At 47.0% G+C, this 71071-nt stretch overlaps 3 protein-coding genes across 7 annotated transcripts in view; all 3 read right to left on the bottom strand.

Annotated features, from left to right (window-relative positions):
• Positions 1-532: 532 nt before the first annotated feature.
• On the bottom strand, positions 533-24070 carry LOC113033859 (rap guanine nucleotide exchange factor 1-like). The gene is made up of 23 exons (XM_026188013.1): positions 21734-24070; positions 21430-21557; positions 20023-20234; positions 19796-19952; positions 15972-16216; positions 14271-14385; positions 13120-13186; positions 9079-9201; positions 8851-9000; positions 8492-8715; positions 8376-8413; positions 8095-8212; positions 7932-8007; positions 7478-7562; positions 7122-7214; positions 5857-6045; positions 5690-5774; positions 5285-5379; positions 4770-4848; positions 4427-4528; positions 4251-4348; positions 3245-3385; positions 533-3159 (listed from the first exon to the last, which is right to left on the bottom strand). The coding sequence occupies exons 1-23, from the start codon at positions 21759-21761 to the stop codon at positions 3024-3026; spliced, it is 2784 nt and encodes a 927-aa protein (XP_026043798.1). The 5' UTR covers positions 21762-24070; the 3' UTR covers positions 533-3023.
• Positions 24071-32075: 8005 nt separating this feature from the next.
• On the bottom strand, positions 32076-58168 carry LOC113033592 (dynamin-1-like). Its single transcript, XM_026187547.1, has 24 exons — positions 57800-58168; positions 47178-47251; positions 46953-47102; positions 46676-46879; positions 46491-46589; positions 46151-46311; positions 45145-45287; positions 43474-43609; positions 43294-43361; positions 42176-42314; positions 41995-42081; positions 41688-41758; positions 41464-41515; positions 41334-41345; positions 40911-41024; positions 40358-40467; positions 39828-39939; positions 39703-39714; positions 39469-39636; positions 38917-39003; positions 38680-38834; positions 38433-38603; positions 35308-35343; positions 32076-35131 (listed from the first exon to the last, which is right to left on the bottom strand). Exons 1-23 carry the CDS (start codon positions 57958-57960, stop codon positions 35322-35324), a joined length of 2508 nt encoding a protein of 835 aa, XP_026043332.1. The 5' UTR covers positions 57961-58168; the 3' UTR covers positions 32076-35131; positions 35308-35321.
• A 2918-nt stretch (positions 58169-61086) lies between these two features.
• The window catches only part of fhip2b (FHF complex subunit HOOK interacting protein 2B), a 13032-nt gene continuing 3047 nt past the window's right edge, over positions 61087-71071 (bottom strand). For all 5 annotated transcript variants that reach the window (XM_026188156.1, XM_026188154.1, XM_026188158.1 and 2 more), the window contains 13 exons: positions 70732-70851; positions 70496-70651; positions 70112-70305; positions 69911-70022; positions 67217-67293; positions 66978-67131; positions 66733-66893; positions 63555-63665; positions 63376-63466; positions 63146-63295; positions 62922-63062; positions 62734-62834; positions 61087-61995 (listed from right to left, as the gene is read on the bottom strand). In XM_026188156.1, the coding sequence (XP_026043941.1) occupies positions 61893-61995; positions 62734-62834; positions 62922-63062; positions 63146-63295; positions 63376-63466; positions 63555-63665; positions 66733-66893; positions 66978-67131; positions 67217-67293; positions 69911-70022; positions 70112-70305; positions 70496-70651; positions 70732-70851 (1671 nt within the window). In that variant the 3' untranslated portion in view covers positions 61087-61892. The remainder of the gene's footprint in view (positions 61996-62733; positions 62835-62921; positions 63063-63145; positions 63296-63375; positions 63467-63554; positions 63666-66732; positions 66894-66977; positions 67132-67216; positions 67294-69910; positions 70023-70111; positions 70306-70495; positions 70652-70731; positions 70852-71071) is intronic.

Below are 71071 nucleotides of genomic sequence, written 5' to 3' on the forward strand. Positions count from 1 at the left end.
AAGACGACAGCCTCGGTGCCCGAGGAGACCGATCCCCACACAGGGTTTGAACCCAGTGCGTGGGACCAACAGTGACCTCTGACCTGAAGACCCGAGTGCTCGGGATGAAGCATGAGGCTTCAGCAGCTCAGAGATACGCTGGGCAGCTTCAGCATGCAGAGCTCAAAAAGTTACGACAAAAGTTTTAAAATGAACTCTAAAATTTCCTGGCAACCAATGAAGAGAAGTCAAAACTGGAGTAATGTGTGACCTCTTGTTTGTGCCAGTTAAAAGTCTGTGCAGTCTGAAGGCGTTCCACAGCTGATTTGTTGAGACAAGTAAAAAGACCGTTATAATAACCCAAGATTAGGCTTCAAACTTTCCTTTTTGCTAAAGCATATAGTTAGGGCTGGACCAGGTGACCCTGAATCCTCCCTTAGTTATGCTGCAATAGACGTAGGCTGCCGGGGGATTCCCATGATGCACTGGGTGTTTCTTCTTCACTCACTATGTGCTAACAGACCTCTCTGCACTGAATCATACTTGTTATTAATCTGTCTCTCTTCCACAGCATGTCTTCATCCCGTCTTCCTCCCTGAGCCTGACAAACAGCTCGTTTATTCAAACAGTAACCATGTTCGTAGCATCAGTGACGAGAGCGCAGCGTCCACGTGAGCATGCTTTCATCACACCGTTGTTTCCATCTCGTGACTTTGTTCATCATGCAGATTGATGTAGACTTATCTCATCAGTCTTTTTTCTGAAAGTTTGACCTCGATGACCTTCAGTCCAGAGTCTTGGAGATGTTGTGGCGGTCAGTGTTCAGTGCCGCCGCCCGGCCGACCTCACCTGCAGCTCTCTGAGCCAAGAGGTGAGAGCCACTGCTGCAGACTCCACCCCCTGCTCGACCACGTGTCAATCAGATGAACCTGAGGTGTCGCAACGATTGCGGTGTGAAGAAATGTGAACTTTGACCTCTTGGGCCAGCTTCCAGGTGAATGAGGGTTTCTCGATCCTGCCCACGTCGGTATTTTGTCGTCTTGTGGAGGCGCTGATGATGAGCAGAATCTGATGCAGCTGTTTAATACGCCAACTGTTCATTTCTGTCAAAATTACATGTAAACAAAAAGTCTCCACAGTCCATGAAGTTAGCGCTGGACCACATCTTATAGATGAATGTTTCATTAATCGGTGGCTCTAATCGGCGTTCGTTCAGCTCACCATTGATCAGTTGGTCATTCAGAGAATGGTCGGCAGGTCGGCGCTATAATAAGATTGTGTTATTTAAAGTGAACAGACGCACTGCTGCTGCTGGTTATATACACGGGCAAAATAAAAAAAGAATAAATAAAGAACATATTTATCAGTCATGTGTAATATTCATACAGGTGTGTCTGTATGATGCTTCCTGTTTCCTGTACAGGTGTGTTTGATGTGGGACGATGAACGGCGTCTCCGTGGCTGTGAGTTGGAAACAGATCATGTGACCAGCTGTGACACCCCCACAGTGTTACTGTGTGAGCTGGTGATTTTCCATATTCATGTATGTTTAGAGAAATCATCTTGTACCCTCAGAGCTCTGTGGTCTGACACTCAGGTGGGCTGGTTGGTGTCCTGGCCTCAGTGGGACATTAAACTCTCACTTTGAGGGATGAAGGTCGGGACGTTTTAGCATCGCTGCTCAGGTGTTGGAGGGTAAATTGGCTGCTGAGGATGTGGAGCTCAGGTGAGCTCAGACTGACGATGATGATGGAGGATGTGTGATCTGTAGCAGCTGGACGTCTGTAGAAAGCACGACTGAATCTTCTCTAAAAACAGCTGAAACTGTCACGCATTACAAACGCGTCAGCATGCAGCTGCAGGCTGATGTTCTTCAGACACCATGAACCATCATCACAAGTTCATGGATCGCCTTCATGCTCCACCTCAGTCCAGCAACAGGATCTCACCTCCTTCATCATCATCCATGATGGTGGTGGCATAGCTCAGGAGGTGGAGCACGTCATCTGCTAATCATAGATGATGGTTTGATCCCTGGCTGCTCCAGTCAGCGTGCCAAGATACTGAAGGTTGTTCTCGATGCGTTCATCGAAGTGTGGCCGGACGCAGCGCAATAACGGTTTACCGCTACGCCGAGCAAAGCACCAAGCACGGCAGCGGAGTACTCGCGCATGCCGCAGACTTGAACTTTGACCCCTGCATGCTGTAACGTACCTTCACGTGGCCAATAGAAACAAAGCCTTCAGTGCAACCACACGGTGTGTGTCTGAGGTCGATGAACTGATACAGGTTTACGTGCATCTGTGGGGACCTCCAGAGCCTCCTTATAAATAAAACTGAATTAAAAAGTAGAGGACACAGAGTAGACCCACAGTCACCCTCAGAGTCCAGACCCACAGACCCAAAGTCACCCTCAGAGTCCAGACCCACAGACCCACAGTTACTCTCGGACACCTGAAGGACCGAGCGTGATGTGTTTAAATACAGATCAGAAAACGGTGCTAGAAAAACATCTAAAACAATCGGACCCTCGTCCCTTAAAAGGAGCTGAAATTTTGCATCATTCCTACTAAGCAGGGAATCTTTCCACTGGAATTCCCGAGATGGTCAGGTGGGATCAGCTTTAATGATTAACTAATTTTTGTGGCCTTGAAGACACGGTGCTGAGGTGAGGTTTCCACCATCAGGTAAGGGCAGGTGAGTTGACTGGCAGGTCAGCAGTGATGTTTCATGGATGTTTGGATGCAGTTTTTCTTCCTTCAGCAAAATCTGGAAGTCTCTGATCCATCTGTGGGTGCCGGACCTGAATCTGAATATGTTTCTGTTAACAGGAGCGAGGGAGGGAAACCTCTGCCTGCAAATATCAAAGGTCCGGTAGTAAAATGTCTGCAGGTTTTACCCTGCATGTGTCTGTGCCAGTAATGTCACGCTCTCGGGCCTCGGCCCCCGGTTTGGCACCGGTTCAGTTCTCTGTGTTACAGCATGTTAGCATCAGAACAGGTGCAGCCGATTAGCTGCGTGACCCTCTGCGCCTTCACCAAAGCTCATCTCTGATTGGCTCGAGGAGTGTTCTTTGGGCGGATCTTGAGAGAGAGCTCCCACAGCGCCTCCTCAGCCAGGTGATCGCTGAAGTCGTTAAAGAAGGAAATGATGTCATCATCGGGCAGCAGAGAGTAGCTCCTGCAGAGAGAAACAGCTTCAGCATACAACAATACAACCACGAGGTACTCCTAATGATTGAGGAACTGCTCTGTAGGTAACTGACACTTGCTGGTAGCTCCTCAGGGTGTCCAGGATGTTAAACTGCTGCCAGCGTTTGGAGAAGTTAACCTTTGAACCCTGTGATGTCATCAAAGTGTCGGGATTCCCAAGGTGGACAAAAGTCAAGTCCTGCAGAATCAAACCCCTGAGAGAGAGAGAGAGACGGCAGACAAAGCATCAGCCTTCAGACCCTGAATCCTCCCTTAGTTATGCTGCAATAGATGTAGGCTGCCGGGGATTCCCATGATGCATTGAGTTTTTCCTTTCCAGTCACCTTTCTCACTCACTATGTATTAACAGACCTCTCTGCATTGAATCATATCTGTTATTAACCTCTGTCTCTCTTCCACAGCATGTCTTTATCCTGTCTTCCTTCTCTCACCCCAACCAATCACAGCAGATGGCCCCGCCCCTCCCTGAGCCTGGTTCTGCTGGAGGTTTCTTCCTGTTAAAAGGGAGTTTTTCCTTCCCACTGTTGCCAAAGTGCTTGCTCATAGGGGGTCATATGATTGTTGGGTTTTTTTCTCTGTATCTATGAAGCGCCTTGAGGTGACTTATGTTGTGATTTGGCGCTATATAAATAAAATTGAATTGAATTGAATTGAATAGACCTGAAACATGAAGCTGCAGTTCCTCTGATGTCCAGCAGAGGCAGCAGTGAGGCAGTCCCCATAGACTCCAATGTTAAAACTTTACAGCAGAAACAAACATGTTTACAGCCAGATACACAAACTGTTTGGTCTGTGGATAGCTTCCTCCTTCATAACGCCTGCTTACATTGTATTGTTAGGGGCGTGGCCTCTTTGACTGACAGGTGAATGGTGACACAGGTGGCTGTAGCTGCCAGCCAGGCTAAACCTCAGCCAATTGGAGATCCTGAACTGGACCTCTGGACTGTGTTTGTGCTGTTGGAGCCTTTTATCTGAGCAATAATGTGGCTGCTGTGAGGCTGATCACATAGACACGTTCTACATTAGGGTTACTGCCCAACAGGTAGGGTATTTACGTACAGGTAGGGTATACAGGGAGGCTCTACTTCAGCCAGAGCTGCTCGGTAGGCTCTGAAAGAGGATGAACTGTCGATCAAGGTGCTGAACTCCTCCAGAGCCTGAAGCCAAACAGACATAAAACACTGTTAATGCACTGAGGCGAACCGATGAAATAATCCCAATGAACTCGGTCTGACCTCTGAGGTGCTTTTCTGCCAGTCCAGGCGTCGCAGAGGGGCGGAGTCCAGCGCTGACAGGATTGACAGGTACGAGTTAAAGTTATTGAGCTTCCTCAGGTGCTGCAGGAAAAAAGAACATGTGCGGTTTGACAAGATGACATGACAACAGACCACAGTCTGGAACCACAAATGGACACACAGATGTTGTAATGATGCAGTGAGTTTGTAAAAATAAATCTTTTTATTCCAGTTTGTCAGTCTAATAAGTTCTGGTGTAGCTGCTGTCCTCCCCGACTGGAGGGCCAGCTTTGAATACAAATGAAGAGACAAAAGGACTTTTTCTACTGCGGACTCTAACGACCTTCATGATCTTCAGGAACTTCAGCAGCAGCCTCTCTCTGTCGTGAGGTTTGTCCTGAAGGATGATGACGGAACGAACCCTGAAATCACAAAAAGAAGGTTCATTAGTTTCAGAAGCTTCTCCTTCTCTGCCTGTCCCGTCCCTGCTCCTGTCTGTTTGCACTGACATAACTTGAAAGTAAAACAAATGAATAATAAAGGTCAAACAAACTATGACAACCAGTATGGCACAAACCGTAATGAACCACCTGGGAAAGTAAATGTGTCGGGCATTTCTCTTGCCTTCAGACAGTAATTGTGATTGCTACAGTGCCGGTTTCAGAAAGCCGATTGTGATTATGGCATAAAAGAATAACATCAAGAATAACATCATAAAGGCATTTTCTGAGGGGTCTGTGGGCTTTTGATGCTCTTTCTCCAGCACGATTCTGATGGAAACAATAACCTGATGGAGTCACAGATTGTGTTTCTTTGACGAAGGAAGTTGTGTATCTGCCGGTTGTGTTGATGTTTTACCAGAAGGAGACGCTGTTGAAGTGTTGAGTGAACTCTGTCAGGTTGGGACTCTTCTCCTCATTCTGCTCCTTTGACCACAGCAACACCTCTGGAAGCTGGACAGGTGAGAAGAACCAACTGTCATCCCAGTGCACCAAACCTGCCGGCTCCGGCAGGCTGATGAAACAGACTAAATCATGTAAACACAGAAAAGGTTTTTCTGTGGCAGCAGATCGTGATGCAGCCACACTGCAAACCAAGAGGTACCGCTGCACGTGCTGGTGGAAAACTCAACGAGGAGACGGCTCTTTGTGTCCCAAAGCATCATTTACCTGTTTACCATAAACCAGGTATGAATACTTTGTGTTCTCAAGCAGGTTCATGAGAACAGCTGGAGAACCAGGCGTGAGAGAGGCGGGTCTGTACCTCAATCTTTGTGAAGAGTTCAGCATCCAGCAGAGTCAGCTGTTCAGCTAAATCCTGACTCCTGAAGTCCAGCAGAGTTCCCGGCCTGAGGCAGAGGGGACAGAAACATTCAAACTTGACCAATGACAGCTCAGCATGCTTTCAACCTGTCAGGTGTGAAGGCTTACCTGGCAGCCACACCCTTGGCAGCAAGTGGACGGAGTGACTGAGGTGAGCCAATTAGCTTCCACCTCTTCTCCATCTTTGACAGGATGTTGGAGCGCAGCTGGTGGGCCGGTCCCAGCTCTCCACCAATCAGAAGGCTGAACACCAAGTCCATCAGTAGCAGAAGCACATCAGAGTCGAGCTCTATCGCGCTGCACACACAGTATTCACACTGATGACACACGGCCAGAAGTATGTGGACAGCTGATCTTACTCGATAGATTTGAAAGCATCAAGTGTGGCATTAAAAAGTGTCCCGTGGCCCACATGGTTTCTGTGGCGGAGGCGTGGCCCCGGGCGCAGCTGCAGGGGAGGAGTGCAGCAGAAGGCTCAACAGGGCGGCGCTGCGAGGCCGGTAAGAACAGCTGATGGTGTTTATGTACTGATGATGGTTTCCCTCCGCTGTTTTTATAGTGAGACGGGGAGGGGCGGCCGGAGGAGAGATCAGCTGGGCTCGTGAGCTGTCAGACTGTACGACTGAGTCAGCTGTCAAAACTCAAAACTCAAAGCTTCAATAAATGTGGAAGTTGGCAGTACATACCTGTGTGTGCGTGTGTCTGTGCCTGGTGTATTCCACAGTTTCTTATCAGCCAATCAACTTGGCTTTAGAGATAGTGTCTGTCTCCTGAATCCAAACTGGAAGCTGGTTCCACAGAAGAGGGGCCTGAAAACTGAAGGCTCTGCCTCCCATTCTACTTTTAAATACTCTAGGAACAACAAGTAGGCCTGCAGAGCGAGAGCGAAGTGCTCTAATAGGGTGATATGGTACTACAAGGTCATTAAGATAAGATGGGGCCTGATTATTTAAGACCTTGTATGTGAGGAGCAGGATTTTGAATTCTGGATTTAACAGGAAGCCAAAACAGGAGAAATCTGCTCTCTCTTTCTAGTCCCTGTCAGGACTCTTGCTGAAGCATTTTGGATCAGCTGAAGGCACAGAGGCCTTTATGTGAGGTTAAAATCACGTTTAAAAACTGCTCATAAGTCTATCAGAAACAGGAGATCTTACCTTTGTTTCTAATGCTTTTATTCATAAATCCTAACTCACACTTCCAGGTAATAAGCAGGAGTCCATGTGAGCGCCTACATAAGTCTGGCTTTCCTGCCGACGTGTGAATATGAGAGATGGTCTCCTTTAATCACAGCCAAGGTTCAGAGGCCTCTGCACTCTGTCTTAATGAAGAACACCACTGCATACAGTGTGTGAAGATCTGTGTGTATTTCTCACCATAGTTCGTCCACCACGCCCACCAGCAGGTGGAACGTGTTTTTGGCAGCTGTCAGGTCTGCATGTTCCCGTCTGCCACACAGGTGTCTGTACGTGTTGGCAGTTAAAGAGTAAACAGAGTTTGGACGAACAGACAGATAATCACGGGGACTGTGGGAAAACACGTGAACAACGATGAACAACTAGCACAGAGCTGGTTCTGTCCAGCCTCCACTCACAGCAGTGTGAGAGAAACAATACTTCAGAGCAGCAGCCGTTTGTTTTAATAGCACCGTGTGCTTCTTCTTAATGCTGTCCTGTTGCTGAAGCTACAAGCAAAGCCGGTGGGCCCAGCCTCAAAGTGTGTTTGAGGATATCTGTGCTGGAGTTTGCTGATGACATCGTTTGGACTGATGAAGCTCCTGTAGGTGCAGAGGAAAGCGTCACGGTACAGGTCCTGGTCTGCAAACACACATTCACACAGATCTGATCAGCTAACATAGAAACACTCTGAGTGAAGCTGAAAAATAGTTCATGCGTTAGTTCTTTACTTCTAAGCTGGACTGTTGTAAACCCCAAAGCTCCTGAATAAAGTTTCTGCAGCTGCGCTTCCTTCTGAGCTGCGTCAGCTCGTCACAGCATTAAAGAAGAGGAGATCACCTGCTGCCTCTGATGTCATTTTTGGACTGTTTCCTGTTAGTTGCGGGCTGTAAATGATGTGCTCGTGCTCATGTGTTTGTTGGATCTGATGCTCTGTGGAGCGTCTGCACAGGTATGACACAGGTGGTGTCTCACATATGATTCTCCAGCCAGGTGTCTACCAACACTCACCTCTGTTGCTGGTCCCCGTAGCATAGACCAATAGGACATCAGGTGAGGCCGCCTTTACATCAGGCCCCTCCTCCTCCTGAGACACAGGTCTAAGGTCAGCAAACAGGTTAAGTGAAAGATTTAAAGTGTGTGTGTGTGGGGGTGGCAAAGGTCAAAGCAGCACCTCAGACTTCATGGTGATTCTGCAGCGAATCTTCTTCTTGTCAGTCAGTAACACCTCCTCCTGCTCCTCCGTGCTGCTTCTCCTGTCACGCTCCGCCCCCTGCTGGACGCTCTGGGAACTGCAGGACAGACAGAACGCCCTGAGGGAGTGTGCCGGTGTGTGTGCGTGTGTGTGTGTGTGTGCGTGTGTGTGTTTGTGTGTGTGTGTGTGCGTGCATGCGTGTTTGTGCGTGCATGTGTGTGTGTGCGTGCGTGCGTGCGTGTGTTTGTGTGGCCTCTCACCTGTCTCCGCCCTCTTCAGCCGGCCTGTCAGCTGAGTCCTGTCAATGTTAGAAACAAGAAAAGTTTGGTGACGATAGAAAGTCAAAACCATCCAAACATTTTCAGACCTCGCTGACCTGCTGCTTCTTCTTCGGTGGTAGAATCGGAGCAGGAACCAGCTCAGGTGAGGGAGTGAAGTCTGCGTCCAGCTGTGTGTCCAGATGTGCGTGAGAGAGCTGGTAGGAGGTGTCGAGCTCTCGATGTCGGCTGTTGTATCTCTGACTGAAACCTGGAGGCCTCTGATAGAACATGAGGGGGGACTGATCGCTGTAGGACGAACAGAACTGAAGGTACTCGTGGACTGCAGACAGACAGGTAAGAGACAGGTGAGACACACAGAAGAGAGACAGACGAATGAGAGACAGGTGAGACAGGCAGGTGAGAGAGGCATTTGAATGGATTTTCCAGTCATACTGTTCTCTCCCTGTTCACTCACTGTGTCGTTTCTTCTCAGGGAGGGGAGGGGGTGTCTTGCTGGGGGACAAAGGGGAGGAGACAGGTTCATCTGGGCCTGTGCTGTCATCACACTGGTCCTCAGGGGCAGAACCGAACCCAAAGCACGGCTGAGTCTGGGAGCTTGTGTTACCTGAAGTTCACAGACAGACAGCAAGTCAGGCTGACGGACAGAGAGGGGGACAGACAAGTCACTCAGGTGTGTCCTCACCTGTGGTGCTGCATCGCCTCTTCTCCGGCAGGGCAGGAGGGAGACAGGAGGAACCAGGGAGAGGGGGGAGCGTCTCTGAGGAGGACTGATCTGTGTCGAGGAAGGCATAGTCTGGATCGTCCTCTGAAGACAAGAAACAGAAAGTCAGAACATCCACAACCACCTCTCCATTCTGATTGGCCGAGCTGTGTGGCGGCTGCGATTGTTTGGAGACAATCGCAGCCGCTCTCAGACAGACTGGTGAGAGCAGATGACTGATTTATAAACAGATTGAACAGGCTGAAATCGATCGGAGTCAGGCTGCTCTGATGAGCTGCAGCAGGGACTCCGCTCCGCTGGTTGGGGTTATGTCCCTATAAAAGCGAGGTTGCTGTGTGCCTGGGTCATTTTGCAGTTGAATGGCTGTCCCGCATCAGCTACGTCACTATTTGTAGACGGAATTTCAGTTTCAGATCTCTGAGGTCTGAGTGTAAGACGTTAATGTGAGTTTCTGTGTCTGCACACGGCAACAGATTGCCATTTTGCACACTCATCACCCATAATCACAGCATCATGACAGATGCATGCATACTTGGAGACTTGACTCCTTTCAGTTGCAGACTGGCAGCAGATTGACTGAACTGCACTTTTATTGCTGTCTTCATGCACCAAAGTCACTCTGAGCTGACTGACTGAGCCACTCAAAAGCAACTTCACTGCAACGAGACTGCAACTTCACTGCAACTTCACTGCGCGCGCTCACTGTAATTTTGGTCATCTCGTTGTCTCTATGCAGTGTGACTGTAGCGTAACCCTCTGTACTCATTTTGTGCACACGGAGACGAATCAGCACATACACAAACAGTGTCACCCCAAACCCCACACTTCCCACACAGCTCACCAATCTGAGCCACGGTCCGAGTCACCCACATCACTCAGGACACTGAGAGTCTTTCTATTGTTTCAGATATATTCCTGCTGTTTTTAGGTGTATATTTTATTTCGGCACAGTCGGCGTGGAGCGTTGTACATGTACAATGACAGTAAAGGGCTTTTCTATTTTATTCTATGAGATGAAAAGATATGTTCATGGACAATCAAAAGAACTGAAATGTTAAAAGTGGTGACTGTTTGATGAAAGTGCCCTGACTGCCTTGGGTCTAAAACAACTTCAAGCTCATTGATGTTTGTTTTTTTAAATGTTTAGTCTGTGTGTGTTTCATCAGCTGCAGGCGTGGGCAGCGTGCAGCTCGCTGATTTATTTTACATCTATTCTGTAAAGGCAAGGACAGAGCAGTTAATAGGATACTGGGGACATGTAGATAACACGCAAGACGCATCACAGTGATGTGATGTCATTCCATTCTTTCTCTTCAGGCGCAACAAGAGAAGAAGAAGAAATACGTGAGAGACTTCCTCTGCAGGTGACTGGCTGTGTCCCAATCCAGCGACCGCACGCTCCGGAGTACGCATTTTGAGACCTATGATGTCACAGCAACGCGACGACGGCTGTCCCACTCTGAAGTGTTCTCCAAATGCACCGTCAATTTCCCCAAATTTGAAGTGTGGTCCGGTGTAGACTTCGTGGTCCCATATATCCCACAATTCATAGCGCGGCGGTGGATGTGGATAATTTTGCAGAAGTGCAGCGGCCGAACAGTAAACTTTCAAAAGTAAGTACTGAATATTATGTCACTTATTTATGAGCAAATGTTTTATAATGAAGAACATTAAAACATTCCTGTTGGCCACATGTCAGCAAAGTTATGTGACATTAGAGATGTTTGTACTAACTTGGTTTTAAAGCCTTTAAATATACGCCGTTCAATAGTCGACCTTAATCTTACAGAGAATGTGATGATTTTATGGATAATTAAAGTCAGTCATATATCCACAAACACAACAAGCTGAAAGTCAGTGATGCTGCTCGGTTTGCAGTCCTGAACATCGCGGCACAAGCAGGATTCACTGCACTGTTAATGTGAGCTGTGTTATATTGCTGCCTCTGTTCGGTGGTGTCGAGCCAAACGGACTTTAACGTGTGTTTGAACGAGCTGACGGTTCACTCGTTAAGCTGAAAGAAAGATGCTTCAATCACAGCAGTCACACATGTGTCCACTGCACCATCTGGAACTCTTCTTGTTTACACTCGTAATAACACAAACACTAAATCCTGCTTCTCTGTGCTGTTGTGTAGCAGTGTGTACACCTGAGACTGTCACCTGTCTGTCTGTCCTGCACTCTCTGTTTCTTTCTCTCTGATTGTGGAATAAAAGTATGAACATGTGTTTATAAGTTACACTTGTGTTTGAATCCTGCAGCTTATCACACATTTGATTTCCATGTGTGACGACTGCAAGTGTCCAGAGTGAGGACAGACTGAGGGACCCACTGCTGCACATCATCTGTGAGGCTTTGCAGCCCTGATGATCCACCAGGACAAACTCAGCAGTGTGTGAGGAAGAGGAGGAGGAAGAGCCAGCAGCAGCTGACAGATGGAGAGAATAGACAGACTGTTCCCTGTTTGTGAAGGACTGCTAGGAAAGTTTAACATAACTGTCTGTGCTGAATCAGTCTTATTAGGTAATGTTCAAATAATGTGATCATCCCAGTGTTTCCAGTGTGGGAGAAAGTACTCAGAGTACTCAGGGCCTTCAAGTTACACACTATGAAAGGCAGCAACAAGTTTAATGTTCAGAAACCTAAAGTCTGTATCAGCAGCAGAATGGAGCTAAAATAAATGTTGGTTTCAGTTCTATGAAGCTTTGAGTATTTTGGATCAGTAGCTGCTGTGTTTGTTGCATCATATTGCTGTAACTGTTTATATGCTTTATATATTCTGAGCTAAGTTGATCTATAGTGTTACATCATATTCTATAAGGATGTTATGTGTTTGTAGACTTTCTGCCCAGTTTGACCCATTTAGCAGACGTCAGCCTGTTTAAGGCTCTGATATCTATTCTGTGTGACTTACAGCAGTTATGACATGGTCTGATTTTCTCAACCAATAAAGGAACATTTCATATATCAGTCTACTCTTCATTCTATCAGACACAGTTATCACAGCTTGTACATTTTCTTTTTATAAATATATGTAAGCATTGAGCCAAATTTAGTAATGCCAACATATTAAAAGAACAATATTTGTCTCCTATATATAAAACATCTATATACACACTGTCACAGATGCTTGTGTTTGAGTGAAGATTTAAGGTGACAGGAAATATAAATAACTGCAACTTGAATCTTTACTGAAGCTCAGTGTTTGACACAGAGTTCAAGCTCACTGCTGTAATAACTAATAATGATTAATATACTAACTATAATATTGGCCATATTATATTTACCTTACCACAGTGAGATGATTTTAGTCTCATGAACAACATCAGCTAATTGTTATTTACTAGCTAATCTTATATGACTGTTCAGTACAGAAATGAAACCCAACAATCATGTTTACAGTCCTGTGGTCTCAGATACTCAACTAATCACACAAAGCTCATGTAAAACAAACAAACAAATGGACAAACGATTTTCTCCGTCATTTCTGTCACACAAAGCTGTATGAAACGTTTCCAGCGGTTAGTATCATGGTTGCTAGGCAACCTGAGCAGCCGACGAAGGCTGGACCGTCCCATTTCACAAGCCTCTCACTTCCGCACTTCTCGTCCTTCCTAGTACGCACCGTACGTAGTACGCAAACTTCGCGTACTCCGAGGCGTGCGATCGCTGGACTGGGACACAGCGTCTGACATGCCTCAGGTGTCATGATCTGAGTGTCTCACACACACACACACGCAGGTGCAGAAACCTGTCAGTCCAGCAGGAGGCAGCAGTGAGCCTCAGGCCAACGCGTCGCTGCAAAGAGGAAGCAGCAGCCAACTTAGCTTCCTATTTCTGTCAACGCACAGGAAGTGATGTCACTGATACCGCCTACTGCTGATGGGAAACAAGCACCACAGAGTGTGTGTGTCTGTGTGTCTGCGCGTGTGTGTGTCTGTGTGTCTGCGCGCGTGTGTGTGTCTGTGTGTCTGCGCGTGTGTGTGGATATGTGTGTGTTACCTGTGTGTTCGTTCTGAGGAAAACATTCGGCAGAGGAAATGGAGCATCTTTTCAAACAGTCGTCGTCCTGAAACACGCAGGAAGATTCAAACGTTATTAAATGTTAGAAACAGCCAAAGACGCGCACACACAGAGACACACACACAGAGACACACACACACACAGAGACACACACACACTGAGACACAGAGACACAGAGACACACACACAGACACACACACACACTGAGACACAGAGACACACACACACACACACACACACACACACAGAGACACACACACACACACACAGAGACACACACACACACACACACACAGAGACACACACACACACACACACACACACACACACACACACACACACACACACATAGACACACACACACACACACACACACACACACACACACTCACACACACACACATAGACACACAGACACACACACAGAGACACACACACACACACAGACACACACACACACACACACAGAGACACACACACACACACACACACACACACACACTCACACACACTCACATAGACACACGGACACACACACTCACACACACTCACATAGACACACGGACACACACACTCACACACACTCACACACACTCACATAGACACACGGACACACACACTCACACACACTCACATAGACACACACACAGAGACACACACACACACACACACATAGACACACAGACACACACACAGAGACACACACACACACACACACACACACACACACACACACATAGACACACAGACACACACACACACACACAGACACACACACACACACACACACATAGACACACACACACACACACACACACACAGACACACACACACACACACTCACACAGACACACACTCACACACACTCACATAGACACACACACACTCACACAGACACACACACACAGACACACACACACACACACATAGACACACAGACACACACACACATTCACAGACACTCACACACATTCACAGACACACACACAGGATAAATCTGGATTAAACCCGGACTGTCTAATTTCAGCTTCAAATAAAGATTTTCAAAATAAAAGACCATAAAACAGATATGATACATATCCATGTAAATATACACAGTTACGTGTGAATGTGTGAACCAGTGAGCATACCTGTTCAGCTGGTGTTTCTGTTTCAGTCTCTCTTCTCATTGGTGCCACTATGGCAACCCTGCAGGGGGTGGGGCTTAATGTTGATTGGCGCTTTTTGGGAGGCAGAGCTGGAGGACTGAAACAGACAGACAAGTAGTTAAAACCACACCCACCAGTGATGTCACAATTGCGTAGTACACCTTTGCATGCATGCAGCCAGGTGACAAGCTGAAGCAGTTTGTGTTGGGAGAGGCTGAAACTGAGCATGTGCAGCACAGGTGGCAGTTGTTTCGTGTGTGTCATCACCAGGTGACACAACAATTTAAGGCATAAATTCCCAACATCTGGCAGGTGAAGCGACGGTGTCAGTGCCCCACTTTCTGCTGGCTCATCACAATCCCGACAGAAAAAACATTAACACCAGGGTGACGCGCAGAGCCAGCCTCACATCTGGCAGGATGAGATACTGACAGGAAAAGGTGCGTTCTCCCTCTGAGCGAGAGACGTCACACTGTAATCCACTGGGTTTATACCTGTTGATGACATCACAGCGTCACAGTCAGCTGAACGTCAGTGACATCAGCCTGCACAGGTGCAGATCAGGGAGACAACAGGTGCTCTGGGGAGGCAGCAGCCATGCCACACTGAACACGTCCGGCCTCCTCGGACCTCAGAGCCTAAGTGCCCGGTTGGTCCGTGGAGGGGAGACCACCTATAGGTGGTGTAGTTTGAAGCAGCTGGAGGTGATGTGGTTGTGATGTCCTCTCTGCTCCTGCAGCTCCTCACTGTCACAGGGAGTCCAGCTCTTTATGCACACTAGCTCCATGAGGTTTGTTGCTCCCAGCACAGGCTCAGGAGGGTGGAGGACACCAGGAGATGGGCACTAGACGAGGAGAGCCGGTACCCAGCAGCAGTGCTGCCAGAGCGCGAACAGGAGCACGGGTGGGTCACACTGCTCCAGGAGCTGAGCTCACAGCATCGTGCATGCGGCCCTCGCCCTCCACACAGCAATAATTAATAAAGACTCAAACTAATCAGGACAAACTGAAATCCGAAAATTCACTCTGGAAACAAACTGAAAGTAAACAAAAAGTCAAACTGAAAACTGAAAATGAGAAAATACTAACGTCTAAAAACATCATCATGAATTAGCTCCAACTAATTGTTATTGATGATCCACAGCAGCGCTGTTATCGATCAGCTGCTGCACACTCAGCCTCAGACAGCCTAAACCTCACAGTTCTATTAAAAGACCACGAAACTGCCTGCTGCCGCCCTTTGTCACCCCCACTTCTTCTTCTTCTTCTACTTGGTATCATGCAGAGACAGGAAGTGTGGGTGTGTGGGGGGAAGGGGCATGTGTGATGTGTTCGTTTGCTCTACTTCCTGTTTCTTCCACAGATCTATTTCTGTTCTTGCAAACTGTTTTCTGTCTGCCTGAATGACTCAGCCAGACTGAACCAGACTGAACCAGACCAAACCATACTGATGCAGACTAAACCAGACTGACCCAGACCGAACCAGAATGATCCAGACTGAACCAGACTGAACCACACTGAACCAGAATGAACCAGAATGATCCACACTGATCCACACTGATCCACACTGATCCAGACTGAACCAGACCAAACCATACTGATCCAGACTGATCCCAGACCGAACCAGACCGAACCAGACTAAACCAGACTGAACCAGACTGGACTCAAGTATTTTAAGACTCACCTCTGTCCCAGCTGGGGGGTCACCTGAGTTAGCGACTCTGGGATGGGCATAGGAGGTTTGGGAGGAGCTGAAAGTATTTGCTCCTCCTCTCTCTTCGTTGGCTCCACCCCCATATTCTTGTCCTTCTCATCAGCAGGATTCCTGCAGGTCGATATTGCCTGCTCATCAAACCCTGATGACTCTGGCTGGACAGGTGACAGGGGGGCGGAGCCTTCTTGTCTCTCTGCAACCAATCGAACCAGTTCCTGAAGAATCCATGAGAACAGAAGTGAGTCAAAGCTGTTTCAGACAGATAAAAATATAAGGTCCATTCACTGGCTCGTCTCCACTGAGACACTGAGAGCAGAGTGCAGTGTGATAACCATAATAACATGACATAGAACAAACAGAAAAGTGAAGAGAAGCCAGACATGTCTGCGGCTGATCTCTCCAACACTGAGGGAGTCCCAGCAAAGCTGGAGAGATGGATGACCACAGGAATCACGTAACCTTCATTATGGCGTTAACAGATAAGTATGACAGGGGTTTCTGGAAGCAGCTGGATGGACTTCCCCCACTCTGTGCAGGAGTCCCTCAGGGCTGCGTGCAAAGCCCACCTCTCTGTACACTCACAACTGCACACCAACCACAACACCAGCTTAGTCATCATGCAAGCTATTCTATTGTATTTGTGATGATGCAGTGGCAGGAAGTCCTGGCATCATGTATAATGACTGCTGTGATGGTTTCACTACATATACTCTCAGGGTTACGTGGTGGAGATGTGATTAAACATCTGCTGCAAATGAATTCACAACCTTAGACGTGCTAATGTGATGCTGACATATGCAGATATGAGATTATCTTTAGGCTGGAATATGAACAACTGTATAAACGTGATTCACAGTTGGGTCCATACATTTTTGGACAATGACACAATTTTTGTAGTTCTGCCTCGTCAGTGGATTTTAAACCAAACAATCAGGACGTGTCTGCAGACGTTCAGCTTTGATTCGGAGAGTTTAACTAAAGCTTTGCTTTAACTGTTTATGAGTTACAAACATTTTACACACAGTCCTAATTTTCAGAGGTTGAAAACTAGCAGGACAAACCAACATACGTTTAAATATAAAGACTCTTTTTAATACACGGGTGGAAGTCTGCCTGAAGCCTTCAAGAACAGATTTTACAGACCTGTGCAGCTAAAAATGGTCCTGTTCCTGAGTGCACCCAGAGGTTTGCACCTGTGACGGCAGCTTTGACTGTGGACCTGAACACTGCTACAGCTTCTTCCTCGAGGTGTTCCTGACTTGATGCTTTTTGTAACTATAATTCTGTCTTCATGCACTTTAGTGTCTTCTGTGGACTCTGTTGCTTACAGCATTCGTTCATTCTAACAATGAATCAGACTGCTGATTGGGTCACTTCTAAAGTTTCTGCTCTCTGATGGGTTATTTTGGTTTTTCAGCATAATGACGTCCTCCCTCATCTCTGCTGACATCTTTCAGTCATTCGGTCTGTGTTTCTGGAGGAGCTCAGAGTAGAGCTGCTGCTCCTCCGCATCGAAAGTAGCCAGCTCAGATGATTCGGGCGTCTGATAAGGATGTGTCCTGATGAGGGGTTAATCCTCACCTAATCATGAAACTGTTGTCCAATTGCTTTTGAGCTTCTGAAAATGTGGACTGTGTTTAAAATGTCTGTAATGATTGAACTATTACTCTTGTTAAACCGCTTAAATTAAAGGTGACGTTATGATCTAAGTTCCTCTAAGGCGTTGTACCAAGGCAAAATCAAAGCCGAGTCGTTGTCCAGAAGCTTTTGAACCTGACTGTAGTAGAAATGTTGGAGAAAGGAGCCGACTGTGCTGAAGAAAGACGGATCCAGAGGGGAAGTCAGCTTTAACAATGATCAGGTCTATTTAGTGCTGCTCAGGAGCAAAATAATGAGAGCACAAAAGCATTTGGAAGATGGACAGAAACATTTAGCATTGATAAGTTGCAGCACGTTAAAGTCTTCATTATTTTTAATGTGAGCATTGATGAGACAGCAGCTCTCTGCAGCCCAACAGCGCTCTGAGTGGAGATACTGAACTCTGAAGCCGTCGGCTGAAATCGGATAATTGATCAGAAATATGAATTCATTATTAAAAGGACAATTTACATTTAAATGGAAAAAGGGGTTTTTTTAGTGGACAAAGAGTTTTTATAGTTTTTGTTTCCATTCGTGGGGGTTCCAGTGCAGTTTGAGTTCAGATGGTTCCCACAGCGAGTTCACTGGTTTCACTTCAGGTTTTAATGCTGAAAAATGTTTAGTTTCAGTTTTTATGAGTTTCGCTGTTCGTCGTGCACATTTCAAGAAGTTCAAACTCTGAAGCCTCACAAACATCCGACTGACGCTCATGTGACTCTGTCGTCCTCGTCTCGTTATCGACCGTCTCGCTCTTTGTTTTCCACGTGAAAACTCTCACGTGTGCTTTAGCTTTACATTCACTAAACAGAATCATCTTTATTTATGATTTTTATAGCCAAAAGTTTTAATATGGAGGGAAAAGAACACGATTAGCACATTTAATCTTGAGCATGTTTGTGCAAATCACGACTCACTTTGACTATGAATAAATCAACAAAACAAACTGCAGCTGTGAAAAGAAAGAATTAAGGAAAAAAGGAGAGTTTCAGACGAGAGCAGCGGCAGCTCGAACAGGAAGGCCGAAACGACGACGGGAGGAGGAGCAACACACCACGCGGACCTGGGTTCAGCCAATCAGAGGTTTCATCAAAGTACTAAAAATAGCCTTCATATTTAAAATGGTGTTCGTTTGTCCCCTTACTTCTGAGCATCTGAAACTGTGACACAGCATCAAATATCCACTCAGCACAGTTTACCTCATGAAACAGTTTGTGAGCCACAAACCTCTAACGTGTTCGACACAGAGAATTAAAGCATCATTTAAAATAAAACTCAGTGGACACGTAATAAAGAGCTGCCATTCATGTTTGTGTCGTTTTGGGCCAAAGAGCTTCAGGCTGACATGCCTGTGTGGGATTGTCATCAGAGGTCAAAGGTCAGTCTGGCTTAAAAAGAATAAAAGTATTTCAGAGGTCTGAGGTTCGTCGTCGTCGGACTCCTGAATGGCACTCAGGAATATTTAACGACAAATGGACGAGTCTAAGCAGAAGCTGTTTTTAGAAGGACGTTTCCCTCACAGACGATTTCTGTTCCCGTTTGTCACAAGATCTGTTCGAATACTGAGAATGTATTTCTGCGGACTCAGCGAGCCCATCGAGACACGTGACGACGTTTCAGGAGCTTCAAACACACTTCAGACAGCTGGTGACCATTACGCTCTGTGAGACCACAGACGATCAGAGGCAGGTCACCGAGCTCCTCGCCGCTGCTCGGCCTGAACCCACAGACTCAGGTCCACGCCATCAAAGCACGACTCTCAGAACCCGCTGCCTTCACTTTCTCAGCTGACTGAGCAGTTTTGGCTCGTGATTCGAGAATTCGAGAAGCTGGAAAACCCGAAATTAGATGTTGAGTGAATGTGAAAATAAAAATCTGGTACAAAAAACACCAGAAGTCCAACAAATGTCCCGTGAGAGTTTCTTTGTTTGTCCATTTTCTTTCTTGTTGTATGTGTTTGTTTTGTGTTCTCTGTTGTTGTTTGACTGACTGATGTGGTTTATTGTTTGTTTTTGTTTTGTTTGTCTTTATTTTTGCTCTGTTTGTTTGTTTGTATTGTTCTACAGCCTCACAGCAGTGAAGCGCCTGGGGGCGAGCTGCTGCCGTTTGATGCTGTATAAATAAAGCTAAACTGAATCTAGTCTGTGATTGGTTCTCACCTTGACGTTGTCCAGCAAGGTCCTGATCACTTTGGTAACGCTCTCTGTCGACTCCTTGTTGTCGTGTGAGACGCTCTTCAACATCACCTGATCGGTCCAGTGAATCAGCTGAGCCAGAGAGCGGTAGAGGCGAGCAAGACAGGCAGCGACCGTCTTACTGCAGGGACACACACGGGTCAGATGGAGGACACGGCGTGTTCAGAAACTGCCACGTCAGTGACACCTACCTGCTGTGTAGGCGAGGCTCCAGCTGGACCAGAGTCTGGATCGCCTCCAGGACCCCCCCAGAAGCCCCGCCCAGCAGACCACTGACCACAGACTGGTTCAGGACCGGTTTGTCCACGCCAGGTTTGTCAACACCCAGTCGGTCCACCAGAGCCTTAAAGTACTGCAGGGAGCTGACCACGGCCCGCTGCTGGTCCGCGAACACACCTGACGACTGCGCGCGCGCACACACACACACACACACACACACACACACACACACACACACACACACACACACACACACACACACACACACACACACTTCTTCAGCATCAGCTGATAAACTTGAAAGAAGTAGGGTTAGGAGTTAACCTTACACAGGGGACTTAAAGAGGAAGTTGATGAAGAGCATCTTCATCAGCTGCAGATGTTTGAGCTGTTCCAGCATCAGATCTCAGTGCTGGGGCTGCTCTCAGTTACTGCGGTCTGTTCTTTGGAACGAGCTGGCCTGAGATCAGTTACAGGTGCGAACATGCAGACTCAGACACAGGCGTGCACTCGTCAGGTGCTGTCGTTCTGCTGTCACTCCCTCTCCACAGGGTTTCATGATTTTATGTGTCTATCTTCTGTGTGGAGTGCACAGAGGTGCGTGTGATGAAATGTGCGCTATAAATACGCTTGTGATTGTTACTGTGTGTTACAGTGTGTGATGATGATGCCATTAGAAGGCTCTTCTGAGCGTGTGCAGGAGATGCGGTCAGCTGACCTGAGCTAAAAACACACCTCCTCTGAGGTCTTCAGACTTCCTTCCTGTGGTCTGACCAATCAGAAGCTGACATTCTGTTTGGAGAGCTGTAGAGGAGACGGACCATCTGGCTCGTTCTCAGCGTTCAGGTCGAAGCAGCATGATGATATGATGGGCATTAGTGCACATTCATGGGTAACTGTGACCTCTACAAACACCATTAATGCCGAAGGACGTCTGCTCCACCCAGACATCCACCCTGATCTTTAAACAAACCTCGCTGAGGTCAGACTCCAGCAGCCTGACCTGAATGCAGGCCGGACCTCCACCCACAGGAACATCTGGAGCTTTGTGAAACTAAAAACACGGCAGAAGCAGCTGGTCTGCTCAGCTTTGACAGAGTTACAGAGGAGCTCAGAAGGAAGCCTGCAGCTACAAAAACTTCCTTCTAATGTCCTGTTTGGAAAATGTTCTCAACCGATCGATCAGCTGGTTGGCTTTTGGGCGACTGGCAGCAGGTTCGTCCAGGTCCTGCAGTGCACATATAGATTCTGACGTCACGCGATGTCACCTCAGCTGACGTCTGAGGACGGTTTCAGGTTCAAGGTGCTGATGTGACTGCGGGTCCTCACAGAGACACAAAGACGTGTGTGTGTGTGTGTGTGTGTGTGTGTGTGTGTACCTGGGGCTGCTGCAGGTTCAGGTCAGGTGGTTTGACTCTCAATGATGGGGTGAGTTTGACAGGACGTCTCGTCCGCTGTGGGTGGAGCTTATCCTTCAACCTCATGGTGAGATATGCAATCTGGGAGGCTGGGGAAGAGGACCCCATCATCATCATCATCATCATCATCATTATCTTTACATTAAAAGAAAAAAAGAGTCCTAACAAAGTCCTGAGCGCTGGCAGGAAGTGCCATTAGCCTGCGGTGGCTAACAGTTAGCCTGTGAGAAGAGAAAGAGCAGAAGAAGAAGAGGAGGACACTCACCTGTCTTACTCTCAGCCCGGGAGGACATGTCTGCAGACAGTTTACTCCTCTGCTCTCATGTCAGACCCTCGCTCTTCTTCTGTTTGTTCCTCTTCTGCTGCTCGCCCTCCACCCGCCTGCTCTCTCGTCCTCTGTCTCTGCTTCAGTGTGTCTTCCTTCCTCGTTGCTTCTTCCTACTTTTGCCTCATTTAAATGAAACTCAGCCTCTCAGTGAGGATGATAATGTTGCTGAGGTCACAGAGCTCTGCGGTCCCACAGCTCCACCTGGTGGTGGTGAGCAGATGGCACAGCTGAGCCTGCTGATGGAGCTGAGCGTATCAGAGGCAGTATGCGTGCTTATGTTAGTAAACAGACTGCAGTCATCAGGATTTATGAAGGCGTTAAATATAAAGCAAAGAAATTAGCTGTTCTACGACTGTTTTCATGACTGTGTTATTGTACCAACACCATAATCATTCCTGTCCTTTATGGCAGTATTTTTACAGAACTATCACGTTACATTTATTATAAGTTTATAATAACTGATCTTCAGTTACTGTGTGGGCCTCGGAGTGCAGGAGCTGAGTAAAAACGTGTTTCAGTAATAATCCTATTTCAGGAAAAAAATGTGTTTCAGTGACAAACCTGTTTAGGTAAAATCGTGTTTCAATAACAAACCTTTTTAAGTAAAAAACATGTTTCAGTAAAAACGTGTTTCAGTATGTACTTCTTTTTCAATGGTACTGTATTTTTGCTGGTGAATGTTGAACTTCTTTGAAAGGTAACCAGTTGGGTGATCAACACCCTGCTTGTCCTCCTGCAACAGCACCGCACCTGCACCGCTGGCGCTGGCATCCGCCTCTAGTTTGAAAGGACGTGTGAAATCAGGAGCGGCAAGTACTGGAGTGCTGCAGAGGAGAGCTTTGGCAGACTCAAAAGCATTCTGGCATGTGGGCGACCATACGAATGGTTTTGACACACTTGTGAGACTGGTGAGAGGTGCAACTACATCTGTAAAATTCTTACAGAAGTCGCGATAATAGCCGGCCATTCCAAGGAACCGGCGAAGCTCACGTCTAGTGCGAGGCACAGGGAAATCTAGGATAGCCTGGATTTTGGCCAGAAGAGGGCGCACCTGACCCTGACCCACCTGCTTCCCTAGATAAATCACAGTGGCCTTACCAAAGTCACATTTGGCAAGATTTAGGGTAAGGGATGCCTCTTTCAACTTTTCAAAAATCTCAGTGAGTGTTCCAAGGTGTTCTGACCAAGTCTCTGAATAGGCTACAATGTCATCTAAGTACACTTCACAACTTTTGACGCCACCTAAGACAATGTGCATAAGGCTAGGATTGTGCCAGGGGCATTTCGAAGGCCAAAAGGCATGACGGTGTATTGGAGGAAGTGATCAGGAGTGACAAAAGCAGAAATTTCAGATGCACGTGGAGTGAGGGGAACTTGCCAATAACCCTTTAATAAATCCAGCTTGGTGACAAACTTTGTGGAGCCAACCCTGTCAACACAATCCTCCATGCGGGGAAGAGGATAGGAGTCAGGTTTGGTCACATTGTTCACTTTTCGGAAATCGGTACAAAAACGTGAGGTTTTGTCTTCTTTCGGCACAAGAAGGCATGGGGAACTCCAGGCACTCGAACTAGGGACAGCTAGACCGTTTTCCAGCAAGTAAGAAACTTCTTGCTGAAGAAGTGCACGTTTGGTAGGGTTCAGACGATAAGCGTGTTGTTTGATCGGAGGGTGGTCACCTACATATGTCATGTTCGAGGACAGTAGTGCGAGACGGAGTGTCAGCAAACAGGGATGGGAAAGTATTGATCAGAGAGCACACATCGTTCTGGGCAGCGTCATCTGAATGTTTTTAGGTGGGATTTCAAATTATCCAATATTTCAGAGTTTCTGAGTCGGGAGCAACCCTCAGCACAAACGAAAACTAAGCCATCACTTTCTGGGCTATACTGAGACGGGGATGCTGGCACAACTACCGGCACGGCAGCGGGGGATGAGGAGGAGTTTACACCTGCATCACGAACAAAATAAGGCTTCATCAGATTGACATGGCACACACTACGGTCTGGGGTACCTACAACATAATCTGTGTCACTCAGTTTCTCTTGAACAGCATAGGGCCCACAGAACTTTGCCTGGAGAGAGGATCCAGGAACAGGTAGGAGAGTCAACACTTTGTCACCCACTTCAAATTTTCTCTGCACAGACTTTTTATCAGATTTCATTTTCATTTTCTCCTGAGACGCGTGCAATTTCGCAGGCTTTATGCAGACGCTCCCTAAAGCAACTTACGTAATCTAGGTTCAAGGTTCAAGGTTCTTTATTTGTCACATGCATAGTTATACAAGTAACACACAGTGAAATGTAACCTGACACGCTCCTCGACATGTGCAAAAATTGGGGGGGGTGTAGAAGAAGAACATTATATATATATAATGTTTGCGGCCTTATCCAGCAACTCGTGGTACTCGAGGTCCTCAGACAACCGCTGCAGCATGGAGATGGGCTCATTGAAATTAACAGGCATCGGGATCTTAGACAGCTCTTTGCCGATGCAGTTTTTCATGATGCTCCAAAGGTTGAGGGAGTAGTTTGGTTTGTCTGGGATGCGTGTCCGCCTCTTCAGAAGAAGGAACACGAGAAGCTGGAGAAATACCAAGGGCTCAGAGAAGAGCTCGAGAGGATGTGGAGAGTGAAGGTAACGGTGGTCCCCGTGGTAATCGGAGCACTAGGTGCGGTGACTCCCAAGCTAGGCGAGTGGCTCCAGCAGATCCCGGGAACAACATCGGAGATCTCTGTCCAGAAGAGCGCAGTCCTGGGAACAGCTAAGATACTGCGCAGGACCCTCAAGCTCCCAGGCCTCTGGTAGAGGACCCGAGCTTGAAGGATAAACCGCCCGCAGGGGCGTGCTGGGTGTTATATATATATATATATATATATATATATATATATATATATAGTATATACATTGTGCATGTGCAGTAGTAGCAGCCAGCAGGTGAATTCTGTACATTAATATGAATAGACATCTGACTATTTTACAGGATAGACAATATAAACATATTTAAAATTAAAGGAATTGAAATGTACATTGTGCCTTGGTTTAGTGTCTGGAAGAGTCCTGTCTCAGTCAATTATAGATGATGTGAGAGGGCGGGTGTGTGTGTTTAGGGCACGGATGGCTTGGGGATAGAAGCTCCTCTTGAGTCTCTCTGTCCTTGCCCGGAAGATGCGGAACCTTCTACCAGATTGCAGAAGTTGGAACAGTTTGTTGCCAGGATGGGACGGGTCCTTCAGTATCTGCGCTGCTCTAGTCCGGCATCTCCTGGTGTAGGTGTCCTGAAGCGCGGGGAGAGCAATCCTGCAGCAGCGTTCTGCTGTACGGATCACTCTCTGGAGAGCTTTTTGGTCCTTCACACAGCTGTTCCCGAACCACGATGTCATGTTCTGTGTGAGGATGCTCTCCACAGTGCCTGTATAGAAAATCCTGAGGATCTTTGGAGAGACCCTGAACTTCCTCAGTTGTCGTAGGTGATACAGGCGCTGCCTAGCCTTTTTGGTCTGGACCTGAATGTGGGCAGCCCATGTCAGGTCTGAGGAGATGTGGACACCAAGATACTTGAAGGACTGCACCCTCTCCACTGGAGCTCCATTAATGATAATGGGCTTGTAGTCTCTGTGCTGACCCCTTCTGAAGTCCACCACCAGCTCCTTGGTCTTGCCGACGTTCAGCTGGAGGTTCATCTAGTACGTACTGCTCGGGGGTAGCTGTGCCGGACAGATATTTCTCTTTAAGCAGCCGCAGAGGACCACGCACTGTGTGTCCAAACACCAGCTCTGCAGGACTGAAACCCGTGGACTCACACTCTCTCTCACCGCTGGAAGAAGTGGCACACCCTCGTCCCACTCTCTTTCTGACTCGAGGCAGAACTTCCTCATCATAGCTTTAAATGTTTGGTGGAAACGCTCAAGCGCACCCTGTGATTCGAGATGATACGCACTGGAGTTTTGATGCTTTATGCCAAGCAATTTTAAGATCTGAGCAAAAATCTTGGACATGAAGTTTGACCCTTGGTCCGTTTGAACTGATCTAGGCAAACCGAAAGCAGAGAAAAAGTTCACTGAGGCTCTGACAACAGCTTTGACTGTAGCGGAATAGCCTCAGGGAAGCGTGTGACGGCGCACATCAAAGTCAAGATGTACTCGCTGAAAAGCCTTCAGCTAATCCAAAATGCTGCAGCAAGAGTCCTGACAGGGACTAGAAAGAGAGAGCAGATTTCTCCTGTTTTGGCTTCCTGTTAAATCCAGAATTCTAAATCCTGCTCCTCACATACAAGGTCTTAAATAATCAGGCCCCATCTTATCTTAATGACCTTGTAGTACCATATCAGCCTATTAGAGCACTTCGCTCTCGCTCTGCAGGCCTACTTGTTGTTCCTAGAGTATTTAAAAGTAGAATGGGAGGCAGAGCCTTCAGTTTTCAGGCCCCTCTTCTGTGGAACCAGCTTCCAGTTTGGATTCAGGAGACAGACACTATCTCTACTTTCAAGATCAGGCTTCAAACTTTCCTTTTTGCTAAAGCATATAGTTAGGGCTGGACCAGGTGACCCTGGATCCTCCCTTAGTTATGCTGCAATAGACATAGGCTGCCGGGGATTCCCATGATGCACTGAGTGTTTCTTCTTCACTCACTATGTGTTAACAGACCTCTCTGCATTGAGTCATAGTTGTTATTAACTTCTGTCTCTCTTCCACAGCATGTCTTTATCCTCTCTAATTTCTCTCACCCCAACCAATCACAGTCGATGGCCCCGCCCCTCCCTGAGCCTGGTTCTGTTGGAGGTTTCTTCCTGTTAAAAGGGAGTTTTTCCTTCCCACTGTCACCAAAGTGCTTGCTCATAGGGGGTCATATGATTGTTGGGCTTTTCTCTGTATCTATGAAGCGCCTTGAGGCGACTTTTGTTGTGATTTGGCGCTATATAAATAAAATTGAATTGAACTGAATTGAATTGTACTGATGATCTGACTTTGTTTTTGGAAGCGGACCTACACAATCGATGATTATGTGTTTTCCACTGACCTGGCAAATGTGGCAAGAACGGCAGTACTTAGTTACATCAGACTTCAAACCTGGCCAGAAAAAGTGACGCAGAATACGATGGTAACAACTACCTGTTGAGATACATTCCAGCTAAGATCACTAGATGAGGGAGGATGCCATTTGCGCATTAACACGTCATTTTCAATGCTGTAGACACGGGGATTCTGATCGTAAACATTTGGCTCATTTGGGTTGGGTTGAGTTGGATCATTCTGTTGCACATGAACAAAATCTGTTCTGTTTATCTCAAAAGACAGGTCAGGTGTAGCAGGTAGCAGGCTGTCAGACACACATTTTTCAGCTTTTTCCACAGGCAGTTCAGCTTTCTCAGGAACAGCTTTAGAACATAGAAAAGAATCAGACAAGTCAACATCACCGTATTTGTGCTTGTGGGCGCACGTGACAACACAAGCAGGAAAAACAGAGGGCAGACTGTCAGCTGCACATTCAGAAACAAAAACAGAATCATCGGCGGGCTTTTCAATTACCTCAGGGATTGGGAAAACTTTCCTGTTGGCTAGATCATTCCCCAGAATCACAGTAACCCCCTCCACGGGCAAGCGAGCACCCCCACTGTTACCGGGCCCGAAAAGAGAGGTGACTGTAGGAAAACTGTGCAGCGGAGCTCGTAACACACTCATTTTCACTCCCCACATAAGAGCATCAGCACCACAAAATGAATTACTAGAAAAAGGCAGCGCGCTTTCCAAAATGAGAGACTGGGCAGCCCCAGTGTCACGCAAAATTACAATTGGCACACCATCCTCCTCTTTCCCAGTCAGTGAGACGAACCCTTTTGAAATGAAAGGTCAGTAACTGCTGTCAAGACCGTCATTTCCTGGTTCATCACTGACGGGATTAGGAGTAGAGACCAACCGAACGAAACCAACACTTTTTGGTTTTTTCGATGTTTGAGTTTGCTCTTTGCGATGAAGTGACGGACATTTGGCAATGAGATGGCCAGTATCATGGCAATAAAAGCATTGTCGGACGGTCATGGGAACCGGATCAGGGCGTGTTTGACGCTTAGGAGAAACCCTCAAACTCCTCGCAGGTTTAGACAACGGAGCACATTCACGGCACACAGCTGAAAACGTAGCACGATGGGTCAACACAAACTCATCTGCGAGAACAGCAGCTTTAGACAACAAATCCACCTTTTGCTCATTGAGGTACACAACAACACTTTCTGGAAGACGCGTTTTGAATTCTTCCAACAGAACCAATTCTCTTAGCTGAGCAAAGTCCTTCACTTTACTTGCAGCTAACCACTTATCAAACAAGAGAGTCTTCTCCCTGGCAAACTCTACATGTGTTTGGTTGGCAGATTTTTCACATGACCAAAACCTCTGGTGAATTGTCTCAGGAACTAGCTCATAAGCCCTTAAAATAGTGGATTTCACAATTTCATAATCCAGACTGTCATCAATGGATAAGCTTGCACACACTTCCTGTGCTTTCCCCACCAATTTACACTGCAGCAACAAACTCCACACATCCTTGGGCCATTTTAAAGTGGTTGCGATGCGTTTAAAGGCATTATAGTAAGAGTCAACCTCACTTTCTCTGAAAGGTGGCACTAAAGCAATCTGCTTGCTTGCATCAAACTGGTCAGAGGAGAATGAATCACAAGTTTTACTGACAATTTTACTCACTGTAATAGAGGTAACATTACGTTGTCAGGAGGGATCCAGCTCCATAGCCCTTATACGGAGATGCATAAGCTCAACTTCTTTGGCTTTAGCCTCAAGCTCCACCTCTTTCAGGCGAAGGGCGAGCCTAAGATGTTGAAATTGTCCGGCTGGGCTAACATTTGGGACCTGAATGGCAGCAGGAGCCTCTGCCCCTGGTGTCACCCGTCCACTGGCAGCTTGTGGTATGGTTGCAGCAGCTTCTGCTCCCACATCCACCACCAAACCTCCAGTCGCATCAATCGGCCGAGGTTTCAACTTCGTAATTAACCCCTTTATCCAACAGCTGTGCTGTCAGACACTGCTTAGTTTCTAGCTTTTTAGTATTCAAAGGTTCACTAACATTAAACAACTTTGCCACCAACAACAAATCTGCCTTTGTGCATTGATCCAACTTATCCATGGTGGGTTGCAGTGCAAAATCATCCATGTCAAAAGTCATTGCGGCTAGTCTACCCCCAACACTACAAGAAAACTGCCAACCAAAAACTGTAGGCAACCTAAAAAATACAATGAGCAAAAAGAATGGCAAAAGAAAAGAGCGGACGAGCCCCCACTTTATGTTACGCCCCAGTCTAGGTGTACAGGAACGTAGCATAAGAGTTAAAGAAGGAAGTGACCCCGCCCTGGTCCCCAAAACCATACACAGAAAAAACAATTTCTTAGTGAACGGTGGTTTATTTGTCTACACTGAAAAAGAAGCTCCGGGGTGAACAAAGGCCAAAATAACAAACAAAATAAGCTAAGTCAGGAAAGGAGGTGTTGTCTAAAACCCTATGTGAAACAAAAACCAAACAAAAGACAAGCGCTACACCTAACTACCTAACTAAAATAAACAGGAGAAAACACTATAAGGAAAAATAATAAGGCAGCTCACCCCTTCTGCTTCAGTGCTATTTACAAGTGAAAACTAATGTACACGCTATATACAAAGCTCGGTAAGTCACGAGAAGCTCAAACAGAATGATACAGGTTTTGGAAACCAGGGTCAGGTCTGCTGCTGCTGTCAGTGGCTCAACTGCTGGTAACAGATTTTCAAAGCAACCACATGATCAGGGGACCAATCAGCAGCCGTCAGCTTATCCAATCAGGGACCTGCAGAGACTTAAAGACACAGACACAAGAAACAGCCACCAAGACACATTATGACCAGGGCCGTAACAACATCTTTCAGTAAAAACTTGCTTCAGTAGCCAGCCTCTTTCAGTAAAAACCTATTTCAATAACAAACCTGTTTCAGTAAAAAATAAAAACATGTTTCAGTAAAAACGTGTTTCAAAAACAAACCTGTTTCAGTAAAAACCTGTTTCAATAACAAACCTGTTTCAGTAAAAACATGTTTCAGTAAAAACGTGTTTCAATAACAAACCTGTTTCAGTAAAAACATTTTTCAGTAAAAACGTGTTTCAGTAAAAACGTGTTTCAGTAAAAACATGTTTCAGTAAAAACATGTTTCAGTAAAAACGTGTTTCAATAACAAACCTGTTTCAGTAAAAACATGTTTCGGTTAAAACGTCTTTCAATAACAAACCTGTTTCAGTAAAAACGTGTTTCAGTAAAAACCTGTTTCAGTAAAAACCTGTTTCAATAACAAACCTGTTTCAGTAAAAACCTGTTTCAGTAAAAACCTGTTTCAATAACAAACCTGTTTCAGTAAAAACCTGTTTCAGTAAAAACCTGTTTCAATAACAAACCTGTTTCAGTAAAAACCTGTTTCAATAACAAACCTGTTTCAGTAAAAACCTGTTTCAGTAAAAACGTGTTTCAGTAAAAACCTGTTTCAATAACAAACCTGTTTCAGTAAAAATAAAAACATGTTTCAGTAAAAACGTGTTTCAATAACAAACCTGTTTCAGTAAAAACCTGTTTCAGTAAAAACATGTTTCAGTAAAAACGTCTTTCAATAACAAACCTGTTTCAGTAAAAACATGTTTCGGTTAAAACATGCTTCAGTAGCCAACCTGTTCCAGGACTGCTAGAAAAGTTTAACATAACTAACTGTCTGTGCTGAATCAGTCTTATTAGGTAATGTTCAAATAATGTGATCATCCCAGTGTTTCCAGTGTGGGAGAAAGTACTCAGAGTACTCAGGGCCTTCAAGTTACACACTATGAAAGGCAGCAACAAGGTTAATGTTCAGAAACCTAAAGTCTGTATCAGCAGCAGAATGGAACTAAAATAAATGTTGGTTTCAGTTCTATGAAGCTTTGAGTATTTTGGATCAGTAGCACTGCTGTGTTTGTTGCATCATATTGCTGTAACTGTTTATATGCTTTATATATTCTGAGCTAAGTTGATCTATGGTGTTACATCATATTCTATAAGGATGTTATGTGTTTGTAGACTTTCTGCCCAGTTTGACCCATTTAGCAGACGTCAGCCTGTTTAAGGCTCTGATGTCTATTCTGTGTGACTTACAGCAGTTATGACATGGTCTGATTTTCTCACCCAATAAAGGAATATTTCATATATCAGTCTACTCTTCATTCTATCAGACACAGTTATCACAGCTCGTACATTTGCTTTTTACACATGTATGTAAGCATTGAGCCAAATTTAGTAATGCCAACATATTAAAAGAACAATATTTGTCTCCTATATATAAAACATCTATATACACACTGTCACAGATGCTTGTGTTTGAGTGAAGATTTAAGGTGACAGGAAATATAAATAACTGCAACTTGAATCTTTACTGAAGCTCAGTGTTTGACACAGAGTTCAAGCTCACTGCTGTAATAACTAATAATGATTAATATACTAACTATAATATTGGCCATATTATATTTACCTTACCACAGTGAGATGATTTTAGTCTCATGAACAACATCAGCTAATTGTTATTTACTAGCTAATCTTATATGACTGTTCAGTACAGAAATGAAACCCAACAATCATGTTTCACAGTCCTGTGGTCTCAGATACTCAACTAATCACACAAAGCTCATGTAAAACAAACAAACAAATGGACAAACGATTTTCTCCGTCATTTCTGTCACACAAAGCTGTATGAAACGTTTCCAGCGGTTAGTATCATGGTTGCTAGGCAACCTGGGCAGCGTGATGGAGGCTAGACCGTCCCATTTCACTTCCGGCTTTAGCAGTCTTTGAGTACGTGACCGTTGTGGACTCTGAGGCTGCAGGCCCTGAATTGGGACACAGCCTCATTGATCTGTAGTTCACGGTAGAGGAAATGTAAACATTTTGAATTTATGGTTTACCAGGAGACAATGATAGTCCACATGACTAAATGTCTGAATTGAGCCAATTATATTTCAGATACAGTGATACAGACTGTGGATGCACAACTGTCATAGGTCATTATTAGACCCCTCAAAAATGTGATTAACTGACGTTAGCTTCCTAACACAACTCATAGCTTCGATGATAACAGGATGTTGATGTATGTTAGCTAGGATGAATTAGAGACAGAGCGAGAAAGAGAAACATATCAAGTAGAAAACCCCATATCAAGAGGTCATGTGACATGTCATGTGACTGATGATGGTGTCAGGAGGTGAGTGGGTGACAAAGAGTCAAAGTCATCTTCATTCACACAAACTTTATTCATATCTGTTTGGGCCCTGATCACATGACACTAATACACAACAGATCTACACACACACACACTCTCTTTTGTACACACACACACACACACACTACAGTGTTGGCCGCTGCATATTTAGTTTAGCTTTTTGCTCACATATATATGGTACATTTCTATATCGTCATATTCGCTGCACATAGATTCATATTGAGAGCATACACAGGTAACTATGCACAAGCACAGGTGTGGGAGGGGCCGAGGTGCGTGGAGTGTGCCGCTGCAGAGCAAAGTGTAACACTTTACTGATTGATAAACTCATACGACAAGCATGCAGACGTTAATGTAGACAACGACGACACGGCACAGCTAATGCCCCGCGGCGGTGGCGGCGCTGAACGCTGCTCGGAGCTTAACTAACTCTACAAAATCACCACAACATGAAGAACAAACACAACACAGTGAGGAGATCAGCTGGTACATCCAAACAGGAAACACGATCGCTTGACACTTTGCTCGCATGAGCAGCACAAAACCAACCCCACCTCCAGAGAAACCGGGCCACCTCCACAAACATTATCTCCTCATCGCTTCAGTCACAGTTTCCTCTGATCTTCACATCAGAGGAAGCTCACGGTAAACCAATGAGGAAATGAAGAAGAACAAAAAACATGTCAACCCTGCTGGCGTTAGATGAAGAGGTAGAACCAGCTGGAACCAGGAAAGGGAAGGAGGAACCACAACGATCCATTTGGAACCAGCTGGTAGCTTCGTGGTCCATGCAATAGCTACACTGGACAAACATTTGTGGAACAGATGTAGATCAGAGGTAAGACGGGACGGTTAGCTGAAGGTGGGTGAGCTCAGCGAGCACTGTGCTGCTTTTCAATCTTTTCTCTCTCTGATGTAGATGTGATAACAGCTCTCTACCTCTAACAGCCCGATTACTATGTGAAGGGTTCAGGATATCGGACCGAATTTGACCTTTAACGGAAACCGCATCAGCAGGATTTGATTTGTGGAGGGATCAAATTTGACCTTAAGCTACCTTTATTCTAGCTAACTCACAGCTAACTATCCCACCTTAAAGACGGTATAAAAGATGGACATAGCTTCTGGGTCTGAAAAGTGACGCACTAAAGCTGCAATCTTTGTAATGGCCACCAGGGGGCATTAGCTGTGGTAGACTTGCCAGTCCCACAGAAGTCTGAAAAACCACCCTGGCCGTGACCTCTGTTAACACTTCCTGGTGAGTTTTTGGTCCCTGCTGCTCGTCTCAGTTCGAACCCAATAACAGATCGAGTCAATTTCAAACATTTTGATCGTTGTATGTTTCTGAAAAACTCATCGGGCCTCTTGGCTCCACCCCTCAATCGTCACACATGTGTCAACACACTGAGATGGCCATGGTGAGAGAAGCTCGTCTCATGGCTTCATACTGGCATTCAAAAATATAAAACATCACGGCAGCTACGTCCATCTGTTACACCGTCTTTGCTGAACCGCTCATAAAGTCTGAGCACAGACTGATTGAGTCCCTGGATCCAGCTGAGAGGTCACAGCCCATCTCTGGAAACATCTGGATTCAGTACTGTCCATAACTTTGACAGTTACAAACGCACAAACTGAGCCAGTTACATGACCGTTCACGAGGCCTGTGTACAGCTGGTTTCAGCCTATGTTTGTGCTTAGAGGATGGTGCATGGTGATCCACACATGTCACATGTTCAGTGCAGCTACAGGTGGAAGGACAGACGCCAGCAGAAACAAACGTGGAATTCCAGCAGAGTAAAATAAATAATACAATAAATAGATAAATACACAAGTTAAAACTGTAAACTTTACACTGTAAAGAAACGGCACCATGGATCAGAACAGGAAGTGAACATGAAGATGATCTCAGCCGGGACATTCAGAGCAGAGACCTCCTCCTCGCCTCGTCTCCTCCGGAGTCGTCTACAGTACTGACCGACCTGCTGAGGTCACATGTTTCTGTCTGCGGCGTGACCGAACGTCATATTTACACACAATGTATTGCTGATCAGCTGCTATACAGTCAGAATAAGTGCTGATAATAATCAATATGTTTATTACTAGGAAGGTTCACAGTAACACAGCTTCAGTGAGACACAAACACACACTCCGTTCAGCTTAACCCTCAATCGAAGACTGGGGACTCTCTCCGTGGGCGGGGCTACCTTTACTGGGACGACTGGGAAAAAAATGACAGAAAACAAAAGAGGAGAAGTGTAAATGAGGAGAAAGGCCAACTGGTACAGGGGTCAGAGGTCACATGAGTACAAACAGAACTGGCTAGAACCAGCAGTGATCCTCATGATCACGGTAGATCTTGATGGAACCAGATGGTACCAATAAGCAGGGCGTTCGGTGAGCAGCTTATACATTTAAACCAGTTAGAAGATCCAACAGACTAGAACCAGCAGAAACTTGTTAGATGTAAAGAAACCAGTTGCTGAAACTTACCGGAGCCAACCAGAACTGGCTAAAACAGCTGGTACTAGCATGTTGGGCAACCAGTCTGTTCAAACCAACCAGCCCGGTCTACATCAGGGCTGGATTTCTCAAGAACCAGTTGGTACCGGTATATCGGAACAACTGGCAGGAACCAGTGAAACCAGTAGATGGACCCAAACAAGGAGCAGGTTTGGAAAGCAGTCCATTCAAATATGGCTGAGTTAGAACTACTGTGAACCACTGAAGCCGAGTTTAAAACAAAAACCATCAGGACCCGCTCGGATCATCCTGCTGGTACCAGTAACCCATCCATCAATATCAAGCTGGAATTAGAACCAGTTAGAACCAGTTTAAGCAGGCTGGAATAAGTCTGAGGTTTGAACCAGTCAGAGCTGGTCTGGTGCAGCATGTGACCAAAGGGAAATCTGAGTAAAGTGTCCATGCTGTGAAACCACATATGGAGCACTGATGGAACGGCCGTTTCACACGGGTCACGTGTTTCGTATGCTTGTGTGTGTGACTGTCAGGGGGCGGAGTCAGAGGCTGGTCTGGATGGTCGGGATGGAGATGCAGGAGCCCTCCGACTGGAGACAGACAGACAGACAGAGAGACAGACAGTCAGTCACGGGCCGATGGAGCTGGTAGTCACACTGATGCTAGGAAAATGGGCGGTACCACACGGTGAGCGCAACAGTTTGATTGGGCGATGAGACAAACACACAGGGTGGAAACAGTAACATCACACAGACATCTGACGTACCATTGGTGAACTCCTCACTGGTCACTGATAGAGATTCTGAAAGAATAACCAAATATGGTCAACATGAGGGAGGCGGAGCTACCTGCTCTGACGCTGAGAGATTCCTCCCAAACACTGAAGGTTTGTGAGTATGTTTCAACATTTCTGCATAAATCTGATCAAATTTTCTAAAAGTCCAAACATAGAACCAAACAGTGGTGACTATCACTCATTCACTAAACTGATCCAACATGAGTGAGGCTCCCGCGTCCTGTACTGGACTGCTAACACGTCCTATTTCAGCCACACATGCTCTGTGGGTATCAGTGAGGACCAGAACTAGCTGGAACCGTTACGATCCCTCTGGCAGGGGCAGCTCAGACATTATTCAGTCTGTTGCAGCCGGATGATTATGTTAGTTTAAATGAATCAACACCCCCGAGTCATTCTAACTACCAGAAACCTCGAAGCACAGGCCGAGGGGGAGGTGTGGCAGCAATTTTTCACACCAGCCTATTAATTAATGAAAGACAGACTTTTAATTCATTTGAAAGCCTGATGCTCAGCCTCGTCCACCCCAGCTGTAAAACTCAGAAACCAGTCTTACTTGTTATCATCTATCGTCCACCTGGGCCTTACACAGAGTTTCTGTCTGATTTCTCAGACTTTATATCTAATTTAGTTCTGAGCTCAGATAAAATAATTATTGTGGGTGATTTTAACATCCATGTAGATGCTAAAAATGACAGCCTCAACATGGCATTTAATCTGTTATTAGACTCAATTGGCTTCTCTCAAAATGTAAAAGAACCCACCCACCACTTTAATCACACTCTAGATCTTGTTTTAACATATGGCATAGAAACTGAACATTTAACAGTGTTTCCTGAAAACCCTCTCCTGTCTGATCATTTCCTGATAACATTTACATTTACAATAATTGATTACACAGCGGTGGAGAGTAGACTTTATCACAGTAGATGTCTTTCTGAAAGCACTGTAACTAAGTTTAAGAATATAATCCACCCACTGTTATCATCTCCAATGCCCTGTACCAACACAGAGCAGAGCAGCTATCTGAACGCTACTCCAACAGAGGTCGATCATCTTGTTAATAATTTCACCTCCTCACTACGTACGACTCTGGATACTGTAGCTCCAGTGAAAACTAAGGTCTCTAATCAGAAGTACCTGACTCCGTGGTATAATTCTCAAACACGTAGCCTAAAGCAGATGACTCGTAATCTGGAGAGGAAATGGCGTGTCACAAATTTAGAGGATCATCATTTAGCCTGGAGAAATAGTTTGCTGCTTTATAAGAAAGCCCTCCACAAAGCCAGAACATCTTACTATTCATCACTGATTGAAGAAAATAAGAACAACCCCAGGTTTCTCTTCAGCTCTGTAGCCAGGCTGACAAACAGTCAGAGCTCTGTTGAGCCAACCATCCCTTTAACGTTAACTAGTAATGACTTCATGAACTTCTTCACAAATAAAATTTTTATCATTAGAGAAAAAATAATCATCCCACAGATGTAATATTATCTACAGCTACTCTTAGTACCATTGATGTTAAGTTAGACTCTTTTTCTCCAATTGATCTTTCTGAGTTAACTTCAATAATTACTTCCTCCAAACCATCAACGTGTCTTTTAGACCCCATTCCTACAAAACTGCTCAAAGAAGTCCTGCCATTAATTAATTCTTCGATCTTAAATATGATCAACCTATCTCTAATGATCGGCTATGTACCACAGGCCTTCAAGCTGGCTGTAGTTAAACCTTTACTCAAAAAGCATCTCTAGACCCAGCAGTCTTAGCTAATTATAGGCCAATCTCCAACCTTCCTTTCATATCAAACATCCTTGAAAGAGCTAACAGATCATCATTGACAGAGTGTCCACTGGCCTGTAGGTGTGAATAGACTGAGTCCTGGCACTTATTGTCGTATGTGTTTACTTTGTTATTTTCCTTTTTACATCAAATTTATGCAAAAACATAGAAAATCATAAGAAACTGTCAAACACCTCTGAAAGGTACTGTTAGAACAGGATCACACAAACACAAGAGACGAACGGACAGAAAGACAGGAAAACACACACAGACACACACACACACACACAGACACACACACACGCACAGACACGCACAGACAGGAGGACAGACAGACAGGAGGACAGACAGACATGGCTCCGTGGGCTGTGTGGGAGTGGGCAGGTGCGCAGACCTCATGCTGGGCTAACAGACACACAGGTGAGGACGGAGAGTCTGAGGAAAGAAAGACAGTCTTTCTTTTTCATGTCTGTGCAGGTTGTTTGTTGATCGCTGCTTTTTGTTCTACAGTACCAACGAAGAAGAAAGTTGCTCTCAGCTAGTTTTTGATAAAACATCATCCGGGTCACACAAACACAAACTCTCTGCTTCAGGTTCAAACACTTTCACAGGTAATGCTCTTTTTAACGACTGATGTCTTTTACTGTAGCTCTGCTGAAGCCAGCTGCACACACTGATGACAATCCCTGGAAACATCTGGATGTTCATGGTACAGTTTAGAAACAGCATTCCAGGATACAGTCATCTGTTTGATGCTCCTGTACACTGCACGCCGAGACCGTCTTACACTGTCACACACACCCGTCAACCAACACCTGCAGTTCCTCCACCATCCAGCCGAAGCAGCAGTGAGTCAGTCCCACAGATTTCCATGTAAAACTTTACGTGTTTGGTGTCTGTGGATCATTTATTGGAGGATGCGTTATTACGCACCTGGATTAAAGTTTCCATTATTAGGGGCGTGGCCTCTTTGACTGACAGGTGGATGATGAAACAGGTGGCTGCAGCTGATGGCTGTCTGCTGGGCTTCAGCTCAGCTCATGTCCCTGAACTGGACCTGTGGACCGTGTGCGTGCTGCCGGAGCTTTTTTAATGACATGGCCAATAACACTGCTGCTGTGACGTTACTGTGAGAGACCATGTGACATCACAGGCTCCTTTCATCTTTTATGTACAGTCTGCCTCCAGAAACTCACCTGTCCTGACTGCATTTGAACTCAGCACACGCTAGGAGCCTGTGACCGTGCTGCTGATCACCTGACCTCTGTGACCTCAGGTTTCCTGTTATAAACATGGATTAGGAGGAGCGTTACCTGGGAACTCCAGGTGGTGGCGCTCTGTTGGGTCGTGAGGGAATAGAGGGTGGGGGTCCAGGATCAGGTGACACCGCCGGACGGGAGGGGGGACCCGGGGCGGCACGACCACCTGGACGAGGAGGGCCAGGAGGGGCCCGGCGCTGGGGGGTCGGACTGGACATGGGGGACCTGCAGAGACCAGCCGAGTGTCAGCGATGCCGCCCATGGTCTGTTACGCAGCACGGCCCATCTGTTAGCGGCATACCTGCGTCCTGACGGCATCCCCGTCACCTGCAGCCACGAGTCGTCAACAGGCGGAGGCATCGCTGTGGTGATGGTGGAGGTGCTGATGTCACCGATGATGCTGAGGCCCTCGCGCAGCGCGTGGTACATCCTGAGCATCTCATCGCGGTGCTGAGCCTGGACGAGAGCAGGAAGAAGCAGAGTCTGAGTCTGATTGGCTTAAAACCCGAGCCCCTCCCACCTCCACCTGCTGCCTCACCTGTTCCTGGGACTCCTCCATCAGGGTGTTCTGGTCTCCACAAGAGTACAGCTGAGCCAGCAGGTCAGCGTGGATGAAGTCCTTCGTCTGAGGAGCAGAGAGGAGGTCACGTGACTCACAATATGACTTCCTGTACGGCCTTGTGCAGCGCCCCCCTGCCCTCCATCCAGGATCTGTACCTCTCAAGAACCAGGAAACGGGCAGGGAAAATCATCGCAGACCCCTCACACCCTGCACACAGACTTTTTGATCTGCTGCCCTCTGGCAGACGGTACAGAAGCCTGCAGACCAGGACCACCCGACACAGGAACAGTTTCTTTCCCCTCGCCATCTCCCTTCTTAACAGTTGACCTGTCACACTGCTCCCCCTGCCAGACTGCAGCTGCACCTTATGTACATTTTGTAGTATTCATTCCACCTCATTCATTTCTGTATTTTATGTATATAAGTTTAGATTCGTTATTTATAGTTGGTTTACACAGCTTTGTGTATGTATGTGTAATGTGTATATATAGACACGTGTGTGTGTGTGTGTGTGTGTGTGTGTCGTACATTGTTGACCATTAGGTGCATGATGGTCTTGGGGATCAGGTCCCTGATGGTACGGTGGATGATGGCAAGGTACGAGTCCACCAGGTTCCTGACGATCTCCACCTGCCGCTCCAGCTGAGGGTCCAGACTGTGGATCTGCCCGTCGCCACTCGACTCCTCGACCTCCACCTGCACACGCTGACCGTTAAACACACACACACCACCTCCACCTGAAGTGCATCATGAGACACTCACCTTCTCTTTATCCTGATGGAGGGTGTGGAGAGGACAGAATAAAGTATTTACATGTAATTGTACTGCAGTAATAAGTAATAACATCAGTAATAATATTGTTATAACACAGTACAAATTGGGCGTACCACGCTGCGTTCAGGGTACACTCCAGCACGTAGGAAGGACGCCTTCCAGCCGTCGACCTCGTCCTGAGACTCGCTGGCCAGCTCCAGCTGACGGTAGTCCTTGTACACGTTCCTACAGACACAAATCACAGGATCATCATCAGAACCAACGACACACACATATCTCATCTGCTGCTGAAAAACAAATCTCCATTTTCCATGTCTACTTCCTGTCACGTGACGGCGTTTGTCTGCGCCATCAGAGAGCCTAAACTTTGACTGAGAACAGTTTAACATCCTCCTCCTTCACCGGAAACATCTGCGCTGATGTGTTTCGAGCCGCTGCAGCTGGCACATCGCTGTGTGTCCAAATGGCGCTCCGTTTAGTTTCCATCTTCGCTGACCTTCAGATTTTTAACCACACGCTTTCATTCTCGGTTCGATCACAGCACATCACACTCAGATGGAAACTAACTCGTTGTTAAACGTTAGCGTAGGAGCTGGACGCTCGGAGCACCTCTCAGTGTGTGGACGTGGCTGATCACACTGACCTGTGCTCAGTGTTGAACAGGGCGAAGATGTGTTTGCTGGACATGAAGCTCTTCTCAATGTCCTTCAGTTTCAGGTTGTCTACAGGCAGCATGTACTTCTTCTCTTTCTCCTGTAGGAGGTGCAATGAAAGCAGTGAGATAAATAGCATAAAGCCTTTCGGGCTTCTGCCCTCTCAGTAAACCTTTATTTAACTAGATTTAACTTTAAATAGAAATAAAAGGTTTGTGCTGGATCCATGTGACACCTTCCTTTGGTATCAAAAAACCTGCTGATGGAAATGAGCAACAACGTGTTTACATGTGTGTGTTTGTCACGGTTTCCTCCTGCAGACTGTGAGGTGTTGAAATGACTCGTCCAGCCGCGGTTTGTACTGCAGATTGTGACAGTTTTGAAATACATGTCTGATGTGTAATGGCACGGCTCACCGGCAAAGCTCTGCACACAAACAAAACCAGCTGGTACATAAAAACATGCTCTGCCACACAGCGCTGCACGGTGCAGGTGTGAGCATGCGTGTGCGTTTGTGCAGGTGTCTGTGCCAGTGTGTGTTACCTCGTCATCTTTGTACCAGGACAGCGTCTCAGCAGTCAGGACGAACCAGTACTCTTTGGCTCCGCCCTTCATGATGCTGATGTTGTTGATGGTGAGCCAGCCTTTACGGATCACCTGCGCACGGCATCAGTAAAACATGTGACTGCTGATGATGTCACTAATCGCTAAAATGTGAAAACATCTGATGTTGGGCTGCAGTCTCCGCAGAAACCTGGACGTTTGGTATCAGGTAAAGATCAAATAACACCTGGACCAACATCACGAACCACCTCAGGAGGAGGATTCAAATCCAGATCAAAGGTCAAAGGTTGCTTTAAACCTGCATTTCACAGGTCAATGACACCAGTGTTTCCAGTAAACCAGCTCCAACACAGGTGCACCCTCACCCTTCCCATTACGCTACACATGAACACACACACTCACCATGATCTCATCCTGGTTGCCGTGGCAACAGAGGCGTTGGAGACAGAGGAAGAAAAAGAGGTTAAAGATGGCGTCCTCCCACACTTCATCGTGTTGCTCCTCCTTTCCCAGGATACCTGCACACACTCACCTGGTTTCCTGCTGCCTTCTTCTTGTTCATCTGACTGCTTTTCTGCTGAGCGCTGACACACACACACACACACACACACACACACACACACACACACACACACACACACACACCCCAGGTGAGTGTTCACACAGCTCAGGTGGTGTATCAGACAGCTGACACACCTGTACTTGTGTATCAGGGATACAGGTGAGCCTGACAGGAAGTCGGTTTAAGGGTCTTACTTTGCGAAGCCGATGAAGTCCTCGTGGTTTGTGTTCACGTAGGCCAACTCGATGTCGATCAGCAGCATCACCTGAGGAGGGAGACGGACAGCCATCAGCGGCATGTGACACAGGTGATGTCCATGTATCCTGCAAATCTTCTATGACTTGGTGGCGGTGAAGAGGACGGCCCTGTCACAGCCTGCCCACCTGCTAAGGTGAGCCCCGCCTCTCACCCAATGACAGCTGGAATAGGCCACGACTCTCCAGTGCCTGAACTGCGATGGTCAGGATCATACCAAGATGGCGACGGTGTCATGTGACCAACCTGCTCTTTGGAGCGGCTCTCTCGGTCTCTGATGTGCTGAGTGACGATCCTCTCCATCTCCTCTCTGAGCATCGGATACTGAGCCAGCTGCAGGCAGGAGGAGGTCAAAGGTCACTGTAGTCAGTACTGTGTATTAGCGCTTAGTACTGTGCGATGATAGTACTCGTAGTATGTGTAGTACCTTCTGCGTGCACTGCCTGACGGTGTTGACGAGCTCGCTGATCACCATGTCGACACATTTCTGACACGGCTCTTTGAGCTGAGCGATCAGACGCTTCACGATCGTCTCGAATGCCATGTCAGGGGTGAACAGACCCGTCCTGAGCACAGGTGAGCGCACAGGTGAGCGCATTCACACTCACCCCTGTATTCAGTTTTCCATTTCACACTACAACCTAGGTTTGCCACTTATCTGTACTCTAATTTTAATAACTGTACAGTACTCTGCTTTGCTATTGTCCAAGATGTAAATATGTAAAAATTGTGTTTCTGTTTCTAGTCTGTTTGTGTGTTTTTGCTGCTGATACAACCAAAGTTCCCCCTTTGTGGGACAATTAATGGATTAGAATTCTGCGAGCGCAGCGACACACACTCATTAACCTCTGTCTCTCTTCCACAGCATGTCTTTTATCCTGTCTTCCTTCTCTCACCCCAACCAATCACAGCAGATGGCCCCGCCCCTCCCTGAGCCTGGTTCTTCCTGTTCAAAGGGAGTTTTTCCTTCCCACTGTCGCCAAAGTGCTTGCTCGTAGGGGGTCATATGATTGTTGGGATTTTCTCTGTATCTATTATTATAGGATATACTGTACAATATAAAGCACCTTGAGGCGACTGTTGTTGTGATTTGGCGCTGTGTAAATTAAATTGAACTGAATAGAAAAAAGATCAAAGCTATGCAGCACTTGTTACAGTAAGCTGCAGGGACGCACGTCTGCTGTCTGAGCACAGTTAGTGTAACTGTTTCTCTGTAACAGCGTCTCACACACACACACGTTCCCAGGATAACATTGGCAGATGTTTATGGATGAAACTCGTACTCTAATGTCGATTATTCAGCGGATGAAGACATCTTTGAGTGGCAGCGCCCTCAAAGATGACAAGCTAATAATCCATGAATACATCTGGATCCATAAACAGGAAGAACGTGCCGAGAGAAAATGTTCAAACCCAAATAAATGAACAGGTAGCATGCGCACTGCACCCCCTGCTGTACAGTGGAGGTACTGCAGACAGAATAAACAGGGATTTTTTACCGAGGTTTGATATTACAATCAGGCAGGACTTTAGAAACAAACCCACCTTATCCCGTGGATGTTCTTGATGGCGTAGCTGATCTCCTTACGAAGAGTCTTCTCATCACTCTCCAGCTGCACAAACACATTTATGACATCACTCGCCTGCCACAGGAAGTCCTGCTGCACACTGAACCGGCATGATGTCGCACATGGTGCGATGATGTCACCTGAGCGGAACGGTTACCTTGACCAGTTCGAAGGGGAAGCGTTCGTGGAAGATGCGGTTGATCTTCGCCCCTCCCGACAGCTCGTAGGTGTCCACCTGATCCCCGGACCCTTCGATGCGCTTCTCAAAGTCCACAGCGAACTGCTGCACCATCCTGCCGTGAATGTACAGCGCTGGTTATACCCAACCGACATCTGACACTTAGATCTCACACCTGTAGGCTCATCTAGTCGTGCTCCCTTCACCTGAAATCACACTCGTGACTCTACTGTCACCTCGACCCTTGGTCCTCTCTAGCTTACCAACACAGCCCCTCCTTCAGCTCCCTTCATAGAACTGTGGTCAGAGATTTCCGCTCGTCACAGGCAGGAATGTCGTTTTGGGCGTTTCTAACGAGTTCTTCGAACTCTTCCTTTTCCAGGGTGGACTCACTGCAGAGCACGACTTCTACATATATAGTGTCTCATAAATCTAATGATGGTGAGTCCCAGATTCAAGTCCTAATGGGACCCAAGAGGATCGTTGACCCACTATTGATCATGTGCCTCATCGCATGTTCAAAGATGGTCGTTCACAGTGGACACAGATTTACTCCACTGTGAACGACCATCCTGGAACAGAGGGCGGGGCTTACGACACCAACTGCCATCTATAATCCAGTTTTGAGATCCTTCACACACCCACTCACATCCTGGGTCATCTGACCTCAGTGAGTCACATGATAGGGTGGGGCTAGGTTTCACAGTGGGTTCACCTGGAGCCTCTGCTGATAATGACCCACACCTGTTTTCACACCTTGCCTCATATGATGAGGCACTACAGTCAATATTTTGTCAACGATCTCATTAAGGGACACTCCCATAGGGCTAAAATCTGGGACTCTCCACCCTTTGGTCTGGAACTGGAGAAGCTTCTCGGAAGAAAATTTCTTTCCAAGCTCCTCAGATGTTCTGCGATATCTTTTTACATGACGAGGCTTGTTAACATCTCGTTAGTGATAAAAAGGATGTGTTTGATGCACTCGGGGTCACTCGGGGTCTAAAATCGGTCCAAGAGGTAAAGCTGAGGCTTTCAAACGCAGGAGCACTGCAGCAGCGAGCACGCATAGTGGAGGCAGCATCGTGCTGTTTGGTGCCAGTGGTACATTACACAAATTTGTTCAAGTAATGGAGTAACCTTCAATCAGTAACTACAGGGTTGAAACGTGGACACAGTTGGGGACAAACACACATTAACACTAGATCTGGAATGGATAAAGCGGGCTAACATTAACTGACTTCAACCCTGTTGAAAATGGGAGACCTTAAAAGCCGGCTGTGTAAAGGAACCAAGTTTAAATGAACTCTACCAAGAAGAGATGTCAAATATCATCTGGTAGCCTGTTGATACCAAAAGTGTCTGCTTGATGAGCAACTTGCTAAGAGATAACCAAATATCAGTGTGTATGTGTATACTTGAGTCTGTAAGTATACTGTAGACCCTGTGTGTCCAAAGTAAACTCAGACGTGTTCATTAGTCCTTAAACATATGCTGTGAAATCATTCATGCCAAGCTATGCGTTTTCTCTACACTCTACCAGTGTAGAGAAAACGCATAGCTTGGCATGATGCATGTTGAATCTTGACACGTTGAATCGTTGTAACTGCGTGTTAAAGAGAGCCGTAGGTGAATATCTGTGCTGGTCCTTACTGCAGCAAAGCCTTGGTCTTGCGGCTCGGGTCATCCGGTCTGAAGTTCTTGTACTCCTCCACCTCCTTCTCGATGGAAAGCAGCTGACTCTGCAGTTTACTGCGCAACGCCGGCAACGTGTCCCGAATGTGATTGGTCAGTTGCTGGAGGTAGCAGAGAGGTGCTCTGTTATTTATCACTGACATCAGAACATAGGTGGAATTAAAGGCAGGGGTTTGTATCATATCTATCTAATAGACTCCAGTTTGTGCATGTAAATGGAGAGTCCTCTTCACACACTGAGGTTAATTATGGAGTTCCACAGGGTTCAGTGCTAGGACCAATTCTGTTTACATTATACATGCTTCCCTTAGGCAGCATCATTAGAAGACATAGCATACATTTACACTGCTATGCAGATGACACCCAGCTCTATCTGTCCATGAAGCCAGATAACACACACCAATGAGTTAAACTGCAGGAATGTCTTGAAGACATAAAGACCTGGATGGCCGCTAACTTTCTGCTTCTTCATTCAGATCAAACTGAGGTTATTGTACTCGGCCCTGAAAATCTTAGAAATATGGTATCTAAGCAGATTCTTACTCTGGATGGCATTACCTTGGCCTCCAGTAACGCTGTGAGGAACCTTGGAGTCATTTCTGACCAGGACATGTCCTTCAATGCACATATTAAACAAATATGTAAGACTGCTTTCTTCCATTTGCAGTTAATCCAAAATGCTGCAGCAAGAGTCCTGACAGGGACAGGGAGCAGATTTCTCCTGTATCGCCGTCCCTTCATTGGCTCCCTGTTAAATCCAGAATCCTGCTCCTCATAACTTCCTCAAAAATCAGACAGTGTTTTGGAAATGTTCTGGGGAAATTCAAAGAGTATTTATACAGTGAGAACCTTTAGCTGTGCCAGTGTTTGTGCTAAGCTAACAGAACTCACTGCCCAGCCCTGTGGAAAGACAGATTTGAAATCCTTGCAGTCAGAAGACTTGGGAGAGATCTTGTGCATTTACCTGGTTGAGAATCTTCTGCAGGTAGGCGGTGCCCATGCGGTCCGCCAGGTGACGGTAAGCTGGGTGAGATAGGAAGAACTTCCTCTCGGCCTGCAGGGCTGCGGTGATGTCTTTCTTCCCATCGATGTCTTTCTGACTGCGATTCACGACCCCGATGTAACCTGACACAGTGAAAGTCTCATATTGTCTCTGTCTGCTCAGCTGTAGCCTGTTCTGTCTCTTCACCTCCACATTGAGTGAAATTTGAAATGAAAGTGTTTGAGGTGACTTCAAATCTGACTGAGCAGGCAGCTGACCACCAACCAGTGAGAGGGTTTGGTGTAATGTCATGCATCTGTACCTCTTCGTAGCGGCAGCAGTTTGTTCTCCAGGATGTCTCTGGCGTCGGTCCCTTCATCCATCAGATCCAGTTTGGTGATGACCCCGATGGTCCTCAGACCTGCGCGACATTACCGAAACACTTTATTTAGTCCAGGAAAGAACAGTACAGGTGAAAGATGCAGGTGGAGCTGTCAGGAGCCTTACCTTGTGGGTCAACCTCCTTAGCGATCTTCAGGGCGTCAGAGTTAGCAAGGTCAGAGTTGGCTGGGGAAACAGCCAATAGGAGGCAGTTTTCCTTAGTAACGAACTGCATGATCATGTCTCTGATCTGGTGCTCGATGTCGGGTGGCTGGTCGCCCACTGCGACCTTCGTCATCCCAGGAAGATCCACCAGAGTCAGGTTCAGGACTGAGGACAGACAGCAGAGTCAGGACCAGGACAGGTGTGTATGTGTGTGTGTGTGTGTGTGTGTGTGTGTTACCATTGGGGGAGTAGACTCTGAGGTTGATGGGGACCGGACTGATGCCTTTGTTCTGCCCCGTCACTCGATCCGTTTCAGCTTCAATCTCCTGACGAACTTCATCAAAGTCTGTGAACTTCTTCCCTTTGCAGTGCAGGAACTCGGCATACTCTGATCAATATACATCACACGATCAGATCAGACACCGCACGGACGAACCACGTGTCTCTGCACTGTGAGTCTCACCTGTGGGACAGTTGATGAGCTGCAGCACGAGGGGACGCCGAGTGACGATGCCGGATCCACGAGGGAGGAAGTCCCTGAGAGGAGGAACAAAGATACGAGCTAGTAACAAAGGACACGACTGTACATAATTTTATTGATCATTAGATTCTGAACGATGTCTGTAAGCCTCTGGCTGTCTGATCGACTTTGCGAAGGACAGGCTGAGCCGTGTCTTTGGTACCACCAAAGTGCTTTTTCAGAGGTCGTGTTATTCACACTCGTTCTGGCCTTAAACCAGGCCCAGTTGTCCTTGGGAGACCCTACCAAGGGCAGGCTGAGCCCAACAACGCCGCTGATTTATTTGATATTTGTATTAATAATAAATCTGCACCTTTCTGCAGATGACGCTGTACCGTAGGCCGACTCACTCGACTCTGAATCATCCTGTTGAGGTGCTTTAAACTGCATTGCAGTGGCTGCAGACTTTATTGTGCAGCTTAAAGTTAGTTATTAATGCTAATAAAACCAAATTCATCCTGTTTTCCAGAAATCACTCACAGATTGTTTTTTATAAACTGGGAGATTGTATTGAAAGTGTGTAATCCTATAAATATTTGAGTGTTCGGTTGGACAACAAAGTTCAGACGGAGCACTGAGTGCAAACTTTAGATTTGACTTTATTATGAAAAGTTTTGGTTTACCAGTCAGCAGTTAGTAAAAACGTGCACAGGTTATATTCTTAACCTTGATTATAGTGATATTATTGATGTGCACGCTGCCTCCTCTGTCAGACTCTGCAGATCACAGCTCTTCACATGTCCCATCAAACTCATTGCACACATCACTGGACCGCTTCAGTTTAAATATGAACTCTGAATATCTTCAAACAGCTGCTATGATCTGAGCTTCTCTGACTGGGTCTTTTTTAGCCCTCTCTAATTTTGCACCTTGGCTGCTGACAGACACTAGCTCTGCTTTTAAGATTCAAACTTTCCTTTTTGGATCAGGTGACCCTGAATCCTCCCTTAGTTATGCTGCCAGGTGTAGGCTGCTGGGGGATTCCCATGATGCACTGGGTGTTTCTTCTTCACTCACTATATCAGGGGTGTCAAACATACGGCCCAGGGGCTCGATGTTTGTTAACTGTAAAGACTCCCCGAGGAATGAAATAACAGAAAGTTTATGTTTTCTTTTGTTTTGATTTTTTTTTTACAATAGATTCAATAGAATACAATTGAATACGTGCTTTCCCACGTCGTCTTCTACGTTGAGAGACACAGGAGACCCTCAAGGAGAGAGCGGGTAGGGGACCCGGTCCTTGTTAAAAGATACCTGAGCCACTGGGAGAAGCTGGTTCTCAACAACGGTGTGTTGTACAGAGTCTCCAGAGACCAGATATCAGGTAACAGACGACTGCAGTTCGTGGTTCCTGACTCGTTGAAGGCCGAGGTCCTCAGAGGGATCCATGATGATGCTGGTCACCAGGGCCAGTTCAGGAGTTTAGACCTGGCTAGAAAGAGATTTCTCTGGTTGAACCTTGGGCGTGACGTGAGAGGCCATGTACGGGGATGCCAGCGCTGCGTAGTCAGTAAGACCATCTAACCAGAGGGTCGTGCTCTTTTGCTCAGCATGTCCTTGTCCAGACTGTTGGAGTTGGTCTGCATCAACTTTTGGTCGGCTGAGGCTTCACACAAGTCTGTGGACGTCTTGGTCATCACAGACCACTTCACTGGATGGGCGCAGGCCTTCCCATACAAGGACCAGTCGGCTAAACAGCTTGCAAGGCTTCTCTGGAACAGGTACTTCTGTGTGTTCGGCTTTCTGGAAAGGATGCACAGCGACCAGGGTGCTAATTTTGAGAGTCAATCGATAAGTGAGCTCCTCAGAGTCTCTGGTGTGGGCTGCGTATAGGGAGGGAGATTTGAATGCCCCTGCTGTGAGCTGTGTTGGTGCTGATGGTGACTGCTCACCCGATGCCATGGATGGGACAGCTGACCTGGAGGTTGTCTCTGAACCTTTGGACCCTGAAGAGAGGACAATTGCATGGGTGTCGCAGTTGACGGAGTCCAGCCGGTCTCAGGGAGATGTTACTGATGTTTCAAGCATGGATTCAGTCCTGCCAGCCGCATCGGGCTTGTCTGTTGAAGTGGACTTTGACCAAGCTGGTTCTAGCACGGCATCCCAAGAGGTCAATATTGCTACGAGCTGTGGGGAGGGTGTACAAGTATGCTCTACTACACCTGAGGTAGCGGTGGATATAGTTGCTCATGCCATTGCTCAGTCCCCAAAGGTTGACTATGGCCAAACCGGGGATGCTTCCCAGATCAGAACCAGACGTGGGCGACTTGTCAAACCAGTGAATAGACTGATCCAAATGTTTTGTTTATATGTCTACCTGAGTGATGGGATTTGTACTTGCTGTTACGTACTCTGCATTTTTGTTGTTTTTTTCCCTGTTGAGCCGTGGTACACACCTTGTAAAGGGTTATTGGTAGGGTGTATTTCGGGCACTCTGCTGCCAGTTGCTGGGTTGGGAGTTTAGCGCTGCTCCAATCCCACTTCATCCTTAGGGATACGTTTAGTTGGTGTTTGTGATTTTTGACCTCTGTTTGGTTGGTGTGTACCAGTGTGGGTGCCTTTGGTACCTGAGGCTCAAATTTGATCAAATTCAGTGGGGCTGAGTATAACAGAGTTAAAAATACATCTGGAAAAACATGTACTTACCTGGTCTTAATTATTATTTTAAGTGTGAATTTTATCATCTTTGTTGTATTTTATTTTGAAAATCCATCAACCGGATCTCGCTCTGGCGTTTAGAAGCTTCTAAGGCTTCTGTTCCTCACAAGGCCCATTTGCACTGTGAGGGTAAGTTCTGTAATGAAAGGCTCTGGCATCTTTATGGTTTCTGGTGTAAATGTTGTTACATAGGTTGTACATGTTGGTGTATATAGATTTGTATTGATGTTAGAACGCTACTGTGTAACTGAAACAAAGGTTGGTTGCTGTTAAACAGTGTTTCTGCCGTATCTATGCTCTTTTGCAGTAAGCTTTTGCCGGCCCCCTAGTGGTTGCTGCGCATAGCTGGACTTACTGTTTTTCTGCGCTTTTTTGTGACGTTTGCTTTACATTGCAGGAGCTACAATTGCTGGTGAGGGACCAGACAAAGAGCGATTCATAAGACCCTTATGAAAAGGACACCGAGGGAACAGTTTACCCTGCCCGGGATAGGGTTACCAGGGCCCCGCCCTGGAGCCAGGCCCGGGGAGGGTGCCCGAGGGCGAGCATCTGGTGGCCAGGCCTTAGTCCATGGGGCCCGGCCGGGCACAGCCCGAAGAGGAGACATGGGCCCATCCTCCCGCAGGCCCACCACCCGCAGGAGGCGCCATAGGGGTCGGGTGCATTGTGTGCCGGGTGGCGGCCAGGAGCGGAGGCCCTGGCGGACTGACCCCCGGCTGCCAAGACTGGCAATAGGGACATGGAATGTCACCTCTCTGGTGGGAAGGAGCCTGAGTTAGTGCGTGAGGTTGAGAGGTAAGATAAGATAAGATAACCTTTATTAGTCCCACACGTGGGAAATTTGTTTTGTCACAGCAGGAAGTGGACAGTGCAAAAGTTATGAGGCAAAAATTAGAATACAATAAGAATAAATACAGTACACAACTGTACAGAATAGAATAAAATAAAATACTATATACAGTAGAATAAAATAAAATAAATATACAATAAGATAAAAATAGAATACAAATACAAATACTATATACAACTGAGTAAAAATACAACGATGACAGAAAGGATTATTGCACTTAGTATTATTGCATATGTATGGATGTGTGTGCTTGATCAGTTAAAGTCTTTATTATGGAGTCTGACAGCAGTGGGGAGGAAAGACCTGCGAAATCTCTCCGTCCCACACCGTGGGTGCCGCAGTCTCCCACTGAAGGAGCTGCTCAGTGCTGTCACAGTCTGCTGCATGGGGTGGGAGATGTTGTCCATCAGGGATGACAGCTTAGCCGCCGTTCTCCTGTCACTCACCACCTCCACTGGGTCCAGAGGGCATCCTAGAACAGAGCTGGCCCTTCGGATCACCCTGTTCAGTCGCTTCCTGTCCCCAGCAGAGATGCTTTAACTGAACAAACACACACATCCACACATGTGCAATAACACTAAGTGCAATAATCTTTTCTGGCATCGTTGTATTTTTACTCAGTTGTATATAGCATTCGTATTCTATTTTTATCTTATTGTATATTTTTATTCTATTTTATTCTACTGTATATAGTATATTATTTTATTCTATTCTGTACAGCTGTGTACTGTATTTATTCTTATTGTATTCTAATTTTTGCGTCATAACTTTTGCACTGTCCACTTCCTGCTGTGACAAAACAAATTTCCCACGTGTGGGACTAATAAAGGTTATCTTATCTTATCTTATCTTATCTTATGCTGCCGCCCCAGCAGACCACGCCATAAAAGATAGCAGAAGCCACAACAGAGTCATAGAATTTCTTCAGGAGTGGGCCCTCCACTCCAAACGACCTGAGTCTCCGCAGCAGGTACAGCCTGCTCTGCCCTTTCCTGTAGAGGGCGTCTGAGTTATGAGTCCAGTCCAGTCTATTGTTCAGATGAACACCAAGGTACCTGTAGCTGTCCACAGCCTCAATGTCCATACCTTGGATGTTCAGTGGTTGCAGTGGAGAATGCTTGTGCCTGCGGAAGTCTACCACCAGTTCCTTGGTTTTACTGGCGTTGATCTGGAGGTAGTTCAGCTGGCACCAGTCCACAAAGTCTTGGGTCAGACCTCTGTACTCCTTGTCGTCCCCATCAGTGATGAGGCCGACTATTGCAGAGTCATCAGAGAACTTCTGCAGGAAGCACTGGGTGGAATTGTGGGAGAAGTCTGCAGTGTAGATGGCGAAGAGGAACGGAGCCAGAACCGTTCCCTGTGGGGCCCCCGTACTGCAGACGACCCTGTCCGACACACAGCCCTGAGTCCTCACATACTGTGGTCGGTCGGTGAGGTAGTCCAGGATCCAGGTAGTGAGGTGATGGTCCACTCCAGAGTTCACCAGCTTGTCCTTTAGAACCGAGGGAAGAATGGTGTTGAAGGCACTGGAGAAATCAAAGAAGGGTTAGGGGTTAGGGATCTTCAACGCACACCTCCGGCAGAGCTTCAACAGCATTCCGAGGGAGACTGGGGACATTGAGTCCGAATGGACCATGTTCAGCGTCTCCATTGCCGAAGCTGCTGCATTGAGCTGCGGCCGCAAGGTGGTTGGTGCCTGCCGTGGTGGTAATCCCCGAACCAAATGGTGGACACCAGAGGTGAAGGGAGCCACCAGGCTGAAGAAGGAGTCCTATCGGGCTTGGTTAGCCTGTGGGACTTCGGAGGCAGCCGACAGGTATCGACAGGCCAAGCGGAATGCGGCTCGGGCAGTGGTTGAAAGCGGTGCTCTACCTGCACTGTGTATAGTGCTGGCGGAGCGCTGCTGACGTCGACTGAGAAAATTGTCAGGCGGTGGAAGGAATACTTCGAGGACCTCCTTAATCCCACTGACACGTCTTCCGAGGAGGAAGCAGAGTCTGGGGATGAGGGGAATGACCCGCCAATTTCCGGGGGCGAGGTCACTGAGGCAGTTAAACAACTCCTTGGTGGCAGAGCCCCTGGTGTTGATGAGGTCCGCCCCGAGTTCCTGAAGGCTCTGGACGTTGTAGGGCTGTCCTAGTTGACACGCCTCTGCAATGTTGCGTGGAGATCAGGGGCAGTACCTGTGGACTGGCAGACCGGGGTGGTGGTCCCCATCTTTAAGAAGGGGGACCGGAGGGTGTGTTCCAACTACAGGGGGATCACACTCCTCAGCCTCCCTGGGAAAGTCTATGCCAGGGTGCTGGAAAGGAGAGTTTGTCCGTTAGTCGAACCTCGGATACAGGAGGAACAATGCGGTTTTCGTCCTGGTCGCGGAACACTGGACCAGCTCTTTATCCTCTCGAGGATACTTGAGGGTGCATGGGAGTTTGCCCAACCAGTCTACATGTGTTTTGTGGACTTGGAGAAGGCATTCGACCGTGTCCCTCGGGGTGTCCTGTGGGAGGTGTTGCGGGAATATGGGGTGTCTGGCCCATTGCTACGGGCCATTCGATCCCTATACAACCGTTGCAAGAGCTTGGTTCGCATTGCCGGCAATAAGTTGGACTCGTTCCCGGTGGGTGATGGGCTCCGCCAGGGCTGCCCTTTGTCTCTGGTTCTGTTCATAATTTATATGGACAGGATTTCTAGGCGCAGCCAAGTGGCGGAGGGCTTTCGCTTTGGTGGCCTCAGAATCTCATCTCTGATTTTTGCAGATGATGTGGTTCTGTTGGCTTCATCGGGTGAGGGCCTCCAGCTCACACTGGAACGGTTCGCAGCCGAGTGTGAAGCAGCGGGAATGAGGATCAGCACCTCCAAATCTGAGGCCATGGTTCTCAGCCGGAAAAGGGTGGAGTGCCCACTCCGGGTCGGGGATGAGTTCCTGCCCCAAGTGGAGGAGTTCAAGTATCTCGGGGTCTTGTTCGCGAGTGATGGGAGAAGGGAGCCGGAGATCGACAGACGGATTGGGGCTGCGGCTGCAGTAATGCGGACGCTGCACCGGTCCGTCGTGGTGAAGAGGGAGCTGAGTGTAAAAGCGAAGCTCTCAATTTACCGGTCGATCTACGTCCCTACCCTCACCTATGGCCACGAGCTGTGGGTAGTGACCGAAAGAACGAGATCGCGGATACAAGCGGCAGAAATGAGCTTCCTCCGAAGGGTGGCTGGCCTCTCCCTTAGAGATAGGGTGAGAAGTTCGGCCATCCGGGAGGGGCTCAGAGTAGAGCAGCTGCTGCTCCACATCGAAAGGAGCCAGCTGAGGTGGTTCGGGCATCTGACAAGGATGCCCCCTGGGCGCCTCCTGGGTGAGGTGTTCCAGGCATGTCCCACCGGGAGGAGGCCCCGGGGCAGACCCAGGACACGCTGGAGAGATTATATCTCTCGGCTGGCCTGGGAACGCCTTGGTATTCCCCCGGATAAGCTGGAGGAGGTGGCTGGGGAGAGGGAGGTCTGGGCCTCTTTGCTTAGGCTGCTGCCCCCGCGACCCGGCCCCGGACAAAGCGGATGAAGATGGATGGATGGATGGACAATTGCTGGTACCTTCAGAAGACACATGTTGAGTGTGTTTTGTCTGCTGCAGCTACGTGAGCTTGTTAATGGTCATTTTGTCTGTAAAGCTCAAGCATGCGAAAATGTAGTGCTCTACCGTAATTTGTCCACTAGAGGGAAATGTTGAGCCGGTGATACTGTTTACTGAGACTTCTGTTATCCTGTTATTTTGTTTTATACGGTTGTGAAATGTATTTTTGTGGGTTATAAGATTTCTTTTTGTATACAAGTTCAGTGTGACAGACTGTAAAATGGGAGAAATGATTATTTTCCAACTTTTCTTTATTAAGAAGCAAATTGTAAGTCTGTCAACACAAGGTGCGTTTGCACTGTGAGGGAGCTACAATTGCTGGTACCATCAGAAGACACATGTTGAGTGTTTTTTATGTCTTCTGCAGAATAAACCACGAAAAGCCAACCTTTCTGAGCGTCTGTGATTTATGAAGAGCCGGAGGCATTACACCTGCAGGTGATGGGGGAGTTGGGTTCAGTGAAGGAGAGGCAAGGCAGAGTAACGTTGCGTCGAGACAAAAGTGGACGAAAGAGAGGCAAACTTGCGGCTCCACAACTATAATTGTAACGTAACGCAGTAACATATTGTCACATCTCACATCTCGTATAAAAAAAAAAAAATCGATATATTTAAAAACACGATATATCGCCCAGCCCTAATATTTACTTTCGTTTTCTCATATCTTGGAGTTTAAAGTGCAGTTTCACTGGTTAACAGTGACAGAAAGGGGAAGTCACTGGTCTGCTCACACAGACGTCTGTGATTGAAGAGTGTAATGCTGTGCCTTCTAACTTGGCTCTGCCTTGAAAAAGACATGTTGATGTCAGGGACGTGCTGGTTAAATGACATAAGAGAGTTCAAACACACGAGTTGGATGATGCCCCGCAGGAAGCGGCTTCACGGACCCCGGAGGTGGCAGGGAGAGGGAGGTGCTACGCTGGGATGGATGGTTTTCTTTTGTCGTGCTGCATCACATCCCCTTCACTTACGTAACTGAAGGAAATGTGTTATAGAGGAGGCAGGACAGAGATGGTTCCACTGTGGCCCACTCAAGTCTGCATTCAATGAAACACACTGTGAGCTGTGTGATGGGATCCCTCCGAGAGGCTTGAAGAAAAGCATCGTCACGACATCCTCACAGTGTGAGTGTGTGTGTCTGTGTGTGTGTGCGTGTGTATGTGTCTGTGTGTGTGTCTGTGTGTCTGTGTGTGTCTGTGTGTGTGTGTCTGTGTGTGTGTGTGTGTCTGTGTGTGTGTGTGTGTGTGTGTGTGTGTGTCTGTGTGCTGCAGTGTGAGTCCTCTGCAGTCAGCTCACACACATCACGCTGATATTGTCATACGATGCTGCCCTGACCAAAAGCCTCCTGACTCATGTGACCTGAAGCAACCAATAAGAGCAGAGATGCAGACAGAGACCCCCACCCCCCACCCCCCACCCATTCTCAGAGTGAAGATAAAAATATTCAGCCAATCACATGCCATCTTCCAGCAGGACTCAAACTACAGACCTCAGAGACACACACAGTTTCTATATGCACAGATCCTCCACCCTGCTGCCACCTCCTCCTCTGCAGCTTACAAGTGCCTTCTTCAGTCTCAGCTGACTGCAGGTTTCCCCAATCTTATAAACAGGACGTTTGCATAATGACTGAAACCAGCCCACTGAAGAAACAATGGGCTGGGAGGTCAGTTCGTTATGTTACATCTCTCTTCACTTGCATCCCATTCACAGAAGCGTTGGAGTTAGTCCGTAAGAGATTACAGGATGACCCCAACCTCAGCAGCAGGACCACTCTCAGCATCCACCAAGTGTGTTTGAACTGTGTCTTCACTCCACCTACTTCACATACAAGGCTCAGTTCTACAGGCAGAAACATGGGTGTGCCGTGGGCTCCCCAGTTTCACCCATCGTGGCCAATTTGTACATGGAAGAAGTGGAAAAGAGGGCTTTGTGATCCTACCCTGGAACACCAACGGTGATCAATGGTCATGGAATTTGCATAATTATGATTAAGGAACTGACCTCCCAGCCCATTGTTCCTTCAGTGGGCTGGTTTCAGTCATTATGCAAATGTCCTGTATATAAGATTGAAACCTGCAGTCAGCTGAGACTGAAGACGTCACCTGGATGATGACAAAACGTTTCTCCCACAAAACGCTACGTCCAGATGAACAGAATCAGCTTTTGGAGATTTACTTCCCTGGATGATTGAGATGCATCAAGACATATGACGACATAGCCTCTGTGACATCACGCAGAGCAGGAGTAGAAAAAGTGTGCCAAACAGAGTGTTGGGAACAGAGGCATGGCTCATTTCTGACGTTTTTCTTTTTAGGTAGGTCAGAATTTTATCTCAGGAAGTGTTTTCTGAAATATTACTGTCGCCTCTCACACGCTCTGGGCTTTCCATTCATCTCTTTCCACCTTCTTAGCAACAGGGTAATCAGGGCATTCCAGATGTCTTTCCTCCAGTTTTCCAGGTCCTGCTGTGGGATCTTTAGGCGCTCTCGGGCCAGACAAATTATATAATCTCTGTGAGTCGTGATCTGGGATCAGCGCCACAGACAAACACATCCTGCAGATGATGAGGTGAAGGTAGAGCAGGTCATCTACTGATCAGAAGGTTGGTGGTTCGATCCCAGGCTCCCCCAGTCTGCCAGCCAAATATCTTCGGGCAAGATACGGGGCGGTCGTGGCTCAAGAGTTGGCAGTTCATCTTGTAATCAGAAGGTTGCCGGTTCGAGCCCCGGCTCGGACAGTCTTAGTCGTTGTGTCCTTGGGCAAGACACTTCACCCGTTGCCTACTGGTGGTGGTCAGAGGGCCCGGTGGCGCCAGTGTCCGGCAGCCTCGCCTCTGTCAGTGCGCCCCAGGGCGGCTGTGGCTACAATGTAGCTGCCATCACCAGTGTGTGGATGTGTGTGTGAATGGGTGGATGTGTAAAGCACTATATAAATACAGGCCATTTACCAAGATACTAACCACAAGTATGTCTGCGATGCATCCATCAGAGCGAATGTTACCTAGTTAGCACCTAAAGCATAGAAGAAAGTGCTTGTGTGGTTGCACGGGTGTTGGTGGAGGGATGGGGGGGTGTAGCATGTTTGAGCGTAGAAAAGCGCTGTGTAAGAATCAGTCCATTTACCAGCTCATGAGCGGGTCGGTAACTCTGCTCCACCGCCGTGACACCTCCACCTGAACATCACTCCACCTCCAACCAAATGTCACACCTCCACCTGAATGTGTTTTAAAGGGCTGAACAGAAGAAGAAGAATCTCCACCCCAAGCTCAAACAGACAGGTGGGCACACACGCATTCTCTTTTTCATATCTTAATGAGAGCCTCTAAGCTTTCCCAGCTGCTTACCGAACCATAACAAGCACAGGAACGTTCCCATTTTTAGTACCCACAAAGATGTCTAAACAGGTACACACGCACACACACACAGGGGGACTCACTTGCCCACGAAGTTCTCGAGCACCGAGCTCTTGCCGGCGCTCTGACCGCCCACCACCGCGATCTGCGGCAGGTCGAGGCTGGAGTTCTGGCCGATGGCGGAGAAGGCATCCTGCAGCCGGTTCACCAGCGGGATCAGCTCCTCCATCCCCCGGTTCCCCATGGCGGAGAGGCGGGCGGAGACAGGCGGAGGCTGCTGGTGTGTCTCGCTGCTGCTGTGACCGATCAGCGGCCGATGATCGATCACAGGATCGATCGATGCTGATGATGCTGCTCCAGCTGTGACCTTCAGCTCGTTCTCCTCCTCCTCCTCTCTGCTCCGCTGCAGGGAGGCTCCAAGCACGCTCGCAACCACACACTTCCGGTGCAGCCCTTCACAATAAAACCCCAGCCAGACAGGTTTGTAAGTTCTGACCCGGAGTCCTGAAAGTTGATTAACGCCAGCGAGTGTTCGCTCTTCACCTGCTAAATCCCCATGGTAACGGATGCTGAGCACATCACCTGGTCAGGTGAAGGCCAGCTTTATAGCTCTAGCAGGTCTCACTGCATGTGTATTCATGTTCACATTGCCATGCTGATGCAGGGGAGGATTCTTACCTACTGCTGCAAACACAGAACACACACCTGAACACCTGATCAACCAATCACATTCATTCTCTCTGATCTGATTTCATGTCTCCTTCATTGGGCGGGACAGGAAGCTGTAATGTTTCCATGGATAGAGTCTCTAAAGTCTTGCAGCCGTCACCTATGACAGCAGCTCTGAGCGCTCAGACAAAGTCATTGTCTGCCATTCAAATCTGTATTATAGCACTCGGTCACAAATCACCAGATTAACGATACTCTGCTTGTTCTTCTGTCAGATCATTTACCTGGTACAGATTTTCAGGTTTGATCATCAGTGTTGTCTCATAACATGTCCGACTGGAGTAGGGGGCGCTCGCAGGGATTGCTGCAGAGACTAAAACCCACTGGAGGCGCTGTTCGCACCTCTGTGGGTGGTAAACCCAGGCTAGCTTTCTGACAATGAACTAGAACAGATTTTGTGTGATCAAAGGTGTGCACGCTGAGCTTCTTTTTCAGGCTTCTGATTGGCCAGTATTACTGCAGGCTGGGTTGGGGTTATATCGCCCCCTGCTGATTTCTCTGAGGCACCTGTCCAGGTGTGACTTTGCCTCTCAACGCTGGGTTTTCTTCAACTGAGCAAACGACACATTAGTGGAAACAACGAGCTGCAGACATGACAGGAAGTGACACGTGCTCTGCTTCTTACCTTTGCTTGCCTCGCTGTCATTGTCAGTTTACAGACTTTTCTTGTCACAGATTCAGATTTTTGGATTTGTGTCAGGATTTTTACGTATATTTAACAACACGTTCAGACTGCTGTACTTTTACTGTGAAAGAACCAGGCCTGACGTCCTGTACTACCTGCAGCAGTTTGCAGTTCCCCGGTGGGACGACAGGGGCGCTGCAGATGATCTGTTCAATGAAACCAAAACTGATCAATAACGATCAGCAGGAGCAGCTCTGATGATGAAACACATTACTTACTGATTATGGATACAAGGAGCCAATCAGATTTTATTTTATTTTTATTTAGGACAGTGCATGTTAATGAACATACATGTAAAAAAAATTACAATGTATGTAAACATACCAGATTATTATATTTCCATCTGTTGTCCATAAAATATAAAAAAATAGACATAATGCTGTCCGTCTGTGGGGTATAAACACGTCTCTGTGGATTGTAGCTCGAGTGGTCCGGTCTGAGCTTTCTTTACGCCTAATGAACTGCTTCAGTGGTGGTGGAGCAAGGGAGTGTAAGACTTTATATATTAAACACACTCTTTTAAGTTTCACTAAGTTATTGAAGTTCAGTAATTTTTGTTTTTGGTGGTGGGAAGTCGGTTTTTTGTCAAGTAGTTTTAAACGTCTTTTATAAATGTTTTCAATAGTTTTAAGTGTTGTTGGACAAGCAAGTGACCAGGACGTCAAACAATAGTCCATATGAGAGATGATCATTGAGTAAAAATAAGTTTTTGCAACATTCATATTTAAATTATTACGTATATGATTAAAATTTCGATTATTAAATTTAAGTACCTGGGACACTTTATTTATGTGACTCTTGAAGGATAATGTTGGGTCTAGAATGACCACAAGATATTTAAATTCTGGAGCTAATTCAAGCTCTGCTCCATCCAGGAATACGTTTGACTGCTTCAAGTTTCAGGGGCGTTTTGAAAAATACATGCAGACAGTTTTTGAGGTGTTCAACATTAGGCATGAGTCCTCCAGCCAGCTATGCATTAATGCTAAAGCAGCTGTAAGATCTTTTGCCACCTGCTGGACACTATTTGCTTGCGTATATATAACTGCATCGTCCGCATACATTTGAGCAAATATATTTGGACAGACTTCAGGTAAGTTATTGATAAAAAGAGAGAACAATAAGGGCCCAAGAACAGATCCTTGAGGAACCCCTGTATCACAGTCTAAATATGGAGATTTAACCCCGTCCAACACCACACACTGTTTCCTGTGTGAGAGATATGAGGCAAACTACTGAAGAGCCTGACTAGAGATATTAAACTGAGTCAATCTGGACAACAATATCTGATGGTTTACGGAGTCGAAAGCCTTCTTCAGATCTAAAAATACAGCTCCAACACAGGGACTCTTGTCCAGCAAGCTCTTCAAGTTCTCCACTAACATACACAGGGCAGTATCTGTGGAGTGATGTGCCCGAAAGCCAAACTGCAATGGATGTAATGAGGGTTGGGTGTTTTCTAGGTGAGCAGTGAGGAGTTTAACCACCCACTTCTCAGCTATTTTAGATACGACCGGGAGTATGCTTATGGGGCGATAATTAGCCATGTCAGTCTTCACACCTGCTTTGAAAATTGGTGTAACTGCAGCAATTTTCCAATCTGTTGGAACAATGGAGTGTTTGAAAGACATATTCAAAACATGAGCTGTTGGACGTACGAGCAGATCCAGATGTTCCTTTAGGAAATTTGTGTTAATACCAAATACATCAAGTGCTTTTGATTGTTTTAAACCTGTAATTAGTTTAGCAACTTCAGTGTCTGAAATATGAGTGATGGTGAACAAAATCCTGTGTGGATGAATCTGCGCTGGGATCAGTGACACACACACACACACACACACTCTCTCACACACACACACACACACACACACACACACACACACACACACACACACACACACACACACACCCACCCACCCTTTCTTTGGTGAAACTTTCAAGGACACCACGACAGACGGCTGTCAGCACTTTTATTGTCTCACACATGAAACTCTTCATCATCATCATCATCAATTATTCAAAGCTTTTTCATACTGTTTGCTCAGTGGACCAAAAGTATGTGGACAGGTGTTCCCGCCAAAGGGAGGAGTGACTTCGATGTGACACTCGCCATGTGAAAGCAGCAGGAAGTCCATCAGGCAGTAAAGTTTCATCCAGTGAAGCTGATAAACAGTTGCTCTCTTTCACCAGAAACTAAGCAACATGGTTGCACGGTGATTGACAACATTTAGGGCGGGGCTAATGATGAATGAGGACTCGGCCCCATGAGGGTTTCTCTGTATTTAAATGCGTGTTCAGCCAATCAGACGGCTCATTAACCCTGGCTCCATTCATCAAACCGCGCCCACACAGTCAGAGATTCACTGACATGTCACATGACAGGCATTGCTCGCTTTGACAGTGTGTTTAATCGCAGTTTCTAAGTGTAACGTGCTGACATCACTCCATGTGATCGTCCAATGGGAACGTCTCACTGACATGTGACACATTCAAAACTGGACTCTGACACCACTTCCTGTTTGTTTAAAATCAGCTAAAGACTAAAACCATAAATAAACGTGCTGACCAATCAAACGCAGAGTGACGCCGAGGTGTTCAGGTCGCCTCAGAAACGGCACCAAGACATCGGCCAGTTTTTCGCTATACAAGAAGAACTTAAAAAATCACTTGAAGACTCTGAATCTGCTTCTTCCTCCCAGGTGCACCTGCAGCAGGTGAGCCAATGTTTACATGTTGATCTGTAATCCAAAGTTCCAGGTGACTCAGTCCTGGTCCTGGGGCAGCTTGACGAAGGCGATGGCAGCAAGCTCCTTGCAGAACTCCTCGAGGACGATGACTCCTTTGAGCAGGGTCAGGTGATCCAGTCTGTGGACACACCCACAGGAGAACTCAGGTGAACACAGGACCAGCAGCGCTCACAGTCAAAACAGCTGAGTTCAGTACAGGTGGAGTCTGGAGTACGACGGCAGACTGCACAGGGCTGCAGCTACTGATCACCGAGTAATCGAGTAAGAACATTTTTGTCTTATTAATGAGCGATAATAAACACACAAAGAGAGAAAACTTCTTATTTGTAAGCACTTGAAACAGTTTTTATATCATTTCAAAGCCTTGTAATAAATCTAGGGCTCCTCGCGCCCCCCTCTAGACTCACGCCTGTACACTTCCATGTAAAACGTGACGGCTGCCGTCAGCCTGGAGCGAACTGTGGGGTTAAAACATGCCTCAGATTATCTGGAGAGCTGTGTGTGTGTGTATGACACAAGCGGCGGTGGGTGGAGCCTACTTCACATCACGGTTTGTTGAGGCTCCGACTCCTGCAGCTCTTTCCCAGTCAAGGTTCTAATGGTGGACACCATGTTTCCTGTCACGCTACCGTCTCCCTAACGGCTCCGCCTCTATGCTCTTCCCGCCTCGTTTCTACTGCAGCAGCTTTCACTCGAAACGCTCGTGTTTCCGTCATTAACACATTAAACAAGCATCAAAGAAGAATTTGTGCAGAGACATTTTATAATCGAGTCACTCGATGAGTCGCTGCAGCCCTGGTAAGTGTGTTTACGGCGCCAGGCGTGGCTGGAGTGAGGTGTTACAGCAGGTAGTTACCCGGGGTCGTGCGGCAGGCCCAGCAGCGCTCTCCTGGTGTTCAGCAGTCGCTCGTTCAGGTTAGAGACCTGCTGGATCCTCTGCATCAGCTCTCCCATCACCTGGCACACACACAGGTGATAAAACAGACATGCCCTAACTTAAAAACAAATGCATGGCCCCGCCCTCCTCTGGAGAACGTGTCTCACCCTGATGAGGACAGAGAAGAGTGACCTGGAGGACTGAGACAGGTGTATGTAGGGGTTGAGCAGGTACTCGTGCAGCAGAGGGTGGCTGAACGCCGACAGCCTGGAGAGAACAGCCGTCAGCTGCAGGTTCAACTCGTACGGCTGCAAACACACGACATCATCGTCATCACCTGCACAGGTGAGCCAGGGGGAACCACGCAGGGCACAGGTGTGTGTCTGTGTACCTGCTCCAGGAGGCGTCCCAGACGGTCAAAGAGAACTTTTAGCAGGTGACCTTCAAAGAAGGAGGCGGAGTCTTTACCTGACGACAGGGAAAGGGGGGGGGGAGTAAGCGGCCAATCCCAGGACAGCGAGAGAGCCTGACACTCGGTCACCTGAGGAAATGGGAGGAGTCAGACAGGGTTTGACTGTAGGGTCAGAGACCAGTGACAGCTGTGTGTGTGTGTCTTCTGACCAGTGTGTGAGCGTCGTGGACGTACGTCTCGTATCCTCCTTCCTGCAGCAGCTGAGACGACCGCACCTGAACAGGAACCAAACACAGGAAACTACACACACACACACACACACACAGTCGTGTTTTGTTCCTCGGGTTAACTCGTTACTCTCTGTGCGGCGCAGCTTCAGGTGCGTTACCTGTTGATGACATCATCAGCTGTCTGGGGTCCGGGTGGAGGAGGCGGAGGGGGGTGGGGACTGTCTGAGAAGGTCAGGCTGTCGGAAAAGAAGGGGTCGTCCTCTGGGTCTCTGACACACAGGAAACGCATCATCAGCCGCGGACAGCTAAGACTAGAGATGGACCGATCCGATATTACATATCGGTATCGGTCCGATACTGACCTAAATTACTGGATCGGATATCGGAGAAAAATAAAAAATGTAATCCGATCCATTAAATATCACGAAAGCACCTCACAAAACTTGCAACACGCCGTAACTCACCTCAGAACGTTAGCACGTCGGAGCAGTATGCATCACGTGATAGAGCAGCTGTGGCATGCGGGACCTGTCGGTGGTCTGGATAGCATTTGGAGCTTCGCTAGCAACCTGGCATTTCATCTCCGACAAAGTTATCCCCGAGAGAAGTAAAGCAAGTGTGTAAGTCCATCTCTGAATGTTTGTAAAGCATTCCCACGTTAAGCTTAACGAGCGACTGCCTCTCGCTCTCCGGCTGCTACTTCAATCGTGAAACTGCTTAAATGATCAGCTGATCGGCTTTTCTGTCGCGAGTCCGTCTTTGTTTTTGGCCCACTTTGCACCAGAAAGAGGAAACCAGCGGCTGAACAACAGCAGCACGTTTAAGCTTGATCAGCTGTTGTTAGAATTTATTTAATATTACTTTCTACTCGAGGATCTTTTTCTATGTAGCTGACGCTGGTAACTGTGCAGGGGCGGATCTAGCAAAGTTTAGCCAGGGGGGCCGATAGGGCATGAACAGGGAAAAGGGGGCACAAAGACATACTTTTCTTTCTTATTCTCATTTAAAATGTCTAGCTTTTAATAAATAATTATCTGACACCCAAAGTTTTAATTTGATGTAAAATGAATAGAAGTCAATTACTGTATATAGTGACTATTAAGTCTAATATATATACCCTAGTAAGCTATAGTACTTTTTCCTTTGGGAAGGTACCATCTGTGCAGTCTGCAATTTTGTTGAAGAAACATGTTGAATCTATTTAATATTTCTTGAAAAATAATTGATTTCTGTGCATTTTTTTTCACACTGCATCAAATTAAGGTTGATTACGTCGATTAAGCATCATGAGGTGGAGCGTGAGGGGTGGTTCCCTATTTTTTATTTATTTATTTTTGTTGTTGCTGGGAGTTGGAACCCTATTAGTTAGGTTGCTTAATATTTACGCTAAGTACTCTTTAAAATACCAGAATAGGGAGGATGGTGTAGGTCTAAGTTTATTAGATTGATCAGTATTGCTGAACTATGAAATACAGTGGGGCAAAAAAGTATTTAGTCAGCCACCGATTGTGCAAGTTCCCCCACTTAAAATGATGACAGAGGTCAGTAATTTGCACCAGAGGTACACTTCAACTGTGAGAGACAGAATGTGAAAAAAAAATCCATGAATCCACATGGTAGGATTTGTAAAGAATTTATTCGTAAATTAGGGTGGAAAATAAGTATTTGGTCACCTCAAACAAGGAAAATCTCTGGCTCTCACAGACCTGTAACGTCCTCTGTAAGAAGCTTTTCTGTCCCCACTCGTTACCTGTATGAATGGCACCTGTTTGAACTCATCATCTGTATAAAAGACACCTGTCCACAGCCTCAAACAGTCAGACTCCAAACTCCGCCATGGCCAAGACCAAAGAGCTTTCGAAGGACACCAGGAAAAGTATTGTAGACCTGCACCAGACTGGGAAGAGTGAATCTACAATAGGCAAGCAGCTTGGTGTGAAAAAATCAACTGTGGGAGCAATCATCAGAAAATGGAAGACATACAAGACCACTGATAATCTCCCTCGATCTGGGGCTCCACGCAAGATCTCATCCCGTGGGGTCAAAATGACCATGAGAACGGTGAGCAAAGATCCCAGAACCACACGGGGGGACCTGGTGAATGACCTGCAGAGAGCTGGGACCAAAGTAACAAAGGTCACCATCAGTAACACACTACAACGGCAGGGAATCAAATCCCGCAGTGCCAGACGTGTTCCGCTGCTGAAGCCAGTGCATGTCCAGGCCCGTCTGAAGTTTGCCAGAGAGCACATGGATGATACAGCAGAGGATTGGGAGAATGTCATGTGGTCAGATGAAACCAAAGTAGAACTTTTTGGTATAAACTCAACTCGTCGTGTTTGGAGGAAGAAGAATACTGAGTTGCATCCCAAGAACACCATACCTACTGTGAAGCATGGGGGTGGAAGCATCATGCTATGGGGCTGTTTTTCTGCCAAGGGGACAGGACGACTGATCCGTGTTAAGGACAGAATGAATGGGGCCATGTATCGTGAGATTTTGAGCCAAAACCTCCTTCCATCAGTGAGAACTTTGAAGATGAAACGAGGCTGGGTCTTCCAACATGACAATGATCCAAAACACACCGCCCGGGCAACAAAGGAGTGGCTCCGTAAGAAGCATTTGAAAGTCCTGGAGTGGCCTAGCCAGTCTCCAGACCTCAACCCCATAGAAAATCTGTGGCGGGAGTTGAAAGTCCGTGTTGCTCGGCGACAGCCCCAAAACATCACTGCTCTCGAGAAGATCTGCATGGAGGAATGGGCCAAAATACCAGCTACTGTGTGTGCAAACCTGGTAAAGACCTATAGTAAACGTTTGACCTCTGTTATTGCCAACAAAGGTTATGTTACAAAGTATTGAGTTGTATTTTTGTTATTGACCAAATACTTATTTTCCACCCTGATTTACCAATAAATTCTTTACAAATCCTACCATGTGGATTCATGGATTTATTTTTCACATTCTGTCTCTCACAGTTGAAGTGTACCTCTGGTGCAAATTACTGACCTCTGTCATCATTTTAGGTGGGGGAACTTGCACAATCGGTGGCTGACTAAATACTCTTTTGCCCCACTGTATTTTTTTGTATACAGGTATAACAGAATAGCTTTAGTGTAGTTGTTGTTTTAAACTTGAGTATGAACTTGCAGACTTGCAAAATGCAGCAAGATATTTTAAAAAACAGTTTTGTTGATTAAAAAACACTATATCGGATTCATATCGGTATCGGCAGATATCCAAATTTATGATATCGGTATCGGTATCGGACATAAAAAAGTGGTATCGTGCCATCTCTAGCTAAGACACAGGCCAACCCGCCACACATGAAGCACCTACTCGCTGTCCTCGCCACTCTCCGTCTGCCGCTCCTCCTGTGCCGAGGCCGGTGGACTCAGGTAACTCTGAGTGTGCAGGAAACTCAGCACCAGCACGTCCAACACGTCCCTGTGAGGCTTCTGGAGCAGCTCCTCCACCAGACAGAGCGACACCATGCTGATCTGAGGACACACAGTCGTTTCTATGCTTCCCGTCTCTGCACTCTAGCTAGCTGCAGGTGTCAGCTCGAGTGGGCGTGCTCTCACCTGGTCAGAGATGTGGTCGCAGCGGCGCAGCAGCGGCTGAGCGGCGTCGCTCCGCAGCAGGAAGTGGACGAGCTGATCCAGCAGGGATGAGGACTGGACGAGCCTGACAGTGGCACAGAGGACGGAGGTGGAGCCCAGCACCACCTGCTCACACCTAAACACACACAAACACACACCTAAGATCTGATAGGACCCCCACTTCCTGTGAGGAGGATGACGATGGATGATGAAGGACTCACGTGTCCAACAGCTGAGGCTGAAGAAGCTCCACCAACCAGAGCTGATGAACACACACAGCCAACTTCACTGACAACACCTGCAGACACACACACACACACACACACACACACACACACACACACACACACACACACACACACACACACACACACACACACACACACACAGAGTGAGGTGTGAGTGGAGATTAGATGGTTTTGTTAGCATTAGTGATAGCTTAGCAGCAGTGTTAGCATTAGCACTATCAAATGTATCTTGATGCAATCACCCAGGCACGGAAACGAGTTGGTTCTGTTCATCTGGCAACAACGTAGCAACAACCACTGATTGATGATCACACACACACACACACACACACACACACACACACACACACACACACACACACACACACACCTGTTTATGCTAATGATCATAAACTGAGCTGTTCACCAGTGCTGCTCGTGTCAGCTATTGTGCAGATGTCCTGCTTACGAGGTTGGAGACCTGCAGTCAGCTGATGATGAAACCTTTTCTACGTCCAGATGAACAGAAGCAGCCTTTGGGAACCATCAGCTGTACTACAGCGCTGAGGATCATGACATCATCAGCTTGACGCATCATGGGACCGTGGTTAACACGAGCTGGCGATGGAGCAGACGCAGGTAGAAGCTGTGTTTACTGTGAAAGTTAAATCGAGGACATTGCCCAATATGTGCAAATAAAGAATAGTAAGTCACCCCATCTTCACTGTACACGAGGCATCCCTCAGTTCAAGTCTAGGCCCCTGGTTATGTTCACCCTATGACTTGCTCAGTGTGTGCAAAAATGTAGACACAATTATTTATGCTGATGATACGGTAATTGTTACACAAGCCAAACTGCTGATGATGCAGCCCATCAGCTTTCATTGGCATTACATGATTTACAAAAATGGCGGAATGACTCATGTCTGTGCCTTAATATGGTAAATGGTAAATGGCCTGTATTTATATAGCGCTTTACTAGTCCCTAAGGACCCCAAAGCGCTTTACATATCCAGTCATCCACACATTCACCCATAATGTTAAAAAGACCGTATCAGTGATCTTTAGTAAAACTATAACAACCGTGGCTGCAGTGAAAGTTCGCTTGGGTGCACAAGAACTAATTATTGTTGAGGAATTTAAGTATTTGGGAGTGCTGCTAGACTCAAAATGATCCTTTTAAAGAACACAAACAAAGTAGTGAAAACTGTAAATGTTAACATACAGAACTTTAGACATATCCGCACATCATTAACAGACACAGCAGCGACTACATTGCTGCACTCTATGACACTGGCTCATATTGAATTTATATAGAGAGATATAGATAGAGAGATAGATATATTGAATCATATTGGTAATTTACAAAGTTATACATGGTCTGGCGCCTCCACCAATGAGTGATTTTATTAAAAGTCTAGCAGTGTTGCCTCGACTGACCCGAGCCACTGTGAGAGGGGATTGTGAATCTGCATTTAGACCTTTTCACAGATGCTCTGTCATATCAGGGAGTGAGCTTCTGGAATAGTCTTCCTTTGCTAGCGAGGGAAAGTTTCCCTCTCTGTAAGAGTCACTTAAAGGGCGGCTGAGGGACACAATAACATGTGATCATGGTTAGTAATCATGCTTCATATTGGACGTGAAAAAGAGTTAGTGTATTACAAAAAGGGAAACCACTATTAGTGTAATGTGTGAGTGCAATATCAGCACAGTCAGGGCATGTGCAACACTGTGCAATATAACTGATGTGTTTCCGTTCTCTATACTGTCCTCTGTTGTGCATTCTTGTTGTCATTGTTTGTTCTAATATGATGTGATCACTTTTTTTGTCCTTGTCACATGACCACTAAAAAGTGTCTCTGTATGTTTTTCCTAATGTGTGTGTAACAGCAGCCTGCCAGAGGGTCTGCAGATGGAAATAAGCCCAAGGCTGCAATCTGGCATAATTACATTTGTTAGAATGTTCATTAAAAAAAAAACAGCGGGCTGCTGTAGCAGCGCGGTGTGAGCGGACTATCAGCTGGACAGAGGACGTCTCAAAGGACGTGCTGACGGTGCAGGTGAGCTCGCGAACATTTAGCTGTTTACAGCCTTTGACACACGGCGAGGACAACACGGAGAAAGAGCCTGCAGACTGGAAGCATCCTTTGGTCACATGACACTAAAGCTTTCTGCCCACAGACAGTGAGCTGTGTAATGTGAGGCTACAACCCAAAGACCGGCCTCTTCCACAGTCAGCTCACAGTCGGCCCACAGCGAGCCCACGGTCAGCTCACAGCGAGCCCACGGTCAGCTCACAGCGAGCCCACGGTCACGGTCCCTGCCAGGAGAGCGTCACACCTGGAGGACCTGAGACGGTCCAAAGATTGCTCAGGTCATGAGTGTGAGCAGCACGGCGAGTCGTTCGCACCCTGGATGCTGCAGGAGAAATTCATCGCTCTGTTTAGCGGCACGCAGGAAAAACTGAAGAGCTCGTCACAGTCGCACACACCCGAGTGTGAGCTTGAACCTGTTGGATGTGCGCACCTTTGCAGGAGCTCATTTAGACGAGTCTTCCTCCGTATCACCTGTTGGTTTCTCTGTTTACATTTTGCGTGGACAGCATGGCAGCAGCTACCCACAAAGCACTGGCATCCCTGAGCATTATTAGCATTACTAGCAGCTGTGTACCTGTCATGGTAGTATTACCTGTGGTGCCTGTCTCATCAGGTGATCCAGGAAGTCCAGCCAGCAGAAGAAATTGTTCATGTGACCCACAGACTGTGAGCTGGGGTCAGTGCTGAGGTGAGAGAACTGAGAGCTGAGGGGAAGAGGAAATGCTGCAGTACACCAGTCTGCATCGTGCACTACTGTGTGTGTGTGTGTGTGTGTGCGCGTGTGTGTTCTTACCTCCAGGGCGTGTGAGGCCAGCTCTGCAGCTCTGCAGCGTCCTCCATAGGCAGCAGGGAGTAGAGGTCCTGCAGCCTCACAGCCAGCAGCTCTCCCAGCTGGGTGTGAGTGCTCAGCAGCTCCCCTGAGAACCCAGCCTGCAGCCCGCAGAGCAGCAGGAGGCTCTCGTGGGCCTTCAGACACACTGAGGTGCTCTGTGAAGGGACAGTGATGAAGCGCTCCGTCATTAGTGCAACACACAGGGTCGCTGCCGCTGACTGCGATTGGTCAGAGCTCACAGTACTGCGTGCTGACGTCTCTGCTCGTCAAAACTTTCTGTCATCTTTCATTTTCCAGTTATTCAGACGGCACCTGAATGCACCGCGAGATGTTCGGGTTACTGACCTGGCTCTTAGTGAGACCCAGCAGGGCCCTCAGCAGACAGCTCTCTGATTGGATGGGGCCGCAGGGCAGCGGAGGATCTGTCCCCCGACTGGATGCCTGCATGCTGCTCTCTGATTGGTCAGAGCTCAGTGTACTGCTTACTGGTTGGTCTGGAAGCTGAAAACAAAGATAAAAGTCATGTGATAATGAGCTCACATCACGTGACAGGAAGTGGACCTAAGACCTTCTGAGGTTACCTGTAAGACGTATCTGAGCGTGTGGGGATCCTGCTTCACTCTGGAGCAGACAACCAATAGGAACTGAGCTTCCTCCTTTTCAGTCTGGGAACCAGGAAGCGCACAGAGGCAAATCAGCTTCTATGGGGCGGAGCACATAGTGACATCATCAGCACAGGCAGTGGTAGAGAGAAAGTGAAGAACGGTTAGCTTTATTGGGAAGATTTAAATAAAAATAAGCAGCTTGAGCTTAGCAGCATCAGTGTCCTTAGGTGTCCTCAGGTGTCCAGGCTTCAGGTCTGTCCCCTGCGGGCTGTCCCCCAGGTGGCTGAGAGATAAACCGCTGCCTTGTTTCCTCTGT

Source organism: Astatotilapia calliptera, chromosome 12 (genome assembly GCF_900246225.1).
Source record: "Astatotilapia calliptera chromosome 12, fAstCal1.2, whole genome shotgun sequence".
Lineage (NCBI taxonomy): Eukaryota > Metazoa > Chordata > Actinopteri > Cichliformes > Cichlidae > Astatotilapia > Astatotilapia calliptera.

Excerpts from the sequence above, each read along its gene's own strand:
- LOC113033859 (XM_026188013.1), bottom strand. The coding sequence starts at position 21,761 with ATGTCCTCCCGGGCTGAGAGTAAGACAG. Across the intron at positions 20,235-21,429 it reads TGAACCTGCAGCAGCCCCAG|TCGTCAGGTGTGTTCGCGGA; the intron begins GTACACACACAC and ends GCGCGCGCGCAG. Across the intron at positions 7,563-7,931 it reads TACGGGGACCAGCAACAGAG|ACCAGGACCTGTACCGTGAC; the intron begins GTGAGTGTTGGT and ends GTGTGTTTGCAG.
- LOC113033592 (XM_026187547.1), bottom strand. The coding sequence starts at position 57,960 with ATGGGGAACCGGGGGATGGAGGAGCTGATCCCGCTGGTGAACCGGCTG. Across the intron at positions 42,082-42,175 it reads TCAGGCAGTGCACGCAGAAG|CTGGCTCAGTATCCGATGCT; the intron begins GTACTACACATA and ends TCCTGCCTGCAG. Across the intron at positions 38,835-38,916 it reads TGGAGGAGTCCCAGGAACAG|GCTCAGCACCGCGATGAGAT; the intron begins GTGAGGCAGCAG and ends GCTCTCGTCCAG.